The 72,089-nt window shown below is 35.8% G+C and overlaps 2 protein-coding genes and 1 long non-coding RNA gene across 10 annotated transcripts; all 3 read left to right on the top strand.

Annotated features, from left to right (window-relative positions):
- Window positions 1-1,397: 1,397 nt before the first annotated feature.
- On the top strand, window positions 1,398-4,748 carry LOC113309141 (thioredoxin O2, mitochondrial-like). Its single transcript, XM_026557559.1, has 6 exons — window positions 1,398-1,661; window positions 1,745-1,810; window positions 1,906-1,956; window positions 2,795-2,904; window positions 2,991-3,035; window positions 4,339-4,748. The coding sequence occupies exons 1-6, from the start codon at window positions 1,418-1,420 to the stop codon at window positions 4,444-4,446; spliced, it is 624 nt and encodes a 207-aa protein (XP_026413344.1). The 5' UTR covers window positions 1,398-1,417; the 3' UTR covers window positions 4,447-4,748.
- A 9,150-nt stretch (window positions 4,749-13,898) lies between these two features.
- Window positions 13,899-35,388, top strand: LOC113355201 (loricrin-like). The gene is made up of 3 exons (XM_026597995.1): window positions 13,899-14,008; window positions 35,004-35,104; window positions 35,207-35,388. Exons 1-3 carry the CDS (start codon window positions 13,899-13,901, stop codon window positions 35,386-35,388), a joined length of 393 nt encoding a protein of 130 aa, XP_026453780.1.
- A 2,986-nt stretch (window positions 35,389-38,374) lies between these two features.
- Window positions 38,375-44,090, top strand: LOC113309116. Of its 8 annotated transcripts, XR_003340346.1 has the most exons (6): window positions 38,375-38,687; window positions 38,929-40,857; window positions 41,283-41,333; window positions 41,503-42,434; window positions 42,619-42,696; window positions 43,732-44,090. It is a non-coding gene; the product is annotated as an uncharacterized LOC113309116 (long non-coding RNA). The 8 variants fall into 8 exon arrangements; XR_003340338.1 differs by having other exon boundaries at window positions 38,929-39,022; window positions 39,330-42,434; XR_003340353.1 differs by having other exon boundaries at window positions 38,929-39,560; window positions 40,816-42,434.
- Window positions 44,091-72,089: the final 27,999 nt, after the last annotated feature.

The raw sequence follows: 72,089 nt of genomic DNA, 5'->3' as shown, positions 1-72,089 counted from the left end.
TAATGCTATTTTAAGATGCTTAATCCGCGACTTACCCCGTTAAGCCTTAAAACAGCGATGCTTCATACATGATGAATATATTTGATGCATTGCATGCATAGAATACACACGATATTTCATAAATATCGACTCCCTAAATAACTTAGTTATTTAATCTAGCATCACATGTTACTTTCTGTGGGTCCCACGATCCACACACTCGAGACATTAATCATGTCACAAACTGGGGATACTTACTGGGGTATTGGTCTGGCGGTTTACAGCGTGCAGCGCACAACGCGCCATCACAAGAACGTGTCAGGAAGACATGGACGGTTAGTGAAGATGAGAGAAGTGGGCAAGACTAGTCGTGTGACACTAACACACACAACTCCACTACTCCATCACTCCACTTCCTCCACTTCCCATGAGAGACGTGGGTAAGGCTCAATGACTTGTATAAATAGGTTCTCCTCCCTATTTCCAAAAAAAAGACGAAACAAAAATCAAGTGTGGATACAACGTATTCCAACACCAGAACTGATAGCTTACATTCTGCAAGCCAGTTCAGCTTTCTGATACAAGTCATAAAACAGCCAACACCTTCACAATATCAACTTTCTTCGCTTCCCTCCCTAAGATCAACCCCATCTCCTTCACTTTATGACCGAAGTAAGTCTGGAACGACCATTTATTGGTTTAGGCCAGAATTGTACATATTGATTTCTCGAATCACAAGCACTCCCGTGCAGTGCATTTGTTTAGGGTTTAGATTCATTGCTCATCCACACACCCCAAATTACCAAAACCGGCAGAAATAGTTTTCACCCATAAACAGATAGCAGTTATAGGATAATCAAAATTCAAAAGATAGAGAATTATCGCAAAATCTCATTTTGGGATAACTCTGTATTCGGGAGTTAAGTAACCTAAATTCACTACCGATTATGGTAGCATTTTAGCTAAAGGTCTACTTTAATCGGGAATCAAGATAACTTTATTTACTATCGATTATAGGATAATCAAAATTCAAAAGATAGAGGGTTTTATTTTGGGGATACTTTATATTCGGAAGTTATATAAACTAAATTGACTTCCGATTGTGGATTAACTTCCCGATTATAAAGTTATCTACCGATTGTAAAGGGTAGTTTGACCATTAAAAAAATGGGAGATAAGGAATGACTTCATTTTACGTTAGAATGACTTTTTTTGGTCTCTGTGTCGCCCCTAATTCCTTTGGAGTCCCCTCAAATCAATTTTGTGATCTTAGTCGATCTAAAACTATTTATACAAGTCAACAACACATACGATGTCATCTTTCTTTTTAATCGTACAGGCACGGCCCTCTATTTATGTCTGAACAGGCACGGCCTTGAGCTTATAAAAACCTCGTAGAAACCCCAAAAAGAGAAATTAGTCAGAGCAGAGGGGGGAAATGGCGAGAAATTCATCATCAGCACTACTTCGAAGTCTTCTTCTTTCTCGTAAGAACAAACCCTTTTCTTCTGCTTCGATCAAAACCCTAACAACAAGTACTCAAATCTCTTCATCTAGTTTTGGTAATATACTTGATAATCAGATGAAACCCTTGTCTTCTTTTGCTTCAACTTGTGTTCCTCTCTTCTCTTCCCTCTATTTCTCTTCATCAGCTCGATCTTTCTGTTCTTCTTCATCATCTAGTAAGTACTATTCTTGGTTTCTTTTATTTTGTCTGATTTGACTGAATTTGTTGAAAAAATTATAACTTCTTTGAGGATTTCAGGTGCATCTAATTTTGTCGTTATCAACTCAGAACACGGGTTTAACAGTTCTCTCAAGAAAGCTCAAGGTGAGTTGTTAAGACCACTGGGGTGCCTACTTTACTTAAGAGTTTGTCTTTGTTGATTGTAAACATTGAATTTGTTGAATTTCTTATCATTGCAGATGATAACTTGCCGGCAATCTTCTACTTCACTGCTGTCTGGTGTCCTCCATGTAAGTTTTCGATCTTATAAATCTTGGTGTTGGATTCAACCCATTGTCTATTTGAAGATTTCTGCACATATAGAAAACTAGTACTATGTCACCAGTGGAATCAGCCTGTTGCTTGAACTATAAATATAGCACGTTGTAGTTAGAGTTATCGAGAGCTAAGAAGTATTTTAAAGAATTCATTCAGCAATTGAAAGTCCAGACTTTGGTCTGTTCTTCTTCCCATTTCCGTGAACCACTATATTCCTCAAGTAGGTTTCAACAGACATAATCTTAGTCAAGTTGACGGTGTGATTTTCACATATTGAGTTTTAAGCAATTAATATAAGAACTAAACATGTGGTCAAGTAGTTTATTACCAGTATTATGAAAATTCTGCAGCATATCCAGCTTGATTGACTCCATTACCCAAATCCAATACACTGCATTATATATAAACCGGAGAGACAAGCCAATCAAATCAAGAGATTCAGATTGCATATTGAAGAAGTTAGGGTTTCTTGATGGAATTCTAATTGTTTCCGTAAAGATTAGATTTGATTATGTCATTCCTTCCACAAAGTGAAAACACGAGTACAAGTGTAGAGAACTACTTCATATTATTTAAGTGGGAAGTAGGAACGGATGAGCAGTTTAAAATACATTTCCGTCTGGGAATGACTAGGTTATCTGAGCCAATGAATGTCCGCCTGGGAATGACTAGGTGGTCTGAGCCAATGAAGTAGTAGAATTGTTGACTCTACTCAATTAGTCAAATCGAGCAGTAGCTAGCTAAATCTTTATTGGTTAACTTCCATTATAGTTTGAAACTAAATCTTGTTTTTTTTGTTGATGGTATTAGGCAAACTAATTTCTCCCATCATTGAAAGTTTGAGCAAGAAATATCCACACGTGACGACCTTCAAAGTCGACATTGATCAGATAACAAGGATTTTGAGCACATCCGCGGATGTATAATTTCGATAGTTTTTAGTTTATGATTTGCTTAAATTTCTGTTCGCTTCATGGAGAGTTAATTGAGAGTTTTTTTCTTGCAGGAGGAAATCCGGAAGAAACTAGAGGAACTGAATATTATGTCTGTGGTAAAGTTACTTAACCCTAAACTGTTTTGAGAATGTTGTGAACGTTTTCGTGTTCGTTTTCTAGTAATAATAAACAAAGTATTTTTGCTTTTAATGTTAAAATTATGTAACTCCATGTTTAAGCTTGTGCATTACAAAGAGTAGGTTATTTGAAGAGACTTTAGGCTGCTAGATGGGAATGATAAGTAGCTAGTAATAACCGGAGCTTATGCCTGTTATAAAACAACATCTTCATCTTCAGTGTTCTACTTAGACCTAATAAACTTGATCTGTTCAGTGAAGTGCTAAATGGATTTAACTTAAATCTTGATGATAAAACAAATATAACTGTAAATCTGTAGTATGGAACTATCCCTTTTAGCGTATACGGAAAGGTAATGACTAGTCTTAGATATTGCTCTTTAGTTACGGAAAATAATGAAGACAAGGCATGGGTATCTAGCTAGCAAGAAGTGAAGATAAACAAGTTCACCTTAAAACAAAATGAAGATAAATAACATATAGACTGAAGATAAATGAATAAAATGAGAGTGAGACAGGTGTTGCTGAGGTTAGCTTCAAATCTCTCTTTAATCTCTCACTAAAAACGAAATTAGAGTGTGAGAGAGAGAGAGAGGTGGAGGGACACTCATGACTTGATAGTACCTTTTCGGTAATTAATTTTTACCTGCTCCCTCGAGAAAGCAAAGCTGTGTAATACTGTACACACTCTTTGCTTTCTCCAGGGAGCGAGCGAGCAAGTAAGTAAAAAAGGAGGGGGGTCATGATCGTAACTGGTGATAATAGTTACAAAGAAGGGTTGATTCTGTGTTTTGTAATGTAGCATCAGAAGTAAGGTGATTCAAATGAAAGCAAGTAATGGCAAAGTCCTGGCCTAAATCAGCTGGTAGTGAAGTTTCACCCTGTAAGAAACTAGTTGCCAGTTGATCTCATCAATCAAAATACTTAACATTGGTCTTAGGTGATCTGTTCTGGTGGGGCTATGTGAACTAATAGCCTCAAATAGCCTTCTAGATATGGCATCAAAGTGTTCCCTAGGGAAAAGGGTACCTTATAGCTCCAAGTAAAAGAGGTGGCATCACAGTTCATATTCTGCACCAATGCTTCATTTGAATGGTTTCGTATCACTTATCGAGGTCTAGACCCTATGATTTTAGCTTCGTGGGACAACTATTGAAATCTTATGATATATATGCTTGATTGAATTTATCTCGTCTTTGTTCCCCAGAATTTTTTAAACCTCCCGTAGTGGATGAAGTGCTGAGGAGGGTTTTTTCTTACTTGTTCTTTTTATATTTTGCAGCCAACAATTCACTTCTTTCAAAACGGGAAAAAGGCTGACGAAATGGTGGGTGCAGATGTTGCACGACTGAACCAAATTGTGGAAAGGCTTTACAGCACCAAGAACTAATCAGTCGTCTATCCCCTAAGTCTAAGCTGCTAAGTAAAGACAGAGATGAGGTTTGGAGTATGTGTAGCACGTAGTGCTGCCATTAAATTGGGTATCCTGTGTTTTAAAGTTTTTGTTTTAGAAACTTGAAGAGTAGTTCAGTAGAAATGGTTATAAAGGAGGAAAGCAAGGATTTTATTGTTTTAAACAGTACCTGCTGCGAGTTTTTTCTCGTCTTCTTTGTTCTCACACAGTTATAGAAGAGTTTATTTACAACATTTTTCTCATTCTTTCTTCTTGGTGTAGAGGATAAGCATTTTCATCTTTGCTTATATGTTTGGGTTTTTGCTTTGCCTGTCTAATCCGACGTAGCTTCCATCTTTATCTGCCTGCACAGCTAGAAATAAATGAAATCTTTTTATTCATCTGTTTGTTTTTTTAGATCCTAAAGATTGCTAGGTACATTTAAAAATCCCAATTAACCCCGTTAAATTCACATAAAACTAGATAACGGCTGCCACAAAACTAAATTTCGTTCTCACTATTTAGTTCCGCCATAATGGCACGGAGTCGAATTTGTAAATTTGTAAAGCCAAATTGTAAAGCAAAAATATGTTCAAACAAATAAACAAACTGACAACCAGGAATGAGGAATCAATGGCTCTGTTCCACGAATAAAAAATCCATTGTTATAATAAATTTAAGGTATTGTAAACGCGCTTTATTAGATTCAAATAACTAAGATGTAACCATTTATATACCAATCGTCAAGTGGTTTGGTCTCCCTCCCATTGCAGAAATAATTTCATTCGGAGTTAAGGAAGTAGTCTAAGATCACGGTTCCAAACCATCAAAAGAATACTTTGCCTAGTTTTTATCTATGTTCACTACTAAACAAAAACAGTGTGAATCGATACGTCTTTGCTGAGGTTAGACGTTGCACATTACATGTACTATATGCGAGTTTAAAGATCAATTCACGGAAGAAAAAAAAGACTATGACAATTCTTCCCAAAAGAATAAAGACTATGACAATTCTTCCCAAAAGAATATCCAAGTGCAGATTTGGAATGATAAAATAGAATAAACATATTTGCAGATTTGGAATGATAAAATAGAATAAACATATTTGAATTTCCAGGAATATCTTGTGGGACAATGGCATCCACCCAGAATTTCAATCCTTTGATAAGAGGAAATGGTTGTGGGGGCTAGCCCCAGGCGGATTCTTTATATTGGCAGTGGGCCAGGTTTAGTTTGTGGGTCCCTACCCATCGGATGGTGGGGTCTACTTTTCGTAGCGTCAAAAAAAAAAAATTTAATAATTATTACAGTGAAAAATATTGAGAAAGTAAAGAGGCAAAGAGAAGTTTATATTGATCAGGATAATTAGGTTACATGGATACAATTTCTTTCATATACATGTAAAGGCAAACTCTAAGTAACTAGATGGACCGCACATCCATGGGTCGTAAGCCCTGTAACACTCCCCCTTGTGCGGTTCAATAACAAAACTTTATACATAGTGCTTCACATATAGTGCTTTCAATGTAGTTCTTCAAATGTCGCTCTCTCCTTGATGACTTGTGCCGAAATCAATTGCCTTAGTAAAACTTTGACAAGGAAAAACTCAGTGGGATAAAACCTTGGTATAACTCTTAACATGTAGTACTTCACATGTTGTCTCTTACTTTACATGTAGTCCATCACATGCAATACGATCTTCAAAGATCGATGAGTCTAAGTTAATTGCCTCGTTAAAACTTCCTCAGGAAAACCCAGAGGGACAAAACCTGAACTAAAGAAAAAGAATACAACATTAAACAAACTTAGAACATAGTTGGAATCGAATATGTTGCCTCATTAAAACCTTGCCGAATAACAAAACCCTGTGGGAAAAAACAACCTTGGTGAAGGAAAATAGTTCAACACACTATTAGGTGCTCCCCTTGATGTCAGACAATTTTCATTAGTCTAATGCAGTCAAAAGGAGTTTATCACACTTTACTTTGGTGACTTGAATGTTTATAAGACCCTGTAGTTGATTCTGGAAGTTACGTTGCTTAACAGACTATCACGTTTCATTTCTTTGATCCAGATATTTTTAGTAATATCAACGCGATCTTTATGTCTTCAACGTTCAACATACTTGATGTTTTTAGTGTTGTCTCGCTAAAAACCTTGTCGAGTAATAAAACCCTTTGGGAAAAACTATTCTCGATCGAAGGGAAAAAGAGTACAATACAACTTCAATTTAAAATTAAAATATGTCGACATCATATCCTTGGATGCTCCCCCTGATGACGACATCTCCCCCTGACTAATTTCAAAGTTGTTCCAGACAGTTCCTTTAGTCATGTAATTTTCGAACTGAATATCGGTAATGACTTAGAAAATAGTCTACAATATCTCCCCCTAATTACTTTCTTAGGAGAAGAGATTATTGTTCTTTCATAATCAACAACCTTTCTATTGCACTTTCGTTGGCATTCCTTTTTATGTCTTTGCATGGATAAAACAAATTTATGTCAATGGTTAATTTTAAGTACATGATTACATTCACTATACCATTCCAATGAAGTTATGTTGGCGCCGAGTTATATCTAGATAACAAGTTCACTGAGGATGTAACCTTTGGTCGAGTACACTGTGCTAAGTACAATAATGCGTCTATTATACTTAGATAAGGAATGTTCATCTCCTGACACAGCTTCGTCATCTTCCTTTAGAGGAATTGGTCATTTATGTAATTTGAAACTCGACTAATCATGGGAGTGCTAGAAGGATGCATGTCCTTCTTAAATTGCATGACAATGGACATATGCAAACTGGTGGAATAATTTACCACAAGCTCGGTCTTCTAGTTCAGAACATAGATAAGATTGAGATTTCCCAGGATTTTCATCTCAAATTTAGATTTTAAATAGCTTGTAAGATATCTTATTCCATTAAGAGTACTTATCATGTCCATATCGTCGACATAGATATCTATAATTATGAATCAGGAATTTATTTAATATGCATGGCATAAAAACCGTACTTGTTTATCCCTTCTCAGTCAAATAATCACTTATACGGGTATACCACATCCGCCTGATTGTTTAAATCAATAAGTGAGTGTTCCAGTGTAACTGCAAACACACTCCGTGGTTTAGAGTCATTCGACTTGGGAAGCAAAAGGCCATCATGCACTTTTGCGAATATCTTTGTGTCTAAATCTCTAGAGATATAACCACATATACTATGTTTCGAGTTCTTTTGAAACTACCAAGCAAACTAATTAACTGAACATTATGATGTTCAAAAGAGTAAGCGATCCAGGGGTTTGTGAGAAACCTCGCGCCACAAGGTGATTCTTTATACTTTAAGACCTCATTTTTCTCACTACACTTTGTGACAAATAACCACATATGTCCCACAGGCTTTACACTTGGTTGGTTAGCACTACCACACCAAATACCCGTATATTTGTCAAAGAACTAAGTTCTACCTGGGTTGCGTAGGCCAATATGCTCTTTATTTGAAACTAATCAAAATAAAGCATGGTTTGATCTCATTGTGCTCTACTTTTGGAGAAACTATTTATGGATTATATCATCACTGTGCACGCATGATCCTTCCATTGACTCATGTGCATTCTCATAATCTATTAGGATTTCATTGTTCTCTAGAATCATTTAAAACTTCGGAGCGTCCTCCCGTTTGATTCATGGGTATATTTAGAGACAATCTTATGAGATAATTTCAGATGATGATATAATTAGGTTGTGCCTAACTAACCTATTTCCTTTCTAGGTGAGCGCTAATCGAACCTAGTGGTCTCTCCATCTTCCTTTCTGGAGCCACGACCTCAACCACACTTCCACCAAGTGTAGTTGTATCACCTTAGTTTCACGGTGCATATCCTTTACTAAGTATTTTTGACCTTACATGCACGTTTGCAGTTGGTATGTGTGATCTCGTCAGTTTACCGATATCAGTGTACATTTCGAAAATCGATAATTCACTCCACATTTCCATATGTGGAGTATAAGAGTCTATATGAGACAAAATGGGAACACACCACGGCATTCCATGTCGTTCCCTCGGAAAATACTTTTTCCTATCTCCCCCTAACAACGGGAAGACTATCCCATTAGAGTGACTATCCGCAAATCAGCGTTTGAGAGATCGCCTGTCAAAAGGTTTAAAAATGCGGATAATTATTGGAAATTCTTGTCCAACATAGTCACTTAATCATTTTGATGACCCATCATAGTACGATGTGGAGTCGTAAGGGCACATATATAGTGCAACCAAAAATGCGTAAGCAAGGTAGTCAATATCGGTTGTATCGGCCGGTATTATCTGTTTTTATCGTGTATCGGGAAAAAACTTTACGATATCTAAAATATCAGCGATACAAGGATTGAACGATAAAAACGCTCATATCAGCCGATACAAACTGATATATCGTGTTCATTGATACATTTATAATATCGGTAAGGGTAATTTGATAGAAAAAATTATTTGGATTTGAAAATTTGTAAACATAATTCTTCCTCCTAATCATCTTCTTATTTTGTACCCTTTAATTTGTACTGTGAAGCTTTCGATCTTGAAAATTAATGCATCATATGACACCGATTTTATTAGATTGAAACATTTATAAATATTTAAAATTTTATTCTCAATGGTGTATCACCTGTAAAAACCGATATAATCTTTTGTATAGGTGTATCGGGCCCGCCCGATACGATGCCGATACACGGTATTAACTACTTTGTGTGTAAGAACAAAAAAAATGTCAGGCCTATATCCAGTTCCCAACTGGTACGCAAAGAATTGTTGACCAATTGTGGGTCTAAAACGAATAAGTGAAGATGCGTGTAATATTGCATATTCCCCAAGCAATTAAAGGTAGGTTTGTACTCATAACCATGCCTTAGGCACCATCTGTAACCTTTGATGATAGCCTTTGCGAGACCATGGGGTATAGGATGCTCTACATTGATCCTATTAAATACGCAATAACCATCAAGTCCTTTTGATGTATACTCTCTAGCATTTACAAGGGGTGGTAACTCCTTACATGTATAATATGTGCTAGTAGTTTTTTAAACGCAAAATTAATTGGGAACTATAACTAGTCTAAAATGTCAAAACATCCACCAGAATCATAAGTCACTTTAATGGTCCGTATTCTGTATGGATATTTTTTCTAAACATTACCTTGTTTTCTTTGTAATATGGATTGTTTACCATTTGCATCTTAGGATGGTCTCGATCCTGTTTTACTGAATACTTTGTGAAATGAGTGATATGCTCTCTTACTTAAAAGCATAATGGGAAGGGGGTTTGTGCATCTAGTTCTTTAGAGAACACTTATTGAGAGATATGTCGTCATTTCGCATTCTATCAATATTTCTCCCATTTTTATTCACTCAAACAAATTGATGTTTGTATGAGTCCTTTCAAAACGATCATTATATCACAACCAAAGTTGTTTTATGGTTCTGCCCAAAGCCTGTAGGAGTCAATTCCCAACATTTCATCGTCGGAGTCAATATGGATTCAATAATCCACATACTATAGTGATTTGCATTTCACTAGATTGACTCATTAGTTTCTCTAAAATATATTTTTTTCCAAATATATTAGAGACTACAAAATATGCAATCAATTACATTATCATCACATTCAGGTTCCACATGATATTCATTTGCATGGGTTTCTTTGGAATTTAACAAGGTGTGATTATCTCTCGGTACATATAGAGATTTTGTGACGTCTTTGTTCTATCTTGAGAATAAATTTTTGAGCAGTGCTGCGCTCGATGATCCAATACGCGTAGTCACATTATAAGGAAATAGTTCAACAACTAGTATAAATTCCTTAAGCTGGTGGGAGGGAAACCATTGTCTGTTAGACATTGAGTCTTGAGATATTAAATAAGTGGTGTGGCCTTATTAGTAACAAAAGTGAGATTCAACTCAAGTACTTCAGAGTGAATATATGTTACGTTTCAGGGGGATGATGTATATATTTTCTTTATCTGGATATACCTCAAGTACTATATAGAATTTATGTGTCGTGGAAATGATGTACTTTTCATTCGATGAGCGCAGACATTGGACCTAGTTTAACTAAATAGTCATTTGGCCAGGCAAAGTTCTTCTTGTCATTAAAGTTGATGTCTAAAGTATGACCTTCTCATGAAAATTGGTTGCTACTATGGTACCCGCATTGCATTGCTTGTACCAATACCTGTAAGAAGATTCATTCCCAATTTGGCGAGAGCTAGAATCACATCTTAGCTTCATCCCACGTTCAATTGATACCCGTACTTTGGTGTCATTACCACCGGGGAAAAAAATACATCTTTATCTTTATCATGATATATGTCCCTTTTCACATGCTTTATATGAGTTGGTACATCTAACCCTCATTACTTCGGGGTTCTTTCCATTTTCAATTTTGCTACATTTAGCTGAACTTGAGAAATTTCTTTATCTTAACAGGCCAAGAGAATCTCACTACACATGTCAACCACTTACTTTAGGTTGAATATATTACTAAAGATAGTTCTCTTGTTGTCATACTTCAACATATACTGGTTTGTTAGTATCATGGATGAAGTATAAAAATGGAAATTTTCGGACTCATATCACCTTTTGTGAGTTTTTCCACAAAAATTGGAATATATGTGATTTTATTTGCAACGTATCTTTTAAAAATTCCGACTCTTTAATAGTCGAGCCAGTGGGTTACATCCCACGGAACATTTCAAATTTGGGGAGAAAATATCAAGTACACAATAATGGTGCTCAAGTACTTCTAAACCCCAAATAAATACATTGGAATCGAGTTGGTACACCCAATTGAACAAAAAATACCATTCAACTATAGCCAATATCATATTCAAGAGAAGAAAATAACATTAAGACCAAAATTCTTAATGATCGAGATCAACAATCATAATTTAAATTGACTGTTTATATGTTGTAGACTTATCGTAAGACACAACTAAAAAAAACTAGGCATGTTCTGAAAAGAAATAAATAAGCCTAGCAAATATTCAATGTAAAAGCCCACGTTATAGTTACGTACCTCAAATTTTGGTTCCCACAGTATATACACAGAACCAGAACGTCCTTGGTCGCGCACAACCCGAAAAAAAGAAAATGGAACAACAACAAGATATAACACAGGCTGGAACATGACCGGAGTACTGGACCGACCAGGATGAAACTGGATCGACCCGAACAGGGGTAAACTGGATCGAACTGAACCGACTGGACCGAACCGAGGTGGACTGGACCATACCGGACCAAACCAGGGTGGACTGGACCGGACCAAACCGAAGAATTTTCATTTCCACAAACAGACGACATCCTTTACAGAATCTCTTTGTCCGTTCACACAACAAGAGATAACTAGAATCAAACAGACAGAAGAGTTGGAATGAAACAGACATAATTTCTCAAGGATTTTTCTTCCATGGATTTAAAAGAAGGATTTTCTAAATCTCTAATTACAAATCAAAATCCCTAATTAAAAATCAAGATCCCCAATTCCTTAATTACATATGACCTAAACTTCCATTTACAAGTTTCTCATGATTAATCAAAAAATCTCCTTTCATTGATGAGAACCAAAAAAAAAAATTCTTTCTTTAGCGACAGGGAAGAGCTCGTGCTTGATAACGTATTGCAGTGGAAAATATGGAGAAAGTAAAGAGGCAAAAAGAAGTTTCTATTGATTATGATAATGGGTTACATGGATATAATTTCCTTTATATACATGTAAAGGTAAACTCTAAGTAACTAGATGTACCGCACATCAATGGGCTGTGGCCCTATAACAATAATATGATTTCAGGTGAATTTCCTCTGCTGTGGTTAAAAGATGAACAAAGCTCTCTGCTTAGAGATTCTGGCCCCACTTGAGAATATTTTGACCAATAGAAAACTTTTATTTTTCCACTACCCGTATTTCCTATTTCGACCCCACTTTTCTTCTCTCTTTCGTATGATTTTTGGTTTTTAAAAGAATCTTGGGTTTGAATTTATAAAAACCTAAACTCTTCACGCCCTGAATCAAGCTCTATTTGTTTTCTCATAAACCCTAGATTAATCTTCTGTGTTTCTATTGAAACCTAGGCAAAAGAAAGAAACAAAAAGGTTTTTGTTTCTTTTTGGTCGATTTTTTTTTGCACGGTACAAGTTTCTCTCCAAACCTAATTGTTATTTTCTCTTTTATTTTCTTTACCACATCCTTTTTTTTTCTCTCTGTTGTTATTAGCTCTTTTTTTCTTCTTCGCATTCCTGTTGGTTTATATGCTTATCGATCTGTTCTGTTTATTTTGCAGGTATGATTTCCTTCTACCCAGTTTATCCACCAGCTCCACTATATACAACCATGTAAAAAACCTAACATTAGAGAATGAGACAAATCAATGTTCTTTTTGGAAAGGAAATCTCCTGGAGGTATAAAAGTCAGATTACAGTCTAGGGTTTTTGTAGTACTTACTTTGATTGTGTGATTCTTTTTATTTTGGGGTATTTTCCGAGAAGAAATGGGTGATCTATGTTTGAAAATTGTGTTTTTCAAGTTAAGATTTGATCCTATGATTTGGTAGGAATATTCAGATTATGCTGATTCTGTTTGGTAAGCACAAGAGAAAAAACTTATTGTGGGGATTGAGATAAACCCTAAGCAAGAGCAGATATATGTTTTGTGGGGATTGAGAAAGCCCCTAACCAAGGGCAGATGGTAGGTTTTTCTTCAATTCTAAGTTTGATTAAATATTGGATCGTGTTCTGAACAGATTTTCAAGTTTTAATTATGTTTCAGGCTATGAAGCACGGATACTGATACGGGGATACGGATATTGGGATACTGATACGGGGATTCGTCAATTTTTGAAAAATGGGGATACGGGATACGTAGGGATACGTGTATATATTAAAATCATTTAAGCTTATAATGATAATTCATTTTAGTAAAAAGAATCATATAAAACAAAACAAAATAAAACAAAACAAAAAACTTTATGGAATATTAAAATAAAACAGATAAAAGTTGTCTAACATCTGGCTCACCCATCACTCATTAATATTATCTTCATCAAAGAGCACTGCTTATTGTTGTGGCTCGTCAAGTGAAAAATTTGCAACTTCAAGTTCTCTCGCACCGTCTATTGTATCAAATTTATCTTCACTGATATCTCACATTCCACTTTCTCCTTTCGTATAATTTTCACTTTTTCGTGAAAGGAGATGAATATTACTATAAACAAACAATAAATCCTCAGCACGTTGGGGTACAATCTTATTTCTCTTCATTGAATGGATAAAGTTATATATGCTCCAATTTCTCTCCAATGATAAAAATTATATATGCTCCAATTATATTATAGGAAGTATCCCCTCTTAGAGTATCCGAGAGGTATCCCTTACCCTTTTCGTAATTAATAAAAAGGGATACTTTAAATGGAGTATCCGACACGTATCCCCAAGTGTCCCCAAGTAGCTGACACTGATACGGTGTCCGACACGGATACGTCACCGATTTTGAAGTATCCGTGCTTCATAGGTTTCAGGTAATATGTGAATTTCAGCATTATGTGATATGTATAGCTTCATACTTTTGTATACTAATTTCTTTTGTTATAATTTCAATTACTATTTAGGTTTACCACTTTAATGAATTGAAAGTGAATACTGCAATTGAAGTTATGAAACATGGTTCCAGATTGCTAATTGCTAGCTTTTAGATTTACCTTTAAACATGTAGTTTATTTATGGTTTGTGCATCTGTAATGATAAATGAAATGCACTCATGTGATCAGATCATCTTTTAGAATACTCCAGTCACTCTTAGCCAAATACTTCATTTACATTTTTGCTATTGAGAGAGCTACACAATACCATATATCTATATTCGTTACTAAATATTTAGTTTATTGGTCTATTAGAACTCTTTCACCCACCTAGACACATGAATGATGAGACAATTAATATTGTTGTAGACCTTGGTGATAGTGTCGAGATCGCAGGTAATATTTTGTATGAACCAATTATTTTCAATTAGTATGCTTTCTCATGATTCCTTTTAACTTAAGTAGAGATAACTTCAGTTTAATCAGTTTCTCTTTCAATTGTTATTAGATGATAAACTATAACTGGGAATTTGAGTCTATAGAGGACATAAAATGACAAGACCACTTGAATGGGATGAATGCAGGCATACATAATCTATCACATGACTGATTTTGCAATATATCTTCGATTAAAATGTAGACTGCATTCACTTTCTTTCTGGATATTATAACTTTGTATATCGGCTAACTTTGTGTTTCCTTATTCCAAGTTGAAATGATTAAGTTGAATGTCCCATACCCAGGGAAAGCAGGTGTAACTTTAATACCTTCCAGTTGGTATCTAGCATATTACTTGCAAACAAAAGGAACAAAAATTTCTGATGTAGCCTGTTGCGCCTATTTGTACCTTTCATTTGAAGACCAAACAGTCTCCTATCTGTACATTCATGGTACATTGTGTATTTATTGTTGATACCAAAATTGCATATTTTATTTGTAGGGAGCTTTAAACAGTAAACTAGTAGGGTTTTTCGTGGCATGGTATGCACAATTAAAAGTTGTTTATTTGTAGCCTTTTTTTGCTCCACTGGCTCTTCTTATCACCACCATCTTAGGAACCATATTTCTAGGACATACATGGGCACTGGCAGGAAAACTAGATATAGGTCTTGGATATATACTGCAGAGATTTAAAACACAAATGATCAAAGGGTGGTAAACCCTATACAAATGGGCTGGCAGGTGAACTAGACAACTGCGATTTACATGATAACCCAATTATATGTCTAAGAGAAGAAAAAGATCTTCCATTTGAAGGTAAATTCTCTTATTGGTCTATCTCTTTATTCCTATGAATCATTTGCGTTCAACTATCATTAAGAGATGATACATGCGGTCTTAGCTCAAATGGTAGAGCACATGGTTATCAACCATGTAGTTGTGGGCTCGACTCCCACATATAACACATTTTTTTGAGTAGGTTAAAACATTACATGGTTGGAAATATTATCTCTATACATGTATACATATATAGAGCATGGCATATATCATCTTGGTACCAGTAGCAAAATAACTCCTTCAGCCCTAGCATTACCAAATATCATATTGCTTTAATTGTGATTTGCAAATAGTATAATACCAGCCCAAAATTGCCGAAAAACTCTTTCGTGTTGCACTCGACAAAGTAAAGATAGATAGGTAAAACAACTCGAGTTAAGTTGTAACATAAGGTAATTTAAATAGGTAAATTTAGTATTTTAGCCCTTCTTTGAATTTTGTAAGATATTTATACCAAAACTTTTCCAAATAGCTCAACTCATTGTACCATCAGGATTTCAATCATATTCTTCCTCTTCATTTCGGTTCGTTGTTAATTTGTTATGATGTAGTAAATATATAGACATTGAAACGAAGTTTTGATGATCTCCTACTTCGAATACATTTAGGTGAAAAAGAATACAGTTAGGTTAGATAGAACCGGGCAAGTGATCTCTACTACTTTACCATTCTATGAACGACTTCAGCCCGTGTAGAGCACGGGCGCAAACCTAGTAAATATATCGTTTGCGTTCAATAATTCTTTTCAGCCCACCAGTCAATACCACTGTCAAACCCACCGCTGATGTGGCGCTGACGTGAGTTGACTTTTCTGTTTTCTTAAGTTTCATCTTCTTACGACGTGTTTTCAGTTTTCTTTTTTCATTCATTGTTTTGGTCTAAAACCACGCTGAAAAAGATGTTCAAGAAATCTTTCATCTATCATATAAAACTTGAAACAAATAATATCAGATCCGTCGAACACCCATAGTTTAGTAATTGAACAAATCAATGCAACATCAAAGGAAACCCTAATCTCATTTTTGTATACTCATTTAAGCCTACTTTTTCCATTTTTTGTATTCTCATTCTTCGTTTCGTTCAATTTCAGGCTGAAAAAAGATCACAATAGCTTATAGATCTGAATTGATACCATTGAATCCAGATAGGAAACAGTTGCTCATCATTTCAAGTAACTTTGTTATTCTCTCTGTTGATTTCGATTGTGTCTTTTGTAATGGGTACAAGGTTGTTATTTTATCGAGTTGACAATGTTATATAAGTTATTTTTTCAGGTCCACCAACAAGGCTATCTTAATCACAATGCCATGAAGGTAAAGTATTGTGCACCTTACAATACCATGTAAACAAAATTTGTGTACCTGTACGCTTAATCAAGTATCCTGCACTAGCACCTAGTGTAACTATATTCTTGACTAGAGCACAAGAGGGCACATCGTTCTAAGTTGAATTACAACATCAGTTTTGATAATCAATTTATGAAGGCTGTGCCACTTATGGTTGCCCTTTTATCCTTTTGCATGCTACCGTTTCAAGTTATTATTTTCATGCATTGCGTATTTAATCAAGGACTATTTTGAGTTGAACCTTTAAATGTGGTCGTGAATCTTTGTTAAGGAATAGTTTAGGGTCACAATTCCTTCTGATTTGTCGAACAACATCCTCGAACAAGCACAACTGTAGGGATAGACTAAAAATAAAGTTTTGAGCATTCTATTTTAGAATTCGGGTGCATTTGTCTTCAAATGGCTCAGCCTATCTAAAGAGGGTTCTTATCAAATATAAACTTCGTTCCAAGATTTGAGTTTGTAATTTGATATTTAATCATTAAGATCTCTTTCTTCTCCTCAAAAAAATAAATAAATTATGAGTTCTTCCATCTGAAAAGACTCTTACGTTTGTTTTCTTTTGTGTTATTCATTCAGATGGAATGACATAATTACCAGTGGACAAATCAACAAAATGAAGCGTGTATTATTTCAAAGAAGCATAGAAATACCTTGATGAGTTTATGCAGTAATGATGGAAATGAAGCAAAGATTATGGTCAAGGTGATAGACGCATTTATGTGTCTATTTTGTTCTCAATGTTCTGTATTGTTAGACTCGATTAAATACTTATTGTGTTATTTTATGTTTTTGTAGATGTTTTTGGAAAAATAAGCTCTTGCGGCGAAATTGGCTCGAAAAGTGGTGTTTTACACCCTAGGATAGAGTACTAAAGACACCCCAGAAATGCACCGGAGGAACCCAGAAAAATTACTAAAAGCACCCCAAGGGACATGTGTTATTCGGACTCCAGCAACGGATAAGGGGGCGACCACTGGATAAGGGTTGACCTTCTTCACAAATTCAAAAAATATATTTTGGCGGGAAAATATTTGCTCTTCACTGGCAGATTTTCTCGATTACATTTGGACGTGATTTTGTGCGATTCAATCGCTGAAACTTTGTGGAAAGATGCGATATATCATAATAAAGATGGTATGGGTGTTTGGTTCGACCATAATTGGCTTGAATTGGCTAGGCAATCCACGAGCTGGAAAAAGGGGAATACGTGCAGGGAAGAGTTGTTCACGGGATTCAGCGTGTTTGTACGTGTTTGGATAGAGTTGGGATGCTGTAGAAACTTGTTTGGAGTGTGTTCCACATTAACAGAAGCGCGGAAGAGGAATTAAAGGAAAGAAAATCCCGTATTTCTTTGAAAAAGGAAAGAAAATATCCCGAGTAAAAGAAGATTATTTGGGATTAATGGAGGAGATTCAACGCGTGTTTTTGGTTTAAATAGGTTCCCTGGGAGTCTTAGAGGGGGTGTCGAGAGTTAGAGGTCGAGAGGATAGCTCAGGAGCAAGAAATCACGAGTTGATCAAACTCTATTTCTGCTGATGATGATGATGACGAACACCAAGAACACGAAGAACAGACTGGCGTAGTCAGTTGTTAATCAACAGTGTCTAAGACGCACACTGGAGGGTCGCAGTGCAGTCTCAACATCAGCAGCACCTGTCTCTTATCGTTCTTTTTGTGACGCTTTCTTTGGGTCGTACATTCACTGTTTTACTCAATTTTATCATTTTAATCAACTTTTGAGCAACAAACATGTATTTGAGCAAGTGATTAATATGAGAAGCTAAATCCCAACACTAGGACGACGGATGGAGCCCTATTTCACGCATGTGGTAATTTTAATAATTCTTTTTATGACTTTTGCACTTGTTTTTAATTGATTTATGGTTCGAATTAATTAGTTATCATTTTATTTGATGGGTCATGCTTGCTTAAATGTTTGATGTTCCATGCTTACGATTTATAACTAATATTTTGAGAATCTATATTGGCAAAGAATAAGAGTCCATATTTTTAATATTTGAGCTATAATTGCATGGAATTATTATTTGAATCACATGAATGGAATTTGGTGAAATTCTTAGTCCCAGTACCTCTCACCATTGTTAATATTTTTTTTTGTATATAATTTTATTAAACCTTTAAATTTAATCTTCACAAATCTTTGAGTTCGAATCCTATTTACTACAACAACGACTCTCAAAAACTTTAATCAAAATGGCGCCGCTGCCGGGGATTTGTGCTTAGGTAGAATTTTTAGGTTTTTATTATTCCATTTGTTCTTTTTACGTCTCTTTGGTTGTGTCTTTATATTATAGGTTTGAAGTTGGATACTAAAGACCTTGGAATCAAAGCTTAAAGCTAAAAGAGAAGGAAAAAAGACAAAGCAAAAGAAAATAAAGAAAAAAGAGAGAAAAAAAAGAGAGAGAGATTTATTTTTTTTATTTTTATTTTAAGAGACTTTCCATTTTATTTTATTTTTTGTAATTATTATTATTATTTATTGTATTTCTTTTCATTGTACTGGACTTTGGACAATTTATTTTAATTTTAAACCCTACGGAAGGGTTATATAAAAAAAATTAAAAAGAAATTAAATATAAACTGTTTGCAGGGAAGGACGACGATTACAATATCGTCTCGGCCCCTCGGGTTCGCACACTGACACCGGAGTCAGTGGCCCGAGTCGACTACAGCGGTTCTTCGCCCGTCTGGTACGGGAGGTAAACTTCTAAACACCCGTGAATCTCCTGTCAGCGGGTTTACTGTCTGCCTTAAGGTGATTATATGTTGAGGACTGAACCGGCTGCTTTAATTTCCTAGTAAAGGGCAAGAACTTGCCATATAAGATAAGGGTTCGGATTTCATCACCGTTCCCTTCTTGCCCGCCTTAGGAAAACGAAACCTAACGCGAACCCAAGCTTAAATTTTGATTAGAACGAAACCGATAGGGTAACGAGCTTGGTAGGAAAATCTTTCGAAAAATATTGGTTACTCTTTTAAGCATACTTCAAAGTTCTTGATGGTTTATGTAAGTTGAATGCGTGACTGCGCCGCCTTGTAATACCGGTGAGGCTTTGGGTATCAAAGCTCCACTGAGTTTCCTCGCCTCGATTCAACTTACATTAGCTCGGATTGATTCCAGAGGGGTGTGCTCAAATTGTAACGAATTCCTTTTCGAAGGAATATAAGCTGGTCTAGAAAACAATCTAAGTGGAGCCATCATGCTTTTGTTTGCTAGAAATCAGTAGGTTTGATTTGGTCGAGTCATCCTTGTTTGTGATTGTATAGAATTCCCTTGTAATTAAGAATGTCGAACTGGTATAACAGAAGCCAATACAATGAGTATCGATCTGAATTTGAATATGGACATCATCATTTTTATGACCATGGTGGGAATAGTAGTTGGGAACACCAACCTTTTCAAGTTTATGGTTCATACCATGGTGAGACCAATTACTATCCACACGCGAATTGGTCTTACGAGCAAGAAAATCAGGAACACTGTAGTATTGGTTACTCGTTTTTGGAAACTAGTCCTGATTATGATATTTCTGAACCTGTTCCATCTCTATAAGAGAACCAACAACGGATTGAAAGGACGTATAAACGTTTAGTTGCAATGAATAGTTCAAAAGAAGAGTGTACACGATATTCTGAGATGATAAACGAGAGTGGTGAACGTATAAGTGTTATGCTCAGTGAAATTCAGGCACGTCTAGAGGCAGAAAATGAACAGTTGGCTAATGCTGCTCGAAATAATCTAAATTTCCAAAATAAGGTTTCTAATTCTACCCTTGATATCAATAGTGAATATTTGCCTAATTTAGAGGACGAGGCTAGAATAAAAGACACTACTTATTTAGATAAGGTTCAATCATCTTTGTACTATTATGATGATGAGGATAGTAGTAATGAAGAATCTGAAATATGTAGGCATAATGATCAGGAATCTATTAATCCAATTGAGCTTTATAATGATTATATTATTTCTAGTTCAAATCCAAATAATTTTTATGATTATTCACCTATTCAAAAGGACGAGGATTTGATTAGGGATACCACCGTTTTAGATGATGTATTTTTTCCTTTTGATTACGAAGCCGATAGTGGTTTAGAGGAACGAGTTTATTCCGAAAATGTTGTTTTAGAGTCTAGCGACTTAGAAACAATAGTATTAGATGAAGAAGATATACCCGTAGAGATGAGTAAAGATGCACTATCTGATAATAAATTAGAAGAATCAATTGACCATTTTCAAGAATCTAATGATCCAGAAATTAGGGAGATTGTAACTAGTCTATCTAGAGACACTGAAAACTCTAAGTTTGGGGGTGATTATCACCTTCCTAGTGCCTTACCTTTAACTCTCAAAAAGTACCTTCACTTAGGACTTGATATCTCTTCCTCGAAAATTTTACAAAATTACCTTCATACTCGTTTTCCCGAACCTAATGATGTCCAGGAAGAAGTTCAGTCGTTAGAAACCCATCCTCTGGTTGATGTGGTTTTCCCAGGCTATGATCCCCAGATTGACTTTGTTTTCCTACCAAATAGTTTTCTTCCAACTGTGGGAACGTTTATATTCCAAATGTGTCGAATATTAAGTTGTGAGACTAAACCTAAATGCTTTAGGAAATTAGAATCGACACATTTGCTTAAGAATGACCACTACTCTCATTATGGTCAACTTTGTGAGTCAAATATAATTAACTTAGAGGATCCCCAATTATTCAGGTTGTTGTTATGGGCTTCTAAGTTCTTAGATGAGTTTTTTCAGACTCTTATACCTGAACCGGATCTTAGATTTGAGGAAATCCAACCGATGAAAACCTTTTATTTAGACCCTTTTATAGAGCCTGAACCTGAACCACAACTAGATGTAGTTGTCTTAAGCAAGGGTATGTTCGGTATCTTCTTGGTCTGTTGCAGTTTCCTCTTCTTGTGGGTAACACTTTTTGATCCAGATGACCCACAGTTATTCCGGTTACTACTATATGATTTTACGTGGTGACTAATCCTTGCTTAGTCTTGCTGAAGACTTTAAACTTAGCACTTCTTGGGAGGTAACCCAATATTCATGCGACACGGTAATATCTTTCCTTATCTCTTTTGCTTCATTGGTAACAGTTTCTCCTTGTTCATGCTTTTAATTCCATCTTTAGAACATTGAGGACAATGTTAGATTTAAGTTTGGGGGTATGGGAGAAAGTTCTTAGTTGCAATAAATAAGCTCCAGAGACTAGGAATTTATGCTTATTAAGGTTGGCACTAACTAATCTAAGTGGATGGAAGCATTTTGGTTGTAGGATTTGAGGAACCAATCTGATTAGATGGAAACATCTAAAGAGTCTATTCATAAAAGCACAAAGCTCGGGTGTTAGAAAAAGAAAACATGGTAGTTTCGCCATATCCTCGTGATGGAAACATCGAAAGAATCCTGATCACTTCTTTTTTTTTCTTTTTAACATTACTAGGGTGAAATAGAGTGACTGAGATGAAGTATAGAGCATTAACAGAGTGAGAAAATCAAGTTACAGGAAAGTTTCTGCTGCTGCTGCTGCCATTGAAGAACACGAAGAATGGACAGACCAGGGCAGTCGTTCTTCAACAGTGATAACGACTAACACGTGAGGGTCTTAGAATTACCGTCAGCAGCAGTTTATTTCTATTGTTTCTGTAACAGTGTTCTGCAACAATTATAAGTGTTGCAAACACTCGATTTACTCAATTATTTTCCTTTTCATCATTTGTAAAACACTTGTGAGCATCAATGAAATATTTTGAGAGGTTTTCCAACATGATGAACGGCTAAAATACCTGGTGACTGAGGCGACGGAGGAGCTATTCACTCATGTTTGATTGGTAAATTCTTTTTATAATTTATTAATTATTTATTTTATTTAATTCACTTGGATCAATAAAAAAAAAGAGATAAAAATGGTTTTCTTAATTAGTTGTGAATCAGTTTGATGTTTTATGCTTAGAATTAATTCTTTGATAAATCATGCTTAAGGATTATAATTTAATATTTGGACACCTTATAGATTAATAAGTGATTTAATGGAAAAAGAGCTAGATAATAATTATGAAATATTTTTGTAACCAATCAACTTGAAGTAATAGTGAATCCGGATCCTTAGTCCATTTTAAATCTTGACATCACTCTTTGAAAATTAATTTTCTTTATTTTTATTAAATCTAAAAATGATTTCCTTTATAAATCTGAAACGAATCTTTTTACCACTATCACTACAACAACTTTTGAAAAATCATCAAATTTTTGGCGTCGCTGCCGGGGAGAAAGTTCTTAGTTGCAATAAATAAGCTCCAGAGACTAGAAATTTATGCTTATTAAGGATTGCACTAACTAATCTAAGTGTATGGAAGCATTTTGATTGTAGGAGTTGAGGAACCAATCTGATTAGATGGCAACATCTAAAGAGTCTATTCATAAAAGCACATAGCTCAGTTTTTAGGAATAACATGATAGTTTCACCATATCTTGTTGAGTCCTTTTCACTTCTTTTTTTTGATGTTGTTTTCTTTTTAAATATGTTTCTAAGTGATTTGGTGGGTCTCACGATTCAAGTTGTTACCAATGCTAGGGTGAATTAGAGTGATTGAGATACCATGAAATTTTTTTTTTTGAGACCACACCGTTTGACCAAAAGGAATAAATTCAATAAAGTCGACCACTGATACCCTTGTATATGCCAGTTGTGTTGACCTAGAGTTAGGTTATCGACCACTGGTACCCTTGTATATGCCAGTGCGTTGATATTAGTCAGACTAGTATTTCAATCCATTAGGATAGGTTCATTTTGGCGGAGGCCTTCAGACAGATATCGGAAACGCCGTTCACTTAGTAAACATCAAAACCATCTATGTTTTTCTATATCCATCTTCTTGATCTATCCATGTGATTAGTTTTGACTCCGGATATTGATGTCCATAGTGCGACTATCTGAGTAGAGCTCTGTCACTTATATATGAATTTTAGTATGCTTGAGTGCAAATTCGTGTACAACAATTGGAATTTCGCATCAGGGTACTTCCTCTTATAGTCAATAAGTATGCCAACCAAGGAGATTCTTTAGTGCCTTCCAAGGTTCTGCATAGATAAGCTAGGGTCTGGAGTAATGGTTTTGTGGGCACACCTCTGGTAAACCCTCCCGAGATTAACTCGGATTTATTTATTTTTTATTAGTTTTGCTCGAGAACTAGCCCATAATAAGTTTGGGGGTATTTGATAGACACATTTTTGTGTCTAATTTGTCCTTAATGTCCGTATTGTTGGAACTCTATTTTTGTACTAATATTGTGTTTTAATGTATTTTTAGGAAATAAACATTTTTGGAAAATTCGGCTCGAAAAGTTGATTTTGGCACCCGGAGGACAAGTGTTATTCGGACTCTCGCTTTTGGATAAGGGGTAACCTAATTACTAAGGGGCACCCCCATGTCACCCCCAAGGAAGCTGTTATTCGTACCCCTACTCTGGATAGGGGGCTACCAGTTTCTTCCCCATTTGAACCGAGTTTTGGCGGGAAAAATAGTTCTTCACCTGCGTAATTGTTGAAGAAAATTTTGGACGTGATATAAGGAGATTCAAGGGCTAGTTTTCATTGGGTTGGACCTGTTATAGCCTAACAGGGATGGTATGGGTGTTCGAATCGAGTTATTTGGGCTGGATAATCGTGGGATGCAAAACAGGGAAGATATTCTCAAAACAGGAAAGATATTCTATTCTCGGAATTTTTGGATGGAAGATACGTGCATGGGTCGACTGTATTGGTCGGAAACAAATTCTACAACTCAGAGAAGACGCGTGAAAGAGATAAACCAGGAAACAAATCCCGTAACAAGTCAGAAGAATAAAAAAAATATATCGGAAATATTCTCTTCACTGCCGGATTATATTGAAGTTATTACAAAGATTTGGTCGACCTGTTGAGTATAAATAGGTTGCTGGGGTTGAGGAGAAGGGTGTCGAGAGTTTGGGGAGTTAGCAGAGACAAGAGAACGAAGAAATCACGAGTTGCAGGAAAAGTTTTCTGCTGCTGCAACTCAAGAACATGAAGAACGGACAGAACAGGGCAGTCCGTTCTTAGTTGGGGGTGTGGGAGAAAGTTCTTAGTTGCATCAAATTTAAGTTTGGGGGTATGGGAGAAAGTTCTTAGAGACTAGAAATTTATGCTTATTAAGGTTGGCACTAACTAATCTAAGTGGATGGAAGCATTTTGGTTGTAGGATTTGAGGAACCAATCTGATTAGATGGAAACATCTAAAGAGTCTATTCATAAAAGCACAGAGCTCAGGTGTTAGAAAAAGAAAACATGGTAGTTTCGCCATATCCTCGTGATGGAAACATCGAAAGAATCCTGATCACTTTTTTTTTTCTTTTTACCATTACTAGGGTGAAATAGAGTGACTGAGATGAAAAAAAAATAAAAAATTTGAGACCAGACCACCAGACCAACCGGAATAAATACAATAAAGTCGACCACTGGTACCCTTGTATATTCCAGCTGAGTTGACCTAGAGTTAGGATTACCGACCACTGGTTCCCTTGTATTTTCCAGTGTGTTGATATTAGTCCAGACCAGTATCTCAGTCCATTAGGATAGGTTCACCTTAGTCAACATCATCCACATTTTTCTCTACATCCATCTTCTTAATCTATCCATGTGATTGGTTGACTCCGGTTTATGATGTCCAGAAACTATCTGAGTAGAGCTCTGTCACTTTATATGAATTTTAGTATGCTTGAGTGCAAACTCGTGTACAACAATTGGAATTTCGCATCAGGGTACTTCCTCCTGTAGTCAATAAGTATGCCAACCAAGGAGATTCTTTAGTGCCTTCCAAGGTTCTGCATAGATAGCTAGGGTCCGGAGTAATGGTTTTGTGGGCACACCTCTGGTAAACCCTCCCGAGATTAACTCGGTTTTATTTATTTTTATTAGTTTTTCTCGAGGACTAGCAAATAATAAGTTTGGGGGTATTTGATAGACGCATTTATGTGTCTATTTTGTTCTCAATGTTCTATATTGTTAGACTCGATTAAATACTTATTGTGTTTTTTTATGTTTTTGTAGATGTTTTTGGAAAAATAAGCTCTTGCGGCGAAATTGGCTCGAAAAGTGGTGTTTTACACCCTAGGATAGAGTACTAAAGACACCCCAGAAATGCACCGGAGGAACCCAGAAAAATTACTAAAAGCACCCCAAGGGACATGTGTTATTCGGACTCCAGCAACGGATAAGGGGGCGACCACTGGATAAGGGTTGACCTTCTTCACAAATTCAAAAAAAATATTTTGGCGGGAAAATATTTGCTCTTCACTGGCAGATTTTCTCGATTACATTTGGACGTGATTTTGTGCGATTCAATCGCTGAAACTTTGTGGAAAGATGCGATATATCATAATAAAGATGGTATGGGTGTTTGGTTCGACCATAATTGGCTTGAATTGGCTAGGCAATCCACGAGCTGGAAAAAAGGGAATACGTGCAGGGAAGAGTTGTTCACGGGATTCAGCGTGTTTGTACGTGTTTGGATGGAGTTGGGATGCTGTAGAAACTTGTTTGGAGTGTGTTCCACATCAACAGAAGCGCGGAAGAGGAATTAAAGGAAAGAAAATCCCGTATTTCTTTGAAAAAGGAAAGAAAATATCCCGAGTAAAAGAAGATTATTTGGGATTAATGGAGGAGATTCAACGCGTGTTTTTGGTTTAAATAGGTTCCCTGGGAGTCTTAGAGGGGGTGTCGAGAGTTGGAGGTCGAGAGGATAGCTCAGGAGCAAGAAATCACGAGTTGATCAAACTCTGTTTCTGCTGCTGCTGATGATGAAGAACACCAAGAACACGAAGAACAGACTGGCGTAGTCAGTCGTTAATCAACAGTGTCTAATACGCACACTGGAGGGTCGCAGTGCAGTCTCAACATCAGCAGCACCTGTCTCTTATCGTTCTTTTTGTGACGCCTTCTTTGGGTCGTACATTCACTGTTTTACTCATTTTTATCATTTTAATCAACTTTTGAGCAACAAACATGTATTTTGAGCAAGTGATTAATATGAGAAGCTAAATCCCAACACTAGGACGACGGATGGAGCCCTATTTCACGCATGTGGTAATTTTAATAATTCTTTTTATGACTTTTGCACTTGTTTTTAATTGATTTATGGTTCGAATTAATTAGTTATCATTTTATTTGATGGGTCATGCTTGCTTAAATGTTTGATGTTCCATGCTTACGATTTATAACTAATATTTTGAGAATCTATATTGGCAAAGAATAAGAGTCCATATTTTTAATATTTGAGCTATAATTGCATGGAATTATTATTTGAATCACATGAATGGAATTTGGTGAAATTCTTAGTCCCAGTACCTCTCACCATTGTTAATATTTTTTTTTTGTATATAATTTTATTAAACCTTTAAATTTAATCTTCACAAATCTTTGAGTTCGAATCCTATTTACTACAACAACGACTCTCAAAAACTTTAATCACAAGGCTCTCAGTCGGGTTAGAGAAAATGCAAGTTTCTCAATGTGGTTTAGAAGAATGACTGTTCTCCTAAGATAAGACTAAACAAGCTTTGAATCTTGCCGATTTTTTTCAACCAAAAAATAGTATGTTTCTTTACGTTTATTGTCGAATAAAGTGTTGCTTCTCTAAATTTTTATACCCGGTAACGCCATCATTGTATTTTTTGTAAGAGGTCATTGTTGGATACATACCATAATTTAATTGTTTTGCTAACTACAATTCCTATGTTCACCATTTTCTTTTATATTATGTTCTTTTACTTGTTCAGTCTATAACCTTTTGTAATTATGTGTGTTGGAAAATAGAAGAGTGGTCATTAATTTAAACATTAATATTCCCACCAGAAAGAAGAAACTTAATGTTGTATAATGAACTTGGGAATTGCGTATTCCCACTAATTGCTACTCCTGAGAACTCTGACATGTCCCCTGTAGCAAGAACTGTTCCAACATCTCTTCCCCTAGTAATAACTCTGCTTTAGCTTCTTCCCTGGAACAGTTTCACTAGCTCAACCCCTTGCGGCATCAGATCCAGTTATTGCAGTAGCAACAACAACAAAATTGCCACTAACTCTGCCGCTTGTAGCAGCACTATATCTATAGATCACATCTAGCCATGGAGTTGTTAATATATAAATCTTGCAGCTTCATATTCACACGTGTAACCGAATACATCTTCAAGATTCTGGGAAAGAGAGTAAACCAACAACATACCTAAAAGAGGAATCAATAGCGATGAATCAAATAAACGATTAACATATAGCCAAAGAGGAATATAAATGAAAAAAATGATTTTGAGCATGTGGATTTAGCAAACCAACAAACCAATTGTTCACATCAAATCAAATCCATTGAAGTGCATATGTAATACAGGAAAACTCATACAAAATGCATTTTGTTCTCACCGAATCATGCGTCAATATAATGGTTTTGAATGAATTTTTCAAAGGCTACATTATGAAGTCTATTAACAGTGCAAATCGGAAATCATGGAGGATTCCAACTAAAACACTTAGGGGAGCAATATGAAATTCGTTTACGGGTGATTTCACATTGTTAGTAACTTTGTTCCAGTACTGAACTATTAGTGTTCGATGGATCCGATAATTTTTGATGTTTTATATGATAGATTGAAGATTTCAACATCTTTTTCAGCCTGATTTTAGGCCAAAACGATGAACGAGAAAAGAAAATTGAAAAACACGTCATTAGAAAGTTAAAACCTAAGTAAACAGAAAATTCAACCCTTGTCAGCCACATCAGCGGTGGGTTTGATGGTGGGATTGACTGGTGGGCTGAATAGAATTACTGTTTTTTGTCTGAGGATGCTATGAACTAAGAATAACATACATGTATAGGTCAAACTAATAACCGGTTAGTGGTTTGCTTTATGCTTACCGAGAGCCGCTCAATGTTACGTACAATCATTGAAATTTGGAGTTCGGATGTCTGGTCAATGCCCCGCTATGCTGGGTTTCTCACTACACATGTACTTGCATGCTAATGTGCCGTGAACGCGTGTTCAACATAGCTTTAAAGAAAGGGGAAAAACGGTTCAGTCCAAAAACGCGTCTAAAAGTACAAATTGGTCAATTTAACTAGGTACATTTTAGTCCAAAAGTCATTCAAAATATGAAAAATATACAAATAACCTTCCTGATTTACAATTTAGTCCAAATATTTACAGTTTAGTCCAAAATGATTCATGATGATGCCAACAATTTTCAATAATGTAAAAAATATTTAAAAACGATTTATCTTTCGCACAGCTCGTCCAAAATTCACAAACTTTATATATTCGAAAAGCTCTTTCCGAAATCTATTAAAAGAGTACCCATATGACTATATAATTTTCAGTTTTTGAAAAATTTAATTGTCCCTCATCTTTAACTGATATGTACAAAAAAAGTACTCCATGCACAAAAAATTCATAAGCTTATGCAATCAGTTTTTCACATGTACACCATTTTGTACACACCTACAAAACATGCATGAAATTAGTCACTCATACACACACTCGAACCTACTTCTTCATGAGAGTTACACTGGTACACCAATACGTACACCCCTGCAAAACATGCATAAAACAAATTATTCACACCCACACACAAATCTACTTTTTCATGGAAAATAAATAAACTAGTGCATTAATATGTACACCTTTGCAAATCATCCATAAAATCTATTATTTATAACCACACCCAAAACATGCATAAAACGATTACTCATAACCACATACAAACCTACTTTTTCATGGGAATTACACTGGTGCACCGCTTTGTACACCCTTGTAACACATGCACAAAACCGATTATTCATACCCACTTACGAACTTAATTTTTCGTGGAAAATATACTAGTGCACTAATATATACACCTCTGCAAAACATATATAAAATTGATCATTCATAGCTACACACCTATCATGGAAAACACACTAGTGCACCAATATCTACACCCCTGCAGAACATGTATAAAATTGATCATTCGTAGATACAACAAACTTACTTTTTCATGGAAAATACACCGGGCATTAATATATACAACCCTGCATTCATAGCTACATAAAAACCTACTTTTCAAAATCACATCTGATAGTTTACATTTCTTATGAATTAACAATACCATGCTCCAAAAATTGTACAATGGTGACGAGTTAATCCTTTAAAGGATATTTCGAGAAGAATAACAAGCAACTAGAAAAAGGTCATGCTTGCACTTTAAAACTTTTATGGAATGATTCCGACACACAACCATCTACACCATTTCCATTCATGATGGCATTAGTCACCTACCATATATCATAGGATGCAACACATATCAAACCCACTCCATGAGAAAATACAAACTAACAACAGCAAAGAACCGAGCCTACCAAAATGAGCACATAATCACAGAGTACAAACAAACCAACATGTTGAAATCCACCAATGGCAGACATGCTACCATATGCAGCAGCAACAGTCACACCATACAGATTCCATACCGATAATGGAGGTACACTGAAATAGGTGTAGGCTTGTAAGTATGAGATGTAGCAGATTATGGCGAACATCCTCTGCATGACCGGTATGCCATATAGAGAGAAAGTCAATTTCATTTCGAACACCCAAGGTGCTTATAACCTAATAGAAGGAAAAACTTAACATAAGCGAAAGAGCACAAAAACATACAAAAACAAAAGTCTTTTGTGACCGGTGGGAAGTGTATAGTCCCTTTATTTTATACAAGCAATGACACACAACATTAACTTTTACAACTACTCAACTACGAAGAGATTGTAACAGATACTTCTGCACATAGTTGGACATTGTCACATAGTGAACCACATGAGAAAGAGAGATAATCAGCCACTTATAAATAAATAGATACTTACTTTTATCTTTGTCAGTTAGAGTGGGAAGGTCGATGTGAATTTGAGAGATGTGCAAAGTGAATAATGATCCTAATAGTACTACAACATTCTTCACTGTGCAAACCACATTTACCTCTTTTCACCTCAGATACATATAGTCAAATTAAAAGTATGTGCACATTAAAAATCAATATGTGTACAATCATGTACACGTTAAGAATCAATATGTGTAAAACTATGTAAACATTGGAAGTTTAAGGATTTATGTTCTACTACGATAACATTTAAAAACACACCTTGAGCTACTTTTCAAGTAAGGGCAGGGTACATATCTGACGTCTAAAATGTTGAGACGGGTCAAGGTTCCTTATCTTCTCTCTAGAACTAACTCTGGCAACATGAGAATGGATTTTGCACATGAGACACAGTAAAGCATCTTGGCATGCATACAATTTAGATAAATAATATCCTACACATAAAATGCCTACTCTTAAATCCATCAACGCATCAGCATACCAATTGTATATGTGCACTCATTAATAATCAACATGCGTACAATTATATGCACATTAAGGATTAGCATGCATGCGTACAACTATGTGCACATGAACGAGCACGTGTACAATTATGTACACATTAAGAATCATCATGTGTACAATTATGTACACCTTAATTATATACGTAAGCATAATTTTATGGAGTCACTTTTTCACATGTGCACTGGTTTGTACACCCTAGTTACTTATACAGGCATAAGATTATGGAGTCTTTGTTTCACATGTGCACCAATTTTTACACCCTAGTCAAGCGTATATGGAGTCAATTTTTCACATGTGCATCAGTTTGTACACCTTAACTATTAATGCAATTATAAGCTTATGAAGTCATTTTTTTTCACATGTGCACCAGTTTGTACACCCTAGTTTAAAAAGAAACTAAAAGTTTTAAACCATAATTAGAGGCAAAAAGAAATAAAAACATCATGTGGATTAATGACGAATTGTAAACCAAAATACAACCACTCAAAAAGTTGTGATCCAAACTATTCTACTCAATAAGCTTGATTTTTTGGTGAAAGGAATACATAATTTCAAGGGTGATGTGTGTTAGGTATCGTAAGAGGGTTGATATTACAGGGATATACTATTGGTCCTTTCAAAAGCTATAATTGCAAGGACCGTCAATGGTACCTCACTGTTCATTTGGTACCATTCCAAACTTCAAGTAATGCTCCAATCAAAGTTGCCAAACAATCTCCTGCAAGATTAATAGGTGGTTAGAAACATAAAAAGAAAGAACTTCACAAATGGTTAATCAACATATATGATATTTGTAGCATTCCGTTAATATAATCATGTTTTTGTACCCTTCAAAAGAAACTTAAAAAGATGAACTTCACAAATGGTTAACTACACAAATGTCGTAAACTTAAAAACGAATTTTTAATTAAGTTCACTTATGAATTTTGCAATTAACATCCTAATCCCTCATAACTACTAGTCTGCAGATATAATCTTGTGCGTTATAAATGGTTTTAAAGACTGCAAAGCACATACACTTACTCACCTATGCGAAACTTCCAATATACTGTATGACACAATGATACTCAATTAATAATCAACACGTGTATAATTATGTATACATTAAGAATTCAATAAAAAAGGCCACTGGTTAAAACTTAATTAACCATGTGCGGTTTCAATAACAAACTTGACGAGGTTAACAATTGGAATTTCCGAGACAAGTTTCTATTGGCAAGTATGACCTGATCTGAGTTTTGCAATTCTGCAGAATGACCTTTTGCTTTTCCTGAACCACAGATAAAAACTGAACATTTTAAGCTTACACTCTTACATATACAAAGTTTATTGTGGCTAATGGTCTTGCAAGTAATAAGATATTGTATGTAACACCGAGATGATAATAAAGTAGGTATTAAAAATTAGATTCATATAGCTTGTTCAATGGACATTTCTTCTTTCGTTCTTGCCCCAAGACACTCAACAGTATAACAGGAGCATTTGCGAAACACCTTTAATTGTTGAGGATAACAGTTCATAATATCTGACTACCTTAAAAATGGTTAGTGTCAAAACTACATGACAAGGACATTTCACATTTTAGGATTTTGTGACGACGCATGGACACATAAACAACATGTCACAACTTGCAGACACTTGGGTGCTCACACATCACAAAATTTGATGTGACGTATTTATCCCTTATGTGCTTACACTTCGATGTGTGCTACACGACACTCATACCTATATAAATATTGTTGCATAGGTTATCAATACAATCCTTTACATAAAAGTCTCATACGTACCGCATCCATATCCAGAAATTATGTTCACTAATGTATCAGCAAGAACATTTCAGTGTATCATATATGAAAATCAGTAAAATAAACATATACCTTTCCAAAAGACGAGCACTGTGTAATCCATAAACCACACATACAATCCAACGACCTATTAGATCAGAACAACATATCCTAATTTATCTACATTCAAATGTATCTTCACAAGTGAAATCAAATTTGTTTCTACGAATCACGAAGCAATTACGAATTCGTCTATGCATAAATGTACACCTTTATGTGTTTAGTTTAATTTGAAAAAGAAAAAACATCATTCTAAATTTTCTTTACAAAAAAAAAACAACTTTTTGCAGACGAATTTATCTCCTGTCACATATCTAACTATGTATCATTTTTAACTATTTCTCATGCAGTTTGATTATAATTTTATAAAAACCTTTTAGAAAACCTTAGTAGTACAAATTCCTTTCATACAACATCTGGATCGATTCAATCTAGGATAAGACTGCTCAAAAAAATCACTATCCTTGAATCAATAAATCAACAATTGCGATCAAATTAAACAATAAAAGTAGATTACACTTATCTTTCAAATGGCTTCATTTACGAAATCTTCAAATTAATTTGCTGAAACTGAATCTCATTATCTATTCCCCTCCTTTTCGAATTAACTTAAATAAATTGCACTAATGGTGACAATACAGGCTTTTCAAGTTGAATCGATTTGGTTAACATGTTTGTTTGATTATCAGATTTATATTTAGGGATTGAATCTTCATGGAGACGAGATTAAGCTCTAGGATATGTTCTCCACTAGAAAACAAAGAAGAAATAGAAAAAAATCGAATATAACATTTGGTTGATGGGTATTTTTGTCTTGAAAAAAATAACATTTTGGAATAAATCGTTCACAAAAGGATCGACTCGTTTCAAATTGTGTAAATTTAGACCTCCTAGTACTAAGCTTGAGATGAGAGGACTAGAGCCTCTCATCTCTAGTCCTCTCATCTTAAGGATGTATAGGTAAATTTAGCTATCTCTTCGATCAGAAGAAACATAAATCATCAAATTCTCGTTTTTTTTTTCTTTGACCTTCTCTTCATTCCACTAAACCCCATTCTTTTGTTCAACACATGATCAAAATTTTAAAATTTTGTTTTTTGGTACGGTCAATTGATCTGTGAATACATATAAGATGTTTAGATGCTTTTAATTTTATTAATGGTGTTTATTAACGGATTTTGGGGATATTTAAGATTCGAGTAAGAGATTAATGCTCTAGGAAAAGATGGGTTTTTTGTTGGAGATCAATAAAAGAATTTTGAGAAACAAACAACGTCCCTTAAACTGCAAGGTTGCAGAGAAGATCAATTTGTTGGAGATATAGTCAGAACAATAGTAAGTAGCAAATGCTCCATACTTTATTCTCTTTCTTAGAATTTTTCCCTGTCTCTTATACATTTTTGCTGGTGTTGATGTTGTTATGTCAAGTGACGAAGCTATGGGTTTTGTATGCCCAGTAAAAAAAGTTGAAACATGAATTGAAATTGTAATTTAGGTCTCCAGTTCTTAGTTTTTTTGTTCAATTTTGTTCATTTTTTCCTCAAAAAACAAAGGTGTAAATGTGGGCCGAATATGGGGTAGTGGGTTGGATGAAGCCCATATTTAAAACTTCATCGTCTTCAGAGTGATGAGTTTACAGTACTCTGTTTTTATTCAAAGAAAACAAATTTTGTAATTGTGAAATTTGTTATAATTGACTAAAAAAAAGGTTCGATCGATGAAACTGGTAATTTTACGTTCTCTTTGCAATAAATGGAATGGATTTTTTGTCTGATTAACTCGTCCAAATGGATTTTTTAAAATTTAAAGTTGTTTTTTCTTTTTATTTTGAATGATAAAGGTACTAAAATTGGTCGATCCCGATCGATTTAATGGAGTTTTCCCAGAATTTTTAGCTTGAAATTTGTTTAACTGACTGTATATGAAAGAAATTTGTAATCAATTCGATTAATAATCTCAAGATTAATCGAATGACTAACGATAATTATCATTCGATTTATTAATCTCAAAATCAAGAATTGAAGATGATGCTGCTAGTGGAGGAGCTATCAGTATATATGGTGGCGGATCTGTGGGTAATAGTGGATGTGCTGTTCGTTTTGTCGGAGGTGGTGGATGTGGGTGAAGAAATGTGATGAAAGAGGTGGTGGTGGAGGTGTTATCCGTAGAGGTGGTGGCGATGTATTGTTTGTGGTGGTGGTGGTGTTCTACTAGTGTAGGTGACGGTGGTGGTTCTGGTGGTGGAGGTGTTGTCGTTAAAGGTGGTAGCGGAGCTGCTGGTGATTGTGGAGGTGTTGTTGTCGTTAGAGGTGGTGGCGGAGCTGCTGGTGGTTGCAGACGCGGTGGCGGAGGTGGAGGTTGTGGTGGCGCTGGTAATGGTGGTGGTGGTGGTGGTAGGTGAAGTTGATTTTGAGCATAAGTGTATTAATGATGGTTTTGGTGGCGGTGCTGGTGTTACAAAAGAGGCGGTGTTGGTGGAGACATAGGTTGCGCAGGTAGCAACGGTGGTGGTGTTCGTTATTTTAATGGTGTTCTTTCATTTTTAGGAATTTATATTTAAAGGGGATACTGAGTAATAACTCAGATTTAGTGGGGATATTTTGGTCAGTAAAAAACGACCACCAAACTTTTGTCACCAACACCAAAAATTTTTGTGTTAAATTGGAGAAAGAAGTTATGTGCCACATTGACACAAAGTCACCATATATAGAGTCCTCCCTCGCTTCGCTCTGTAGGCATAATTATATCCGAAAATCTCACTTCGTCCGGTGAGGGGGCCACGACGATGGTTAGTGTTAGCTTAGTAGGTGGCGCGCACAACCAGTTGGCTAGTAGCATAACTAGAAAGGAATTGAGAACGTGGACAGTGCGCGCGATCCTTGAGTCTAGCTAGCAATTAAGAGGTTAAGCTTGCTACTTTGCCGTGAAATTACACAAAGAAAAAAAGTTTTTACCTATTTCCCATTACAACTTTCCCTAAACCCCATCCAAACCATATAAATTTATCATATAAATTTTTGTTTATAAATTTTTGTTTAAACTTTTGTTTTTGTTTTTACTTTGCCGTGAAATTATCACAACTTTCCATATAAATTTTTGTTTAACTTTATCTAGGTTGGGTAAACAAAACTTACCTTATTTTATGGATAATCATCTTCATCAAACACAACTTTCTTCTCCCCTACTCCCGAAATCGTCGATTTTTGTTAGAGCGAGAGCAAAAATGGATCAAAAACTGTAGTTAACTCGGTAACCTATTCAATATATTTTTCTAACTCGGACCAAAATACCTTTGCTGACACATAATCCATTCACACGCACACATCCTATTTACATTTGTTAACCTAATCTAGGGCTTATATCTCGACAACACCAACGGCTCACCACCATCATCATCTCCACCACCTAAAACCAACGAATTTGACGATGGAGTAATATGTCTGGTCTTTATTATTTCAGTTCCATTGCGTCCATTACCTCTTTAGTAGAAGGTGTTGTCATTCTAGACATAAAATTCCAAGAAAGATAGATTTTTCATGTTAGCAACAAGTCTCTTCAAAGCATCCGCAACTACTTTAATCTGGAGAGCCAGTTTAAAAACTCAATCAAAATTGCTTAATCTTAATTAGTTATAGTGACCCATTAATTCATCAAATAACTGTCTCACTATCATCGATTCAAAAAGAATCCACAAAAACTACAAGCAGTAAAAAGAAATCCCAAAATTCATGAATTCTCGAATCTCCTAATAATGCCGCCATTATCTCTCCAGTTTTTTGTAACAACTCCATATACTCAATATCCTCTCTCTCCATTACGACTTGTAATATTATCTGATATTTTGTCGTTATATATTTCCTTGGCTTCTCCACCGATATCTCTTTAGATCTATTCAATCCTATCTCCAAATTCTTATGTTCATGTTTCACTAACCCCAGCCTAGATTTCTGGTATTTAATAATTTCCGATAAGGTGATAGCCGCCATGGGTGTTTGAAGGTGGAGATGATGGTGCTGGAGGTTTGTAGAGGAATGGGTATCATTTTGGTATGGTTAATGAGTGCGATTAGTGGCGTAATAAAGTCATAATTTGAAAACCATGATCGAATATGTTTTATTAGTGAGTCAACAACGATTGTTGCTCTCGTCGGATCCATTTTTCCTCTCCCTTTAACAAAAATCAAATCCTCTGTTAGAAAAGAAAAGAAAAGAAAAGAAAAAAATAAAATCTAATCCTATGTCAAGACCACTGTCACTCCACATATACATACTACCATCACTGATTCATTAGCATTCAATTGCTAAATATCTTTCTCTATGGGATTTTTAATTTTGTACTGATGCTAATGAAACGACGTGTCAATGAACCAAAATTGGCTTACCAAGAAAGCGTACTATGCTAACGAAACCTAATCATATAATTAGGTTTTTGATTATATCCAATCATTCCCAAATTTAACAACTTTATACTATCTGAATGTTTTGCTGTAGATGTCCAGACTGTCATATTGTGCACAAAAATAAAAGTTAGTTTTCCAATTTAATCATCAAACCAGATTAATGGTGATCTGGAATCAGTTTTCAAACCTGATTAATTTTAGGGCCGCGATTAGAGTTCAAGTTAATTATGGAAAATAAGAGAGTGAGTTTTGTTTATCCTATCTAAAAAGAGTTATACAAAATCTGAATTATGTAGTTGGATGGGATTTAGGGAAAATAAGGATGGGAAATAGGTAAAATCAAAATTAAAGAGTAGAATTGAATAATCGAATTAGGTGCCCATATCAATTAGTGTGGTTGAATTAGTAGTGTCTGAGAGCAACTGAAGTGTTGATGCTATATTTCCATATTTTCAAACCGGGTGTTTATATATGAGAACTTTATTTAGCAAATTTCATATATAGTTTCCCGCAGTTATAAAATGCGTTGGACATAAACGAAATTATAAATTGCGTGGAACGATGAAACGTTTTTTAAGTTTACGTTCGATTAATAAACGACATTTAAAGTACTTTAAGAAAGCGTTTATGGAAACGTTCTTTTAAATCACGTCCAACACCGAACGTTCTTTAAGAAAGCGTCTCACTGAGACGTAATTTAAATTTACGTTTGGTTGAACGTGAGTGTTAAAAGCGCCTGCACCAGAACCCAGGGAAATGTACACAGGCTCAACTAACAACAAATGAGCTTGAAGTGGTGAGAAACTCATTCAGGCCTTTTCTCGAATGTGTTGTGTGCTTGAACTGGTGACTGAGAGATAACACAATTTTGTTGTTGTAAAAACTCTCTTTTTCAACCTGCAATTTATTCACAGTAAACCCCCAGTTCAAAAACCATTCATCATTCATAAACATCACCTACTCATTACTCTTTGAACAACAACAAAACATTATCTTCTCTTGGCTGTTTCGGCTCAAAAACTCCACACAAATCATCACAATTTCGAGCATAAGAACCCTGTCCATCTCTTCCAAATCGAACCAACAGAACCCATCCTTTCAAAGGGCAACAAGTCCCCTTTCTTGTCTTCTGAAATCAGTCACAAACTCAATCAAATGAACCTCCATTTCTTTCCGTTTCTCCTTCTCTTTGCTGGTCTCAGATGAGCTCTTAATCCTTGATATATGACCATCAAACCCATGGCTGGAAGTGATGATAGGCTTGGTCGTCGGCAGGCTGAAACTGGACATATGAGACGCAGGTATAAATCTCCTTTTATTAAACGTTATTATAAAATCCATCTGAGAAAAACGTAGTCATAAACCACGTTCCCAGCTGAACGTGTTTATAAAAACCATCTAGACTAAGACGCGGTTTAACATGCCGTTTGGTTAAAAAGCAATTATAGAAAACATTTAATGGACAATCGTATACCAAATTTTCTAAACCAAAAAGCCATATATAGCTTGAGAATTTGAGAATATAGTAACTCAATGGTGCAGTTGCTCTGAGGACCCTTCTTTTGTACTTGAAAAATGAATGTTGGTCTGTGAGGGAAATTGGCGATTCGGAATTGGGGTTTCTGAAGGTTTTGAGGTAAGTTTTGTTTTTCTTCGAAACCAATTTACATAATACCATCACGAATCAAATCTAGGATTTATTCAATCAACTAAGCTGTACATCCCATATAATCACTGATTTGGTCTGGTTCAAGTCCTTCTGCCCAATTGTGAATCTGCTTTAAATTTTAGGCCAATGTTTTTATGAAAGAATCATAGTAAGTTAGTATAATTAAGCTAGTGGCTTTGATTCTTTTCTTAGCTCATATATGTCCATTTGAGCAATTATTTGGAGCTTCTTCTGTATTTTAGATTGTTCTCTAGTGATTTGACTTCTTGGTTAGTTACTAGGGTGTATTTGTAAAGAAAGACTAAAGCAATAGGAATGTCAATGATGGTGGGGAAATCCCCACTTCTTCTCTTTCGATCTCTCACTACTTCACCAATGAGATCTCTCTCGTCGTCTTGTTCTCCACGGTTCCTTTCTTTGTCATCCAACGAGAAACCACCAGCATATCATCGCTCTGAAGATGATGAACCATCCATACGATCTAGATTACCTCCTAGGGAAAAAGGTAATTTATTCCTCGTTCATTTCTCAATATCTGATCTATGCTTACTGTTTGTTTTCTTTCCTCACAAAAATGAAGTATTTAGCTGCCATAATTCTTGAATGTACTTTCTCCGTCTCTGATTAGATGACCTATACCATAAATAAGTGGAGTGATAAATTAGTATTATTATGAGAAATATTTAAAATTTGATACCATCTTTATATTCATTAGATATGTGTTTTAAAATGCTTTCCGATGATACAAAGATTAAGAAAATCCGTTATATAGTTTGAGAGATAAATCATTTTTAAATTTACTAGTAAATTTTAAATAGGTCATCTAATTAGGGACGGAGATAGTATATCTTAGTAGTAGTAGAGATTTGATGGGTGTATTTTTTTATTTGAATATAAGATCACGCGATGATCATCGCATTAATGTTGAGAAATCAAAGACAATTCCAGGGAGACATGTAATTACTCTCACATTTAAGCCCTTTGCTAGGTAATCTACTTTACAAGTTTCTTCTTCGTTCGACTCAATTCCTAAAAATGCCCCTCTCCGAAATGGGTTCCCAAATGTGCCACCCTAATCCCAAACCTACCAAAAATGTCACTATATGACATTTATGCCCCTAACAGTAGAGGACCCTCAATTGTTTACTATTATTTCCAACTTTCAAAACTTTAAATAAATATTTTTCTGTATGGTTTTTAGTGTAGGGGTCCTGAAGAAAGAGTGAGACTTTTCACCGGACCCTAGCATTTTATTAAAAAATTCTTATATTTCCCATTAACAATTAAAAATCACTTTTTTTTATTTGAATTTAATTATTAAGGTCATGTGGAAAGATGAAGACTCTTTACAGGATTCCGGATGAAAATAAAAATATTTAAGTAAGATAGGTTTTATGGATATTTTATTAAGAGGGTCCATTAAAAAGTCCGCACACCTTATATTGGATCCTTAGGATAATATTAAAATAATTCTGATAACGGAATTAAATAAGGTTTCAAGGGTCTCCGCCTTTTCAATCCAGGGTAAGGATCTTTTTTCCACAAGGCCACCTAGGCGCCAGGTAGGTGTTAAGTAGGATGATCGAGGTACCTATATATTCCAGGGTGAGGACCTTTTACATTACTCCACCCCTTACACCTCCGTTACACAGCACAACGGTTTATATTCTTTTAAATATAATATTATATTTCGGCACGTACTATAATTCTTTACCCTCATTTGCTTATTCTTCTTCTGCCTGTTCTTTCATCTTCTTGAGGTGCTATATCAGGGACACCTCTTCTTATTATCAAAAGAACAAGTAAGTAACCTAAACCCTTTGTTTACTTTTGTTAAAATCGTCTAATGCATGATGTTTTTGTTGATTGACATGATTGATGCTCTGAAATGTTTTTTTTTCCAAATCGATTGGGGCTTGATGTTTGATTATAATTGAAATTAAAAATGATTGACTGCAGGATTTCAATTGGTTATTGTTTGATGGGTTTCAGTAACCCTATTGGGGGGTTAGAATTAGAAGATAATACTTTCATAATTGAAGTTACAGAATGGAACCATAATTATGAGGGTTTAAATTTTGGGGATTGCTTGATTTGAAATGATCACTGTTTGAATTAAATGTTCATCTGTAAATTTGTTGTTTTTAAACCTTTTGATCAATGGTAAGGCCTCGTCTCCAGATTTATTTTTTTTGGTGGTTATGAATTGATTGAACAATTGTTTCAGCTTTACTTTATGATGATGCCTGTATTGCTGAGTGAAGATTGAAATGAGAAGGTGGCACCCTTTTTACATACAGGCAGTCGAGCACCATTTGGATATACTGTGTTTTAAGCTTTCTGGGTTTGATTTTTTCATTTTTGGTTTGGTAGGCTTAGATGTACTAGTTGAAGATAATTTATGTCTAGATTTCGATCTAAATGTTGCTTGTATGAATTACTTGCAGTTATCAAATCATGCTGGGATAATGAAAACGTAGAATACAGTAAATATTGGGGGGCTAGAATAAAACATTTCTAATGGTGTGGTGGGCAGTTTAACAAGATTATATTTTGGGAGGTTGGGATATTCTTGGTCTCTCTTTGGTTTTGAGTCTCCAAAGAATTTTTCACTTTATGTTCAGTTGGGGTTTCTGGAGTCCCAAGCTTTTTCACAATCATATATGGAGAAGAAGTAAAAGTAGATATTCCTCCCCTAACTCCCAAAACAACAACTGGAGATGACAGCGGATCCAAGATGCTTCCCCACACTCCGTTGACCCCTCTTAACAATCTGGAGTCGAGTTCCGATGAGGATTATCAGTCCAAGAATGAGACTGCCAAGGGAGATGGTGGTGCTAAAGGTACGTTAATTTCTCCCTTTTATGATTGTACTTTTCTCCCACGATGATCTATGTGTGGGAAACACTTTCAAAAGCAAGGGGGAGCTGAAACTTATACTTGCAATAGCCAAAGTAGAAAGAAATTTTGAGTACACAACTTTTAAATCCGACAGTCAGGGGTTTATTGCCAAATGCAAAGACAAGACATGCAAGTGGCGTCTGCGAGCAGTTCCCTTAGATTCTTGTGGGTGGTGGAGACTCACAGCCGCAAACGATGTGCACACTTGTGGTAGTAACAAAAGGACTGACCCTGAATTAAGAACCAAAGCGGTGTCTGCTGGAATTGCAGAGCTTTTCAAGCACAAATTCAAAGAATTGGATGCGGCCTTTACGCCCAAACAACTGGTTAAGGACATAAAAAGGGACTATCATGTGGTCATCTGGTTAAGCACAAATTCATAAAATGTCAGCTGCCGCACCATGAAAGCTAGGGTTTTATATTTACCGATTGACTAATATCCAACTATATGGAAAGCAGGAGCTATAGAGTTCAATAGGTGAGCTTAATTTTGGCTCTCTCGAATTCGAGATAAAATTTTGGTTAATTTGGATTTCAAACTCAAAGTTAGGGTTTTACATATGTATTGGGTTTTTATCTAATTGGATGTTTATGAATTCAGTTTACAGTGATATAATGTTTCGGTTATCTTTAATTTTGTGGTTTAATAACTTTATTGGTAGGTTTCAGCTGATCATCCTCACTGTCCCAGACAACATCATTTGTAGAGGATTTATTTCGACAGCAAAAGGTTGCATTTGGTATGTATTTCGTAAACTATGTCTTTCCTCTTCCTCGATTTGATTTAATTTTGGGTAAACTTATGCAAATGTATGGATATTATCTTCCAAGCAGAATCTGGGATGTGAAAAACGGTTTGTCTTTGTTCTCTCAACATTGCAACAAATTGAGCCTGATGCTCTAATTTTGTCTCATGCGCGAGAGTGAACAACTCTTATCTCATTACTTAATAGACAATCTCTTTTCTATGTCAACTATCTTCAAAATAATTAGTTGGTCTTTACTCACTGTTTATGATCATGCACAAGGATAAACAATTTTGTTTGGCTGGAGTTGTATTAGATCATTTTTACAAGACTTGTGTGGAATCTATATATGGGTAGAGAGTGATCATGCTCAAACTCTTACCTACGATACTAATGTGCAACGAGTACTTCTTAGCCTACTCTACGTATTCTTAAACCGATTCTATCACATAACTTATTTTTCATAACCTTAGGTTTGCCTTGTTGAAATCTGTTGAGAGTAAAAATACTTGCTGGAACTTGTAGGGTGCGTCTATTAATTGGATGGTTTGAATAGTTATCTTCTTTTGAGGCTTTTGTTTAGTGTTCTGGCTTTGAAGTCCTCCGACTAATTTCAGTAGGAGTATCGTGTTCTGCAGTCATGTATATACATACAGTGGAAGTAGATTAAGCTCTTGCCATTAGCATTTATATTCATGTTTTCCTTACTTTAGGTTCATGAGTTAAACAACACACATTGAAGCTGCACTAGTAGAAGAAATTGAAAAATATGTTTAGCATCAAGTGCCTTATAGTTCTTGCATCAAGTGCCTTCAGAAGTAATACAAAGCACTTTTGTTAAGTATGTGCAGGAGAAATTTGGCTCTAATTTCTTCCATCTGTCATATGGGATTTTACCTTTTGTACCATGTGATGAAAGATGCTGGTAACTGGTCTTTAGATGTTGTCATTTTGCGCCTCATGTGAAACTTATTTTGATTATCTTTTCAATGGTTAGTTGATATATATGTTGTCTTTTCTCTGTGCCAGTGGGAGGCCTTCACCTGTTTGCTTATTGGAATAAGTGTGAACCAGCTTCAGTCGCTACCTGCAGGGGCGACATCTTTGAGTACCCCACTGCAATGAGTGCATATTGCAGGGATATTTGTTAGTCCAGTACACTGGCTCGTTGAGATTTTGCTTCACAAGTTCAGAGATGAGCATTTTTTAGGGGGCATAGGGTGAATTGTGTCCAGTAAAATGTGTGTTTCTCTTTTTGATTTCATTTCTCATTTTGGAAAATCTCTTGCCACGAGTCCAGCTAACCACAATCGGCAACAGTTTTCATCAACTTGTTGTACATGAATGAATAGTTACTTTTCTACATATTATTTTACAGTAGAACACAATCTGGTTGAAATAAATTTAAGCCCACAATCTGGTTGAACAAATTTGAAGCTTTAAAAACTTGTTTTACAGAATTTGTGAAATTTCTTAAAGAAATTGGAATAACCTGAAATACTCATGTACCTCCAAGTTATCCCAAAAGGGCATCAGTTTTTATCCCATAAAAAGTAAGAAATGTATTGTTTCGAGAACATGTCTTTCTATTTGTAAAATCCAGCAAAAGGGCATCAGTTTTTATCCCATAAAAAAGTACAAGCTAAAACAAAAAATGTAAAGTAGGCGATCATTCATCTTTGCACCATGACTCCTTGTCCTAACTGAGGCACACTTGGATGAACAAGTGTAGTTTTTTTTTTTTTTTTTTTTTTTTTTAGGAAAGATGGATAATATTGATTGAAAGAAACTACATGAGAGTTTTGAATTTTTGTTAAAGGGAGAGCAAAAAGTAATCCGAGGAACGCAAAAGTCGTGGTTGACTCGGTAACTAGGCTCAATCCTATATTTATTTCTAACTCGGTCTAAATTACCCTTGCTAGGCGCACAAATTTCTCACACATGTTCAAAAACAACTAAAACTCTACGTCGTCTTCTTTTTCGATAATAGTCATGAACCCTAGAAAATTACATTAGGCTTTTAAAAATCTCGCCTTCGCCAAACAGGATAATAAGAAAAGGGAAAACGTGATGTCATGATCTATGTTATTATACATGAAACTAAGCGCACAAATATGGATTAAGAATTAACTTTGCACCGTTTCTCCCGCCTACACAATTCATGTGGTAATGGAAGCGTGGGTTTAAAATCTGGACATCGCTCCACATAACGGAAACAAGTTTGAGCCTTTGAGGAAGCTTGTACAGATACTGATCCTAAACTCCAATGCCTCTAAATGGTAATGATTTTTTTTTAATAATATGTGAATTGTGAACAGGTATGCTAAAATCAAAACTCTCAATCGGTCAACCTTGTGACTATTCTCACATTTCCGATTAACACTAACATGTCCACGAACTAACTTAACATCAACATTATTCAACAATACTAAAGAGCAGTAAGTAATAAGAAGAACTCAAATGAGTCAAATGTCCTCTTGCGGAGATATTGTTCCTGTTACAAAGTAGCCTATCATGTCGTAATAAATCCCCCAAAAGTCCTCCACACTTGCATAAGAAATCCACACACCCTGATTAGTTAGGGATTCTTCTTCTTTTGATTCTTCTTTTCACGAAAGAGGAAGACGACAATAGAAATCAGATGTGTTTTTTTTACATGTGTGAAGGGGAGGTGGGATTAGTAAGGATATTTTAGGCTAATTTAGAAAAATATACTGAGTTATCTCTAGTCAGTGAGTTGACTACGATTTTTGCATTTCTCAGATCATATTTTGCTCTCCCTTTAACAAAAATCGAGAGTTTTATCCTGTTGGATCAAAGTTTGAATCCAGTCAGGGAAATAATTAGAATACTGAAAACAGATAATATGGGATCTTGCAAATTTAACTAGAGAGTCTGCTATGTGGTTTGCATCCCTGTGCACATAAGTGCAAGACCAAAAGGAAAAGGAACTTAAAATGTTTAAAGTATCTTTTATTAAGCTGTGAGTAGTCCATTTCACAGCTGTGTGTTGACCATTAACATCATTGATGACGTTTAAGCAATCACCCTCCAGCTGCAACCTTGTTAAGCCTTTTTGTTTAGCCCATATAACTGCCTCTAAGAGTGCATACGCCTCTGCTTGCTCAGGATCTATTGCTTGGGCTGCGCCTCCTCGCAATCCATTGCAGTAACCTGCAAAATTCCTTGATATTAGAGACCATCCAGACAAGCTGTTACTATCCACATATGATGCATCAAAGTCTATTTTTATGCAATCACTATCTGGGGGAGACCAGTAGTGCTGAGATTGTATTATGGCCTGGTTGATATTAGACGGAGCCAAAATGGTACTTCTCCAATCATTCAGCTGCATAGTAATAGAAGCAGCAATAGTGTCAACATTAGGATTAACATTATCAAAGGATTTAGCACATCTTGCTTTCCAAATTGACCACATACAAATAGCAGCAGACTCATATTGACTGAAATCTAAAGCAGCTGAGATGTTACCTGCCTGAAAGAAATGAGTTACCCATTGATGTAGATCAGTATTACTGAGAGAGTTATATAATCTATTATTAAACTTAATCCAAATATTTCTAGCAACATAGCAAGTAAGAAAGAGATGTTGAGGGCATTCAGGGCCTTGATCACAAAGAGGACAATCAGTGCATTGATACTTAGTGATTCTAGCTAACTTGGATCTAGTTGGCAAGCATCTATGTAAAAACTTCCACATAAAGTGTTGAATTCTAGGTGGTAGTTTATGCTTCCAGAAGGATTTCCAATTGATACTCATATCATTTTTGCTAGGACTGGACAAGAGTTTGTCATTCAAAATAACTTTATAAGCATATTTAACTGTGAAGTAACCATTGCTTCTTGGTTCCCATCTCAACTTATCTTCTCCATCAAATGGTATTCTAATCTTTAGGATTTCTTTAACTGTATTGTTATCAAACAACGCAGAGATAGTATCCATATTCCAGCATTTCAAATTATGGTCTATCAACTGACTCACATAAACCATATTAGAGGAGTAAAACTGAGTGGGAGGAGGTCTATGCATATTGGGAATCCAATTGTCTTTCCAAATATGCACAGATCTACCATTACCAATTTCCCAAACATAAAATTTCTTAACTATTTCTAAACCTTTGCAGATTCCATTCCAGATCCAAGAGCCATGTTTAGAAACACTATCGCATAATGGGTTAGAACCAACAAAATATTTTCCTCTAAGAATAGCAGTCCAGTTGTCATCAGGATTTTCAACTAGTCTCCAGGCTAGTTTAGTTAAGAGAGCAAGATTTAACACATCAGTTTTCCTAATGTTTAAGCCTCCTAATTCTTTGGGAAGAGCAATGTCTTGCCATCCCTTAGTATAACAACCTTTTTCCTCATCCTTTTTCCCCCCACCAAAATCTCATTCGTAAACTATCTAGTTTGTCAGTAAGTTCTTTTGGCATGGGAAACACAGCTAGGTGTTGTTTTGCTAGGCTGCCTAAAACTGATTGATTCATAACAGTTCTACCAGGAGGGGAAAGGTAAGTAGGTTTCCAATGAGCAAGTCTACCTTTTGAACTTTCTAGTAAGTGACTGAAGGAGTCAAATTTTCTCTTTTGTAAGAGAAGAGGAACTCCCAAGTATTTTTCGTTTAAGGACATTCTTCTTATTCTAAGGATGGTGGATATCTCATTCTTTATATTATTAGGTACTTTCTTACTAAAAGCTAGGGAAGATTTCTCAACATTCACAGCCTGACCAGAAAATTTACTAAATTATTCAATAAGGGTAGCTAGGTTTCTTGCATCTCTAGTTCTAGCCTTAATGAAGATTAAGCAATCATCAGCAAAGAATAAATGTGATATAGAGGGGCAATATTTGTTAGCTTTATATCCATGAATGAGGTTATCCTTTTCAGCCTGAATCAAACCTCTAAATAAAGCTTCCATGCAAAGAATGAAGAGGTATGGAGACAAGGGATCTCCTTGTCTCAACCCTCTTTGGGGATAGTAAATTTTACCTGGAGCACCATTAAGAAGAATGCTAGTGGACACAGTAGAGATGCATTGGTTAATCATATGACACCAAGCTTTTTGAGACTGTTAAGAAGGAAACACCATTTTATTATGTCAAAAGCCTTTGACATATCCAATTTGATTGCTACACAACCATCTTTAGCCTTAGTTTGTTTCATAGAGTGAATCAATTCATGTGCAATAATAATATTATCATGAATGAGCCTACTAGAGATGAAAGTTGTTTGAGAAGGTGAAATGATTTTGTGAAGAACTTTCTTAAATCTAGAGGCTAGCAATTTAGATATTATTTTATAGGATACATTACAGAGGCTAATAGGTCTAAAATCAGCAGCATTTTTAGGACAATTATTCTTAGGTATTAGAGTGGTGAAGTTATGGTTCAATTGTTTCAAAATATAGTGGGAATAAAAGAAAGACTGAACCATCTTAACAACTTCAGGGCCAACAGTATCCCACATAGTTTATAGAAACCAGGTGGGAAACCATCTGGTCCTGGAGTTGTCCATGGTTTCATTTCAAAAACAATCTTTTTAATTTCATCACTTGAAGGCATTGCAGTAAGCAAGGTGTTATCCTGATCAGTAATGCAAGTATCAATATTGCTCAGATAGGCATCAGAGTTATGAGGATTGGAGGTTCTACTCATGTTACTGAAATATCTTAGAAGCTCATTTTCAATATCCTGCCTATCATCTAACCAAATACCTATATTGTTATGTAAATAATCTATCTGTGTTTTTTTCCTTTTAAAAGTTGGCTTTTTGATGAAAGTAGGCAGTGTTCCTATCATCTAAAAGCATAGCATCACCCTTACCTCTTTGCCTCCAGAAATCTTCTTCTGCATCATACCAATACTTAAGTTTTTTTGTTAGATCCACAATCCTGCTGTCATTAAGGTCTCTAACATTTCTAGTAAGATTGGATAACTGAAGTTCAATATTAGCAATTTGAGAATTAATATTGCCAAAGTGTTGATAATTCCAATTCCTAAGAAAGTGCTTAGTATTATGCAGACAATTAACAAGGACAAACCCAGCAGAACCAGAAGCATTACTTTTTCATCCATTTTTGATTAATTCAGAACAGGTTGAGTCTCTGAACCAAGATTTATTCACTCTAAAAGGATTTTTAGTGTTGCATTCCACTTTACTAGTGATAAGCATTATGGGGCAGTGATCACTAGCAACTACAGTTAAGTGATATAGAGCATCCTTAGGATAGATATTAGACCAGTCATATGAAATGAGAGCTCTATTTAGTCTTTCTAGTATAGGATCATCACCAATTCTCCTATTTGTCCAGGTAAAAGGGTTACCTATATAGGGCATACTAGTAAGATTATTATTATCTATAAGAAGGTTATTAGCATCTATGTCACTTTGACTATGAGTGTTACCACCTTCTTTTTCACTAGTATGTAAGATGAAATTAAGGTCTCCTATAACTATCCAAGGATTGTTATAAGTCATCCATATATGATTAAGATGATCCCATTGATTTTTCTTATCACTATCATTTAGAGCACCATATAAACAGGTCAAAAGAGTACTATTGTTCTGATTATCAAGCTTAACAATGCAGTTTATCATGTTCAATTGAGAATCAATGATCTGTAGATCAATTCCATATTCCAAAGCATGCATAAGACACCAGAGAGACCAATAGGATTAAGAAGAGTGATATTTGGGTATTTGAATCTTTTCAAAAGGTTTTTCATCCTTTTGGATTGATTCTTGGTTTCAGATAGGAAGATTATATCAGGGTTTGTGATTTTATAAGCATGTTAAGATGATTTCTGGTATCCTTGTTCCCAAATCCACAGACATTCCATGATATGATTTTCATGTTTAAAGCATTCAAAAAATCAGTGCAGAATATATGAGTAGGATAATGTAATTTAAGGATGGTAGCAAAAAAGCAAGCTTTATGAAGGAATTTCAAATTTGTATAGTGGTTTTTGTATATTACCTTAAGCTCCCCTACTGTGTTGTTAGTTTGTTTCCCCTTAGATGTGACCCTATCTTTAGCTTGTGTTTCCATTGTTTTTCCATCATGAGAGTGACTAGATGAGCAGTTGATTTCACTTTCCTGTGATGCAGTTATCCTGAGTCTCTTTCCCAATCTTGCCGACTCATTATCATCCTCCATTTGAGATGCAATATCCATTCTAGGTGATAAGAGAATACCGTATTTAGGAGGGATGAAAGTAGTTCTAACAGTCTCCTTTTTCTTTTGGCAACTTGGAGCAGCAACATTATCTTTTCCTTCCACCAGAGTCTTCTTGATTGTAATTTTAGACTTTCCAAACCAGTATGGCTTATTATGTGCTTTTTGCAAGAAATCAGTTGCTACCTTACAAGCCTTTTTGGTGTGCTTGATGATGTAACAACTAGGACAGATGTTATGGGGCTGTTTTTCATAGTAGAATTTGATCCATCTTGTATACCCTGAAATAATTTTTGCAATTGCTCCTCTTCTCAGTGGATTATTTATGTTTATGATGACACAAAATTTTACTCCATCTTTGTCAACTGGGATGTCATCCTTTGGTTCAATTGCAATGACCTCTCCCATTAGTTTACCAATCTTGGTCACAGATATGGTGTTTAGATGTTCAGGCAGTAGCTTCTTAAGTTGAATCCAAAAACATTGATGATTCCAATCAACATCTTTGTAGATTACCTCAGAGTTGTAATGATGAAGGATGACCAAGTTACTATTGATGCTCCATGGTCTAGTAATGAAGATGTTATTTTTTGTTTCTTCATCTTTGAACTTGAAAACCATTATGTTCTTATCAATCTCCACAACCTTCACTTCTCCTTCTGGAATATAGTCCCATACAAACTTAATGTGATGCTGTACTGCTTTAAACCCCATAGATCCTTCTTCCATAATAAGCATTCCAATAAGACAATTATCCCAATCCTCAATTGTTTCATTATTTCCTTCATCAGTCAGTTCTTCAGGAATATCATCTTCCTTGTCAAGTTCCAGCGCTGCTTGCTTGAATTTTTCAGCTAGATCAATAACTTGTGTCTCATTTTCTTCTGCCATTGTATTCTTGATGAAACAATTATCTTTTGGTTCCTATGCTACAATTTGGTCTTGTTTTATATAACAATATAACCCATTCGATTTAGGTTTTACCAATATATGCAAAGATTTTCTGGTGTAGGATTTTTGGAAAGAAGATATTTGGTGGTTATTGACTAGCCACCTATTTTCAGTAGCAATATACAGGAGTATCAATCCATAGAGAAATTTCAGGAAGTAGTTACCAAAGTTGAAGTTGGATTTTTGAATTTCAATTTTCTTTTTCTTCCTCTTTTTATGCCTTTGACTTTACATTAAAAGATTTGTGAATCGGTGCAGACTGAGTTGAACACTCTCATGATGAAGAAACAATGGCGACAACTTGGCTTCAACAAGCAACTTAGCTAAAAGAGCAAACAGTGTAATCACAACAATAACAAAGGCAAACGCCATTAAGGGGGTAACAATCTATAAACACATTAGAGGAGAAAAGAGGAAAGTTAGAAAGACATTTGAAGAGATGAAAAAATTATCCTTTGAAATCTGATTGTAAAATCTTAAATTAAAGAGGAATACGGATCATGAACTTAAAGACACATTAAGAAATAAACCAATTTGCTTAAAAAAATCATGGACATCTAGATTAGATTAAGAAATAAGGATGAGAAATACAAACTAGGTCTACTGAGTTGACATCGCCGATCCGCCTTTCTGGTGCAGGATTTCACATCTGACTCCCTCATCGTGTATTTGGTACCTTCTCCAGAACATCCATTTCCTTCTCATTCATGTTCTCTTGAGGCTTGAATACCCAGTTAACCTGCAACACAAAGTATTCAAATATCTCAGTGTCTTGGGATAAAGTATGTGCAGGACGATATTATGATTGAATGAACTCAAGAGTTGACTTGTTCTTTCATAGAAAAATAGTTATGTAAATCTCACATTCAATTACAACAAGCCTAAATACGAGTAAATATCTTATTTGAAGTAGACCTAGGGGAATCTCTCGTGGAATACTAGATGAGATCGACCGAGTCTTAAATTCGAATGAATCTCTTTCCTGGAACAAAATTAGGTGAATCTCTTATGAAATATATGTCCGATGAGATAAAATGAATCATAGATCTGGATAAACTTCTTTATATTTAACCTATAAGTGAATCTCTCATGGAATATCCAATAATCTCATGTGTTATTGCTCGGTTGATTACACCAATCATTGGTATGTCAAGTTTTCTCTGAAGAACCTGAAGAAGTGTCGGCATCAACGAACACACACTATCATTTAGTTCGAGGTAGTGTACATTCTTGACTTGTTTCATTCCTATATCTAATATTGGTGACTATATCATTTACATTCTTGAAAACTTAACATACGAAGTTTATTTACTTATCTCTAATATTGGTGCCTATATCATTTTATTGTGGTCAGAGTGTCAAGGAAATATATACTAGTTGTTTCATACAATTTTGGTATATAGAGTTCTGAAGTATAATTTATCTTTGGACTTCGTAAAATCGACATAACACTAATTGGTATTTCGTTATTATTTAGTGTGTTGAACCTCCGGTTGAATCCCTACCTAGAAATTACGTTTAATTACATGGTACCATTGGTGTAAAACTAAATCGTATTATTATTTTTCCATTGTTGACTTGATTGCTATCAGTAAAGTTGAACCTTGATAGATCAAACTTGGTTATTCTATAGACATTCTTTTCCGATACAAGGCTAATCAAGTTTGTTTAAGGATTGACTATTTCAAATATATTTATTGACTCAAGGTTTGAAGATAAGAATAGTGATCATCCATTTGGAGGAAAACAAATTTTCTAATTCATCGGTATAGGTTTAAAATCCTGGTATAAATATTTCGATTATCTGAAGATGCCGCGAGGCATAATCTGGTTCACATTGCTAGAGATAGACGCCTGGTATACAATCTTATTAATCACAGATGTAGACAAAAAGCAATTTTTGTGGTTCATTGGTAAATTTAGAGTTCTGATATATCAAACAGGTTCTAGCTCTTTTGGGTACTTGTTCCTTAGAACTACCTTATGTAAATCATATATCGACTTAGGTCCATCTCATATCGTCGCATATGCATAGTATCAATAGAACTAATAATGAAATCTTATACCGTCTTGGATCAATCTCAATGTATATTTCAATAAAATAAAAACAATTCAAGGAATTTTATTAAAATAATCAATCTTTTAACATATATTCTAATGAAATAGAAAAAAATAATTGAGGAATAATACCAACACAAGTCAATCTCATAGCATCTTGTAATGATTTTAGTACTAATGATAGAGATGATTGATAGATAACTTGGATTACACCGCTATTCCGCAGAGCCCACAACCTTTCTTCTTTTCTTAATTCATTGATTCCTTTCTCTTACAGGCTCTAAGCTTAAATAGCTACACAAACTCTAAAGCCTAACCTAGGATCTACGTCTAGGAAGAGCACATGTGGTTGCATCTATCCCACCTATTACATTTGATAACAGCACCCGTTAGTAAGTTAAACACCAATACTATACCCTTTACTAAAGTCAGACATTCAATTGCTATGGGCACTCCTCTCTCATAACAGGTACATGACAATACCATCCACTTCAGAACATCCTTGTCCTCAAGGATGAGGGTAAAGGAAAAAGGCTTGTTAAGTAGGCAAGGTGGAAGTTGTTGTTGCCTACTTGTCATGTACGATGTGGGCCACTCCTCTCTCATAACATGTACTGGATGACATGTTGTTGTCCTGTGCCATGCCAACATTTCATTTGTCGAAGCACCACTAACTCTTAGGTATCTGTAGTCAGCTCTGCCCATGCAAACATGAACTTCCAAGCTAATGATGATAGATGTTGCACAACGAAACTTCCCGTAACCCGCCAAATCTCCTGCACTCCATAAGCCCATACGAAACAAACTGAATTCCCATTTCCAGTAATCAATCCACAATAACGTCTTAACAAGTTGAAAATCACCGTGAGCAAACATATATACCCAAGGTTAAAAAATCCCCGTTTAAGGTTTTTATAAACTTCAACTCCCAGATCAAGAATCGGCTGACCAATTGCCGGCAGAATGTAATGACCATATACGGTGGTGGTTCCCCCTTAAAGTCAACCAGTAAACACCTCCTTGTGGTCATTCCCCCAAGGTAAGGATGTATATTATATTTTAAACTCTCAGTTTGAGATGCATACACACCAACACCCCTTTCTAACATCATCTTGTCCTCGGCTAAAATTGAATGGTGTGGCTGCACCTCCGCCTCACATCTGGGGAGTACCACTGTAAGATACTTCTACGCTTCAATGTCTGGGTCAGTAATAACCATAACCTTCTCATGCGAACTGCAATGCGCGTACATAGGTCCAGCTATTCCCAGAAAATTAACCAGAAAAATGAACTCTCCTACGCTTGTCTCCCAACATCAAAATGGATACAATATCCATATCGAACAATTTGGGAGTTACTACTATAAGTAACAATTTCAACCTTCTCAGTATTATGTTGCTTGATCTCCTTAACTTCCCTCCATTCAAAATCAAGCACTGATCCTAACTCTGAGTTCCATCCGTTAAGGAAAACATGTATACGATGTGCAGAACCTTCAGGTAAGTGTGTACTGATAGCAACAACCCTTAAAACTTTAGTAGTGTCCAAGACTCCGTTGCGCTTATAAATAGGAGGCGTGTCTTTGAACTGCCCCGGAACTTTGTTATAGATCTGACTAAGAATTTCTATAAGCACACCATCAAGATGAGCAACACCATTTGTTGTAAATTTCCACATCAATAAAAATGTCCAAAAAAATAAAGGTGTGAAGTTAACTACAACAGATTCAACCTGAATTCTTTTCCTCCTCCCCAAGTATGTAGATTCACTAAAAACCCCCAATAATTGACAACAATATGCTGTAAAATATAGAGAGATGGGAAAATTAATCAAACAAACATATAGAATTACCTTAACACTTTCTTGTCGAACTTGAGCCTGATTAGCATTATAAAATTCATGTGAGGGACTTGGATAAACCGATCTCCAATTATAAACAATTGTCTTCACATTTATCATACTCGGCAAGAGAAGCATGACTGGATGCAGAAATTTCAGTAAAGCATGTTGTGGAACATTTCCATGTGCATGTATGCCCACAATAACCAGCAAAAAATCATCATAAAGGACCTTTGTAACAAGCTCATAAACCGACTTATCATTGTAAGCATCCATTAAAACTGACCCACCACTCCTCTTTACTGGATCGAATACAGAATATGTAGAACCAAAGTGAAGCTGAACAAAAACACCACCATTCAAATCCCCCATAACACTAGCAGACCATTCACTGAGTAGTTCCGGTTATAAATAACTTTTGCTCAACTGACCAACACAACTTTGAACACGTATAAGAATCGCCTTAAGACGATAGTCGTGAAACTCAACAAAATCACTTGTTGCACTTAAAGTGTTTATCAGTTGGGAACGTCTCTCTCTAGATGATGTATAATAGGTGTTAACAAATCGATCCAACCAATTACCAAAATCAGTAAAAAATGAAAACATGTAATATAGGGGAACCCACTGTTGCAAATCAAGGAAACCATAAAGAACACACCGAAAACTCTGCAATTTAAGTTGAAAAATATTCCATGAGCCCAGATATAATATTGCAATCGCTTCAAGCAAACCATACTTCAACAACAAGATTAGAAACTGTGTTTCACCATCCGAAGTCCACTTTCTAGGGTGATGCAGCTCATGAGGTAATTCTTGAACATTCCCACAATCACTTTCATTAGGCTTTGAAAGTAGCAATATAGTACATAGAACCTTAGCTTGTTGTAGCTTTTGAGCCAATAACTTGCAAGTGTCACCTTCTGATGTGTAGCAGCACTACCCTCCATTGGACCTCCGTTGATTTCAAAGCATGCACAAGAACTGGATGATACCAATTGTAATGATTTTAGTACTAATGATAGCGATGAATGATAGATAACTTGGATTACACCGCTACTCCGCAGAGCCCGCAGCCTTTCTTCTTTTCTTAATTCATTGATTCCTTTCTCTTACAGACTCTAAGCTTAAATAGATACACAAACTCTAAAGCCTAACCTAGGATCTACGACTAGTAAGAGCACAGGTGGTTGCATCTAGCCCACCTATTACATTTGACAACAACACCCGTTAGTAAGTTAAACACCAATACTATACCCTTTACTAAAGTCAGACATTCAATTGCCATGGGGACTCCTCTCTCATAACAGGTACATGACATATCTTCCAATGAAATAAAGAGAATTAGAGAAATTATCGTCAACATAGTTTAATCTCAAAGCATATTCCAATAAAATAGTAAGAATTTGAGGAATGAAAAGAATCCGAACAACGTAGACTTATATCTCGAATAATGTCTTCAAACTGGACGACGTCTCAAGTTTTTTCTACTTTATTGTTTTCCTCGTTAACATAAATTTTGATGCCTTATTTTCAAAGTTATATATTTTTTCTTTTCGTGTTCGATAACTCATTATCTTTACTACTTCTACAATCCATTCCAAGATTGTGCATATTTTATTAATTATACGTAAATTCTTTTAAAAAAATCTCTGTAATTTATTTTTATAAATTCAGTTTATGTTACTTTTTTTTGGCAAAACATTTTAGCAAATTATGCTATTTTTTCTAATTTCAATAAAATTAATTTTTTTATTTTTAAGTTTCATTCTTAGGCACGTCTTTTACAGTCGTATGATGCCTTTTTGTGGATCAATACAATCGGATGATGCCTTGTTCTAAATTCGATATATGTAAATCGCAAACGGATGATAATAGTCACTTCGTTTTATTTTGAGATGTGAAGAAAATCCAACATAAATAATTATTTTGGCGTCATTTTCTCATATAACATAAAACGGACAAGTGATCCGCTGGAATAAACTGTACAAATAAAATGATCTAATAAAAAATAACATGACTAGTAATGAGATTCCAAACCAATGACCAAAGTAGTGAACTAAGCCTCGAACTATCCACCTTTGATGTATTCAAACTTTTTTTAGCATATCTATTCAAAAATTTGTCTAACGATACAAATCTTGGTGTTCCATCTGCTAGACGTCTCTGCAAATCAGCTATCATTTTCTGAATGCACCAAACAAAGACGAATAACAAAAATTCATATACCAAGGAATTTAGAGAGGATCAATCATTACAAAACTGGCATTTTTATGTAGATCCTGCCAAGATTTTATCACATTCTGTCAGGTCTCTGGAAAAAATTCCAACTTTTTCCAATCTCTTCAATGTATGACTAATACTCAAAAAAATCCTTGCAACCTGAAACATAAAAAATGAGTGCTAATACCTCTAAGATGAAAGACACTAAACTACGGAATTGTAGTAAATAAATGGGATTTTTTATTTTTTTGATGTTCTACAAAAAAAATGTAAGCAATGGTTAAACATCAATAGCTGTCACAAGGGATTTTAACTTTTATCATGTCCCTAACTTTCCCTAACATATTTTTTTTTAAATTTCTGAAAGGCATCCGTGCATCACACTTAAAAGGAAACACTGACCTCTGCAATCCACTTCCATATGGGCATCCAACGATGAATATGACTCGAGGAATCTGTTCTAATACTTGGTTATATACCCACATTGGCAACAACAAAAAAAGGTGATTAGGATTCATTATATAAAATACAGATACCATTAGAAACAATAAAGAAGTGAATACGAATAACGTACTTGTTCTTGATAGTAGCTTTTTTTGTGAAGGGATGGATGATCATTCCTCTAGAGGCTTTAACACGAGAATTGATAGATGATCACCTACAACAACCTCAGTGATGCCTCTTCTATATCACCCATCAGTAACTGAAACAATCTCCTTTCTATTGTATTTCAATATCAATGGAATTAACCCACATATGCAAGATAACAAATAGTAAAACACAATTAGATTTTAATTGGGAAGGTTTCAATATCTTCATCATCAACAGTTGAGACTAACACTAATAATTTTCCGGCCAAAATCTTAAGAATGAAATTTAGTCTATTCACACACTACTAATAAAAGGAAGATACATATTACGTACTCACCGATATCACCACAGATGTTGAAAATACTCCAGAATATAACCGTACAAGTTCCTTTCCCATCTTGAGGAGGATATGAAGCCATAATAGCACCTTGACCAGCCCAAAGAAGACAACACCAATACCCAAAATAAGTACTAACACAGCAAAAAGATCAAAAGCATGATGTTTATAACGATTATAATAAAAAAATGCACCTGCATATAAACCATAAGTATATATGTAGCAGCAACAATGTAAAGAAGCATCAAACGCTAGTTTCTATTACCTCTTAGATTATTACCTCTTACAAGCGGCCAACAGACAACCGGCCTAGTTTCCGCTTACAAGCGGCTTATACCAAATAAACCTAGAAAGAATAATGCAGCAACATGGAAAAAAGAGGATTTGCACAGAGGCATTTAATTTGCATGTCTCTTATTGAAGAGTTTAAGTATGTATAGGCTGGTCAACAGATGAAGGAAAAGGCACAAGGAGCTGCTGATGCCATCAAGGATGCTACTTGAATGAAGAAATGAACATTCCAATGAGCATTATCAACCAAAGAAAGTTAGTTGCTATCAAGTTTGTATCTGAAGTCAACTATTGATCGAACTCATACCAAAAACTAATCCAGATGTGTCCAGTATTTAACTATATATGAGAATGAGCATATGCCAGAAGAAGGTTAAAAAACAATACTACCAATACAAACACTTCCAGGAATATATAATGACCTGACATAGCACATAAAATGAATGGTTAGCCTTAATAGACTAACTTTCACCTATCTACCTTTCAACACCATCCTTAGATACCACTCTTTTGTCCTCCACAGTGGCATCCGACACTCTTTTATCCACATGATCATCAAATTTCACTTTTTGAGCACACTTCTTCTTCTTCTTCACTCCTGCACCCATAACTTGAACCTACAAACATAATTAGTAATAACATAATGGTAATTCAGATTCTTTAGTTACTCAAAGTAAACCCCCGACACAAAGATATAGTGATTAAGTAAAACTACGTTCCTATCTACTAAAACTGTCGACTTTGAAGAAGATGGATCAATAATCAATTAAACTTTCATTTCATATCTCACAAATTTGTTTAAAAATAATCAAACATATCTCTTCTAAATTTTTACCGTAATAGATTCTTGTTTCTCTAGATTCAGATTAATTATAGATGATATTAAACCCTAAATCATACCTTCTTTTTTTTTTTCTTCTGCCCGTTTTGAAGTTGGGTTGATATCTTTGTATCCTGCAATTTCTAGGCTCTCCCTTTATCCAAATCTTCTTCCCTAATCTCTTCTTCCAGATACCTAATTTATATCCATATTTATTAGTTTTTCATAGATTGCGAATAGGGTATGTAAAAATCTAAAAATATAGCATTTATCTGATTTTTTATTATGAGGTATTGGTTTATCCTCTAATATCAATGAAAACGTCAATCTTGAAGGCAGCAGATCTATGTGTTGACATAGATTTTGCTACACAGATTTTGCTAAAAGTGAGAGAAGGGTTTGAGAGGGAAGGAGATGAAAACTGAGAAACGAGAGAAGGGTTTGAGAAGAAGGAGATGAAACTGAAAATGACGGAAATAACAAGAGATATGTTAATATCAAGAAGAGATTAGCCATGATTTATAAGGGGATACTAGCATTACTAAGTGTTGATACCGTTTCATATAGGACAAAAAGATCCCACCGATCCTGACCGTTGGATCGATAAAATGGTATCAACACTTAGTAATGATGGTATCCCCCTTTATAAATCGTGAGATTAACGTCGGTTGAAATTTCTGCTAAGGTGGTTGCTGACTCGGTCGAAATTTTGCTGAGGTGGTAGCTGACTCAGTCAAAAGGGTGTGGACCTTTTCTAAATAAGGGCATAAACGTCTATAAAAGCCCAAAAGGGTATTATCTGTGTGTTTCGGGTGGCATTTTCGGAAGACCATTTCCAGAAGGGGTTGTTTTTGTGTATTAAAGTCTTCGGCTCTCTCTTATATCACTTGCACGAACTCTGACGAATGTTCTGATTACAACTGAATGAATTGGAATTTGATTTCTTGTAGATAATGTTTGTCACTATTTTATCAACCTATGCGGGCGCTATAAAGATTCTAAGTTCGATTGTAAATGCTATGGCGAAGGTTAGCATTCTGAAGAATCATTGAACATACTACTCTTACCAAATATTCCGCAATGTTGGTAAGTCGAATAGTATTCTTTTTGTAATGGCGGCTCTTGAGTAAGTGCAGTTTAGGCGAAGGCTTAATAATCAAATCCCAATTAGGGTAGAGGTTAGTTCACCTTGAAATATTCTGTGCAGTATTACGAATGCTTTTATCTTCATAGTTTTGTAGCAGTGAATGTAACACTACAGGCGAATTGCAGCTTCTTCCATATGCTTTCGGCTAATTCTACCTTCATTATCTTCCATTCGTCTTCAAATTGTGTTCTTGCATGTGTCTAAGAATTTGAACTTCTAATATTCTTAATCTTAAATGTCATGATTAGTATGGAGAGCTAAGCCTCTGTCAGCTTCTATGAACTTTGTGATTAGCCTATTTCAGGGGGAAGTCTTATGATGCTCATACTGAAAGCAGACTAATGGTATCCTGCCACCAGACCCCTACATATTATTTCCGGTTTTCGCCACCAGATTAGCATGGTACTTGGGCCTAGCAAGAATCCTAACATAGAATTTGGGCAAGCAATTTTTTTCTGGCCTTAGTTCGGATTGTAATCTGTCTCGTATGCTCTTGGTAGCGTGAGATGTTACAAATGAATACCAGCTTACAAAGTTTTGTAATTGAGCAACTCTGTGAAGGATGAGCTTATTTGTCAAGATTTCGGAACAGTAAAACCATGGATCAGATACGTACTAGAACACGATTATCACGGTGGGGAGGGCCGACCGAAAAAAAAGAAACACGAAATAAAGCTGCAATGGGACTTAAAAAAAAATGATCCTGACTTTTCTTTCCTGCAAAACTGATCCATTTCATCCGGATTCATCTTAGTACAAATGATTGGGTCCATTTCACATTGCATTAGACCGGTGATACATTAAGTGAAAATGTTTATTAACTTTTTTAAGCACGACCACCACAGCACACAGTCATTAAACATTTCAAGAAAATTAATGGGAATCTTATTTGATAATTATTTATAAAAAGTAATCAACATTACCAGGGCTTATGCATCTCGAACCTAATTTGGCATTTCTTTGTGTAATAATAATCATGTATGGAATCAAGCCATTTGAGACTTGCTTTCTTTTTTAACCTGAGTTAAGTTCGTTCCTCTTAAGTTTGTGCTAACGCGTGTCAAAGGTAAGCACAGAACCTCACCTGCAGTTAACGCGCGTCAAAGATAGTGATGGTAATTATTAGAACATATCTCGGTCGACCTCGCATGAGTTGCTATATCAAGCATGTTTGTCAATGTTAGTGATCAAAACTATGAGCCTTGATTTCTAGTCTAATATAGCTAAGTCTCGGACTAGGATAGAAAAGTGTAGTTGAGCTCAAGGACTTCATGGAGATTCATTCATACAACGATGAAGATCTACTCAAGGAACCGTGGAACTTCATCAGTAAAAAGGTATGTGGAGACTTGAACTTATCTATCACTCAAAAGTCTATCTATTCTATCTCCTACTTCTTTTGAGACAAAAAGTCGTATGCTATATAGACTGGATCATACACATTTGACATTTCGAGCTGAGTATTCACTACTTATCTTTTTCTCGAAATCGTGTGTTGGTAAAGCGTTTCGCTTTGATCAAGTTTATCTTCACCTAGTGACGAAATTCATGAAAAGTTTCAATTACTTTGAGAATTGCTCTGACGTGAAACAGTTTGTGAATAACAGCTATATAACGTCCTCTAAGAATATCTCAATGATTGGAATGAGAGTTTAGATTACATAACCATGTATTCCTTAATCCGAAGTTTCCGAACTTTGTTGATTGAGAGAAACCGGAGGAATTGGCTTTGCCAAGTCCGCGAACCCAGTTTGCGAACTCAGTCCGCGAACTGTCGGAAGTTCTTGTACCGAGAATTTCTGCTGGGATTCCAAATTCGTTCGTGAAGTTCAAGTCCGCGAACCTAGTCCGCGAACTGGCGGAAGTCTCTTTGCCGAGATTTTCTGCTGAGTTTGGAAAACTCTGCCGGTTTCCTTAAGTCTGCGAACTTGTTTGTGAGCTTAAGTGGTTATGATCTAAAGATGTGCTCTGAACATGAAACTTAAATTACTAAGGAATGCTTTATACAAACCGTGGCTATAAATTTCATGAGCCGATTCAATCGAATCGAATCATCTTTGTTTCAATTGTGTCTTATGTAGTTACATAAGATCTCATAGCAATTGAAAAACTCTCTAACTAGTTCATTTGAGTCAATTGAACTAGTTATGGTGAAAAATAACTAGGTTAATATGAATTGCTCATATGGTTAACCTTTTGGGTTACTATGTTGAACCAACATACACGTACACATTCGGGCACGGTTTTCACAAACCCAGTAAACGTCTACCCAAGTGTGTGTGACAAGCTAAAATTTCGATCTAACAGTTGAGAAATATTAGTTTGAATCTAAATCAGGTTTTCATATAGCGGTGAATATGGATTGCTTTGTAACTAAGGAAAAACCCTGATTTGAAGGCTATATAAAGGAGACATCTAGCATTGTGCAAAACTAATCCCCACACGTCTGTGTGATACTAGTGTCCTCGGTAGAGTCGATTCTTCTTTAACCTTTGGTTTTCTTCTCTAAAACCAGGTTAACGACTTAAAGACTTCATTGGGATTGTGAATCCAGACTGGTACTACTTTTATCGTAGTTGTGTGATCTGATCTTGCATCTTCTATCGTACGAGTACAATCTATTGATTAGCTTGAGATCGTGAAAGTTCTCCGATAGGCAAGAAAAAGAAGTCACAAACATCTTCATATCACTGTTTGTGATTCCTCGACAAACCGCTTGTGTAGTCAAGAAGGATTGTTGAGAGTTGATTGATTAATCTAGGATGTTCTTCGGGAATATAAGACCAGATTATCAATTGGTTCCTGTTCACCTTGATTTTATATCTTAAGACGGAACAAAAACCTAGGGTTTTTCTGTGGGAGACAGATTTATTCTTTGATAGACTTTTTTGTGTGAGACAGATTTATTTATTATCAAGTCTGCGATTTTAGGTTGCAGCGACTCTTAGTTGTGGGTGAGATCAGCTAAAGGAATCAAATGCGCAGTATCCTGCTGGGATCAGAGGCATAGGAGTACAACTGTACGTTGAATCGGTGGGAGACTGATTGGGGTTCAACTATAGTCCAGTCCGAAGTTAGCTTGTAGTAGGCTAGTGTTTGTAGCGGCTTAATATAGTGTGTATTCAATCTGGATTAGGTCCCGGGGTTTTTCTGCATTTGCAGTTTCCTCGTTAACAAAACTTCTGGTGTCTGTGTTATTTCTTTTCCGCATTATATTTTTTATATAATTGAAATAATACAGGTTGTGCGTTAAAGATCATCAATTGGAAATCCAACCTTTGGTTGTTGATTGATATTGATTGATCCTTGGACATTTGTCTTTGGTACCTTCCAAGTTATCTCTCTTTGATAAAGACTCGCAGATTTTCATTTGCTTGAGTAAAGATCAAATCGAGAGATTGAGATACAAACTCTTTGATATATCTTTTTATTGATTGAGTCTAACTGTCTAGTTGATTCTCATAAAAAGTATATTGGAGTTTGTCCATACAGACTGTTAAGCGAAATATTGGGTGGTATTGTTAGACCCCCGCTTTTTCAGTAATTTTTTATTACCATAACCAAATCTTTACAAACTCATTCACGCATTCTCGTTCTCCCTCAGTTGTTGCTCTAACAGCTGATTTTCATCTTTCTGCTAACAACTTCACAGTCCACATCCATCATGAAATCGAAGGATGAAACCCAACAACTACTTTGCAGCATCCGTTAAGCTATATTCTTTAAAGGAAAATTGATATTGATTAAGATGACTATTTCTTATGATTCATTTTTTTCAAGAAAATAGTTGGGTTTACAATTTAGCGCAAGTGTTAGATTTGATTGATAATTTAGCTGTTGATGTTAATGGGTTTATGATTGAATGATTGAATTTATATGAATTTTTTAGTTTGTAATAAGTATCAAATCTGAGAATTCTAATTTTATGTCTTTGTTTCAAAATTGGTATGAAAATATGGACATGGATTGCATCAAAGAGGTGAAGGCAGGTGGTGGTGAAATCAAAAATGGTATGAATGCTAGGGTTGGAAAAACTGGTATAAATGAATCGAAGGGTGCTGGTGCTGGTTACGGTAGTGGTGGTGCAGGTGGAGGAAAAGGGTGGCGGCGGTGACGGTGTTACTGGTCACGGTTATGTTTGTGTGTTTTACTGTAACAGTGTTGATGGTGATAGTAATGGTTAGGGTTATGATGGTGGGTGTGATAGTGGTGGCGGCGCTGCTGCTGGTGTGGTAGTGGTGAACAGAGATTGGACTGAAGTTGGAGAAGGTTGAAGGTTAGGTTTAATAAAATTAATATGAACATATGCAGCATCGTCGTCCTCATTTGCGATTAGTTTTCTCCTCTAAACCTAATTCAAAGAAGAATTGAGAGAAACGAAAGCTTCGTGTGAAATCTGTTATATATTTTCTGATTTCAGGTCCTTATAAATTTAGTATAGACCCTCATAATTTCTTGTATATTGGACCGAAATCCTCTATAGATGAACGACTCCCATCAAATCATTGTTTTCATATCCAACGAACGCTATAGAATCCACACACAGAAATATGAACGACTGCTTTCAATTCCGTGTTTTTAAGTAATGTGATCCAACGGACCATATTGAAATTGGACACAGAAATGTTAGCAATCTTTTTGCAAAATCGTTAGGGTCCATTTGACAAAAAAATGGCCATAAAAGGGACTCCCTCCCTACGGGCCCTTCGGGCCCTCTGGTCGGTCGGCCCAATGATGTGAACACTGTGAGCTTTCTTACACTCTCAGTAAGGCTGAAGGTAAAAATAGGCGTCCAGGTTTTCTTGAACGAATGATCTCTTGATTAACTGAATTAAATTGAACGATTTTTTGGGGGACCATTGTTTTATAAGGCCATCTACCCTATAATTATAAGGGATGTCCTAAAATAGTGGCATTACTAATTTTCCCTTAAACCTAATTAAAATTAAACTAAACTAATAACTACCAGAATATAAATTAAACCTAATCCTAATCTATCAACAAAAAACAAAAATCAGACCCCTCCTCCTCTACCTAGCCGCACAATAGGTTTTGGGAAGAATTTTTTTTGTGCTTCTCTTCTTCTTCTTCCTTTCAACATCGTCTTCATCGATTAATCGTCGATTCATAAAATTTTCATTATCGATTAATAAATCAAGCATAAGAATGCGTCGAAAGAACACCCCAAGACTCCCAGGAGAAGGTCCTGGATTGGCATATTTAGCAAATCTCCCAAGTGAAGTTCAGATTGAAAAAGAAGTGAACCGGTTGGTGAAGTCATAATCGGGTACCAAAGACGCAAGAAGAACCCTAAAACTGCTACTATGAAAATCTGCAGGTATTTTTGAAAAAATGGGGGTCTAACACCACCACCTAATATTTCACTTAGCAATCTGTATAGACAAGCTCGAATATACTTTTAAGAGAATCAACAAGACTCAATCGATTAAAAGTATATCAACGAGTTTATATCTCTCTCTTGATTTGATTTACTCAAGCAGGAACTGCGAGTTCTAATCAAATACAAGGAATAACTCGGATGGTACCAAAGACCAATATCCGAGGATCAATCAATGACAATCAACAACCAAAGGTTGGATTACTCTAATTGATGATCTAACACACAACCTGTATTATTTCAATTATAAAGATAAAACAATATAATGCGGAAACTGAAATAACACAGACACCAGAATTTTGTTAACGAGGAAACCGCAAATGCAGAAACCCCTGGGACCTAGTCCAGATTGAACACATATTGTATTAAGACGCTACAGACACTAGCCTACTCCAATCTAACTTCGAATGAACTGTAGTTGAACCCCAATCAGTCTCCCACTGATCCAAGGTACAGTTGTACTCCCTACGCCTCTGATCCCAGCAGGATACTGCGCACTTGATTCCCTTAGCTGATCTCACCCACAACTACGACCCAAAATCGCAGGCTTTGACAATAAACAAATCTCTCACACAGACAAGTCTATCAAAGGATCAATCTGTCTCCCACAGAAAAACCCTAAAGTTTTTGTTCCGTCTTTTGATAATAATCAAGGTGAACAGGAACCAATTGATAATCCGGTCTTATATTCCTGAAGAACAACCTAGATTAATCAATCACCTCACAACAATCTTAATCATATGGTAGCGAAACAAGATTTTGTGGAATCACAAACAATGAGACGAAGATGTTTGTGATTACTTTTTATATCTTTCCTATTGGAGATATCAAATCTCAATCCAATCAATCTGATTGTACTCGTACGATAGAAGATGCAAGATCAGATCACACAACTACGATAAAAGTAGTATCGGTCTGGCTTCACAATCCCAGTGAAGTCTTTAAGTCGTTAACCTGATTTTAGAAGAAGAAAATCAAAGGTTAAAGGAGAACCGACTTTAGTACGCAAACTAGTATCACACGTAAGGTGTGGGGATTAGTTTTGCACAATACTAGATGTCTCCTTTATATAGTCTTTCAAATCAGGGTTTTTCCTTGGTAACAAAGCAATCAATATTCACCGTTAGATGAAAACCTGATTTAGATTCAAGCTAATATTTCTCAACCGTTAGATCGAAAACTTAGTTTTTTATACACAAATGAACTGCACGCTTCTAGGTTTGTTAACCATACCCAAACTGTACATTGTTGGTTCAACAATAGTTAACCAAAAGGTTAGCCATATGGGCATTCCATATCAACCATGTTCCTCTTCACCATAACTAGTTCAAATGACTCAAATGAACTAGTTAGAGAGTTGTTCAATTGTAAGGAAATCTTATGTATCTACACAAGACACAATTGAAGCAAAGATGATTTGATTCACTTGAATCGGTTCATGAACTTTTATAGCCACGGTTTGCAAACTGCATTCCTCAGTCTTTTTAAAGTTTAAGTTCAGAAATCATCTTCAGATATATAACCTTCTTAAGTTCACACACTAGGTTCGCGGACTTAAGAAACCGGCAGAGTTTACAAACTCCAGTAGAAAATCTCAGCAAGAGACCTTCCGCCGGTTTGCGGACTGGTACTCACGCAACTAGCTTGTCAACTCCAGCAGAATTTCGCGGGATGAGAAGTTCGGAAGTTCGCGGACTTGGAAACAAGCCATTCTTCTGGTTTCTCTTGATCAACAAAGTTCGCAAACTTTGGTTCAAGGAATAGGACTTATACATAAATCTGTTTCCACAACAATGCTTATGTCCATGATTGCTTGTGTAATCTAAACTCTCATTTCAATTATTAAAACATTCTTAGAGGACGTTATATAATTGTTACACCATTCCTCGTCAAAGAAATTTTCAAGACGATTGAAACATATCATGACTTTCGTCACTAGGTAAAGATAAACTTGGTCGAAGCGAAAAGCTTACCAACATATATTTTGAGATATAGATAAGCGAGGTATACTCTGCTCGAAATACCAAATGTGTATAATCTAATTCTATATATAGCATATGACTTTTTGTCTCAATAAGTAGGAGATAGAGTAGATAGACTTTTGAGTGACAGATAAGTTCAAGTCTTCACATACCTTTTTGTCGAGAAGTTCCACCGGTTCCTTGAGTAGTTCTTCTACTTGTATGATGAATATCCATGAAGTCCTTGAGCTCAACTACACTTTATATCCTAGTCCGAGACTTAGCTATAATAGACTTGAAATGGTGAACTGTGGCTACATATGACCTGCAGTAGGCTATGTCGCAGCTGTGATGCTGAGTTAATGTGGATGAGTTAATGAATACTACAGAAACGGAAGAAGTTAAACGGGGTTTGAGGTGAATTCGTAGCTGGTGGATCTGGGATGATTCGTTTGATGAATTACTGTGACAGAATTTGTGATGGGTGTGAAATATTATCGAATCAACTTATGAAATTGATAAGATTAGGGTTCTGATGCTGCTGCTGGTCAAGAGGTGTTGTGGTCAAGACCTGGATGGAGATGTTGGTATAAGGAAATGCAGAAGACATGAATTTGTTGCTGTTGAAGTTCATAGTTGAATGGATCGTGATTCAGGAGATGGAAGCTGGTATGAATGGGTTTGAGCTGGATTTGGTTTTGAGCTGTAGAAAGTGGTGTTGTTGTTGAGATGAAACTGGTGTTGCTGTTGCTCATGAAATTGCAGGGAAGAACAGTGAAACTGGTGATGTTGTTGCTGTCTTGGCTGGAGTTTGAGGATGAGAATCAAATGGCTGAACTGAAGCAGTAGAATGTATGTTTAGGTTGCAAGAATAGAGGCAGTGAATCAAGTGGTGCAATGTGCTAAAAGTGATGCCATAATTGTTGTGTCTGGAACTGAAATTTTAATCCGCTGGAAGAATGAATGAATTAAACCGTCAAATGAAGGCACAAATGAGTATACACTGCAGGGATGGAGGAAGTTGTGTGTTGGTATTACGAAGGCTGCGATGCAATGCAAAGAGCAGTTGGATCTGCAGTAGCTGGTGGTCCTGTGAAGTATTGAGGTAGAAGTGTGGGTTTGTTAGAAGCTATGAAAACATGAAATGATGACGGTTTGGTCTGTTGCAGATGCTAGTGAATGGAGGAGTTGTGCAGGTCGAGAGTGCAGCTGAGTAACTGATGCAGTGAGACGTGAGATGAACTAACAAGAGATGAGGGCAACCTGTAATTGCAGCTGCACTGAAGCTGAGTGAGCAACTGGTACAATTAAAGATGCAACTGCAGTGATAATGGAGATGGCTGTGAGTATTGAAGGCAGTGCTGCTACTCAAATTACATAAGAAGAATGTGGAGATATAAAGGGTTTGTGCTTGATGGGTGAATGTGCAGATGATTATGGCAGTGGTGAAAATGGAGCTACAGGGAATGCGACACGAGTGTTTGAACTGAATTGCAGAGCAGGTTAAGGTGGTATGATGTTGTTGGTTTTAGGAGATGAAGCTGATGCAATAGAGGCCTCAGAGATGATGTTGTTGCCATCAGTTCATGGTAATGGAAGGTGCAGAGTTGCTGGCTGAGCTGTTGAATGTTGCAGGGACCTGTTGCCATGTAAAGCTGAGTTATAGTGAGTTGTGCAAGTGATGCATCTGGAATTGAAAAGGCCAGGAATTTGTCCTGGAAATGGGAAGAATATAGCCAGAACTAGGCTAATATCTGGTTTAGGCGAGTTGACTCGCAGATTCAGGTGAGGTGACTCGAATGGACTTGGACCTGTTTTGGATGGGCTTCACTGATTTTGGGCTGGTTCAGACGACACAAGGTGAAGGCAGAAAAGTATAAAAAAATGAAACCTATTTTGAGGCATACTAGATTTTTTTGAGGCATACTAGATAATGCCAAAATAGGGTCACTAAATAAAAAACAACATCACCCCTTATCCACCATTTTTGATAATGGCATAACTACCCTTATATAATTAGTGTAAATGATTATGATTAGAATTGATTAATTATGAATTTTAAGGATTGATTAAACATTAAATTATTAGTGGTGAATTAGTAGAAAAATCAAATTTATGTGAGAGAGTTGGGATTTTTGAGAGGAAGAAGAAGAAGTGAAGAAAAAAAGCCTGGGTTTTGACTTTTGAGATTTTAGTGATTAGAAGTGACCAAAATGTGTGATTCAAATCAGAGGTAAACTTCTATCGAGGTTTAATTTCCTTTTTAAGTTGAATCTTCCAAAAAATTGAATTTTTAAAACCCAGATCTGTTGACCAGATGAACAGTTCGGCTGATAACTTTTGAGACGAACTTCACTCAGAAACTGAATCATCCACTAGGTTCGGCTTGAAAAATTGAGGTTCGGCTGGAAAATTGAGGTTCGGCTGGAAAATTGAGGTTCGGCTGAAAATATTGTAAAGTCGCATTAGCCGAACATAGTGTTTCTCTAAATCATACACTAAGTTCGGCTCAAAATTGATACTGCAAGATCAGCCGAACTGATCTTCTGAAAACCCTAATTTCATCTTTGAAATCATATTCTACCGATCAAACAAAATAAAATCAATCAAAAACAAGATGGGTTTGTTACGCATACATTCTAAAATACATCTAAGAGCAATTGAGATTTGGATTTCGCATTCCAACATCGCTCACTTCGATTCGTGTTTCCTTTGTTTGATTAATTTCTTTATTGAATTGGAGTCCTAGATGTTTAAGTTTAAAGTTTATTTTGATTTTTAATTTTAGGTTTTTGAGGATAAGGGAACTATGACAAATTGAAATTATTTAGGGATATATAGGTAATTACATTACCTTTAGACACCCCTTATAAACCCACCCTAGATAATATAATGGATGAGTATGCCTCAAAAAAAATGAGTATGCCTCAAAATAGGTTTCAAAAAAAGAAAAGAGGAGTTCTAGGGGGATCTTCTCTTCTACTTTGGTTCTAGGGTTACAACATGATAGGTTTTATCTTCCTCCTTGTTATGACTCCTATGCGATGAGTACCTAGTTTTTATCATTGGTTAAGGAATAAGTTGGATTTCCAAACATGGGTTGTGTTCAATAAAGTAGTTTTGTCTCCATACTTCATCGTTTATGATTCATCGTTAATATTGTTATATGATTTGAATGCTTGTTTGGTCGAGTCTAGAATCGATTGAATTGGTTTTCATCTCTATTGCTAGATTAGAGTTTATTATACGCAAAAGTGATAAATTTCTGATTGTAAGTAGCATATTGTGAATATTGCTTGTAGTGATGCATCCTAGTAGTCACATGTGAATCATAACCTTTGTTAAATTGGATTAGTGCTTTTACACGTTCGATTGCTTTGATTGGCCTGATTTCATAGAACTTAATGCATCTAGGGAATTAAACTTGATTAGTGCTTTTACACGTTAGGTTGTTCTTTTAGATAGAACTCATACTCGCATCTTTTAATGTGTTTGTTGATGACAAGAGGAAATTAGCGGGATATTCTTGCGATCAAGGTATCCTAGGGCCTTTGATAAAAATGGAGATTAAAATATCAATTCTAGTTATTGTGTAGAAAACATGTTTGTGAATGAAGATGAAATCCGTAACCAATATTTTCTCATCCTCGATTTGATTCGTCTACCTTTATCGTTTGCTTTTATTTATTTTTAGTTTCATAAAAACAAAACATCCCCCCATTGTTTGCTTAAGATGCCAAAACATATTGACAACCTAGTCCTCTCTGTGGGAACGATCCTTTCTTGCCTTGCTATATTTTATATTTTGAGTAGTGAGAAAGTAATTTATTTTTGACGCATACGACAGCGATCAAATACCAGGACATATTTTCCTGGACGTATGAAGAAATGCCAGATTTAGATTGGTCACCCATCATCTACATGTCATACCTGGATCCAAGCCGGTTGCAGTTCAGACACGAGGAAAATGGACAGATCATGTGCTGCATGGATTTCAGAGACTTGAACAGATGCCGCCCCAAAAACGATTCTCCTCTACCTAACATCGACATGTTAGCAGATGCAACCAGCGGACACGGCATGTTCTCCTCCATGGATGGATGTAGCGGCTACAACCAGATAAGGATATACGAGCATGACGAAAGTAAGATATCTTTTCGAACTCCTCTCGGAAATTTTTATTATACTGTACTGCTATTTGGTTTAAAGAATGCCGGTGCAACGTATCAACGCTCTATGACGGTAATCTTCCACTGGATCCGATACCTCAAGAGACCCGCCTCAAGAAGATAACGATGTCCACGCGTCATGTCGAGCAAAATCTGGGCGAGTCACTCTATCAGACGATGGTGCATGTCTATCGTGCTATGTTGGAGAATCTGCGCTTTTGGTCATCCTCTGGACTTCGTGAAGCTGTTGAACGCTCATGTACAACAACATCTGCCCTGCTAGAAAGAACCAGTTTCGCTGAAGCAGCAAGAGGAAAGCCACAGAGATACAACATCCTGCGCGTCCAAAATTGCCAACTTCAACTCTAGTACCACATGCACGACTGCCGCAATAATGAAACAACGTCCA

Source organism: Papaver somniferum, chromosome 1 (assembly GCF_003573695.1).
Source record: "Papaver somniferum cultivar HN1 chromosome 1, ASM357369v1, whole genome shotgun sequence".
NCBI lineage: Eukaryota > Viridiplantae > Streptophyta > Magnoliopsida > Ranunculales > Papaveraceae > Papaver > Papaver somniferum.
Note: the sequence above shows the minus strand (reverse complement) of the source record. Positions and strands in the feature narration are given on the sequence as shown.

Excerpts from the sequence above, each read along its gene's own strand:
- LOC113309141 (XM_026557559.1), top strand. The coding sequence starts at position 1,418 with ATGGCGAGAAATTCATCATCAGCACTACTTCGAAGTCTTCTTCTTTCT. Across the intron at positions 1,662-1,744 it reads CTGTTCTTCTTCATCATCTA|GTGCATCTAATTTTGTCGTT; the intron begins GTAAGTACTATT and ends TGAGGATTTCAG. Across the intron at positions 2,905-2,990 it reads TTTTGAGCACATCCGCGGAT|GAGGAAATCCGGAAGAAACT; the intron begins GTATAATTTCGA and ends TTTTTCTTGCAG.
- LOC113355201 (XM_026597995.1), top strand. The coding sequence starts at position 13,899 with ATGGAGTATCCGACACGTATCCCCAAGTGTCCCCAAGTAGCTGACACT. Across the intron at positions 14,009-35,003 it reads CCGTGCTTCATAGGTTTCAG|AATTGAAGATGATGCTGCTA; the intron begins GTAATATGTGAA and ends CTCAAAATCAAG. Across the intron at positions 35,105-35,206 it reads TTTTGTCGGAGGTGGTGGAT|GTGACGGTGGTGGTTCTGGT; the intron begins GTGGGTGAAGAA and ends CTACTAGTGTAG.